This window comes from Corapipo altera, unplaced genomic scaffold (genome assembly GCF_003945725.1).
Source record: "Corapipo altera isolate COAL_440 unplaced genomic scaffold, ASM394572v1 0, whole genome shotgun sequence".
Taxonomy (NCBI): Eukaryota; Metazoa; Chordata; class Aves; order Passeriformes; family Pipridae; genus Corapipo; species Corapipo altera.
Window position 1 is genome coordinate 59,060,294 of NW_020884872.1, and position 66,400 is coordinate 59,126,693.

Sequence of the window (66,400 nt, forward strand, 5' to 3'; positions counted from 1 at the left end):
GCTATGCAGACTCTGGGGCTGACTTTTTGCCAGAGTCAGCACACTAGTTAGAAGTCTCACGTTCTGCTGGCAGCAGCTTGATGATAAAAAAGGAAAAATGTTTCCCTTCTTTCTGCCTTCAGCAGATGACTCCAGCCTACAATAGAGCCAATTCAAGTTTTTGCAATGGCAATTTGTCAAGTTTTCGCTCATTAAAAAACTTTGCCAGAGCTTTACTCCATGACCTGAACGGCTGGGTGACTGAATGCCTCTTCCCGGACTGAGGAGGCTGAGCCGGAGAGGCGCTGCTTTCTCTTAGCCTTGTGTCTTAAAAGGCAAAGTGAGGGGTTTTCACCTCTCAGACAGACAAGGCTATAACAGAGAAGTGCTGAGCAGCCCACAGGCACCAGGAGCCACCTGGGACACGACAAGAGGTCCTGTTCCACCAGCACAGCAAGCAGGTCATCCACAGGGAGCAAGGACTGCAGGATACCACCCTGTGTGTATTCAGAGGACAGTTACACAAATCAATAGCTTAGGAAGCTATAGAATTAGATCTTTGTCCTCTCTACTCTCTCCCACACTAGGGTGCTAGGAGAGCAGCACTGCAGGCAGGCTCATGGCTTTGACACAGCAAAGAGCAGGTGTGAAAGCAGGGGCCCATGTTCTGACTTGCCAGTCCTACCTCTAGCACCAGGATGAAAGAAAGTAGGATGAAGAATGTGGGATGAAAGAAAAGTGCCTGCCCAGCATGCCAGCCTGGAGAGAAGCTGGTCCTTTGGAAAGGATTTAAGGCTCTGGACACCATGCAGGTGGAGAAATCAATGCAACCAGTTGCTACACATTTGTTGAGGTGATCAGGGTTCATAGAACTATAGAATCACAGAATGTTTGGGGTCAGTAGGAACCTTTAAAGATCATCTAATTCCAATGCCCCCACCACAGACATGGCCACCTTCCACTCAGTGAAGTTGCTCAAAACCCTGCCCAACCTGGCCTTGAACACTTTGCCAGAGAGCAGCCCTGCAGAAAGGGATCTGGGAGTGCTGGTTGCCATTGGGTGCAGTGTGAGTCAGCAGTGTGCCTTGGCAGCCAAGAGGGCAAACCATATCCTTGGGTGCATCAAACATGGTATCACCAGTGGGTCAAGGAAGGTGAATATTCCACTGTATTCGGCATTGGTGCAGCCTCACCTGGAGTACTGTGTTTAGTTCTAGGCCCCACAACTTAAGAAGTACACAAAGGCACTTGAATGCATTCAGAGGAGGGCAACGAAGTTGATGAAAGGGCTTGAAGGTATGACCTGTGAGGAGCCACTATGAGTATTTGGGCTTGTCTGGTTTGGAGAGAAGGATGCTGAGGTGCAACCTCATTGCTCTCTACAGCTTCCTGAGGAGGGGAAGGGGAGAGGGAGATGCTGAACTCTTCTGCCTGGGATTCAGTAATAAAATGTGTGGTAATGTTTGAAAGCTGCATTAGGGGGGGTTTAGACTGGACATTAGGAAGCATTTCTTTAACAAGAGAGTAATCAAACACTGGAACAGGCTTCCTAACAAAGTGGTCGATAAGCCAAGACTGTCTTTGTTTAAGAAGCATTTCGACAATGTCCTTAATAATATGCTTCAACTTTTGGTCAGCCCTGAATTGGTCAGGCGGTTGGACTAGATGATTGTTGTAAGTCCCTTCCAATTGAACAATCTCTTCTATTCTACTCTACTCTATTCTGCTCTATTCTATTCTATTCAATTTTTATTTCTGTTTCTATCATTACCAATGATAGAACATGTGAGCAACAAGTTTCAATGTCTCACCACCCTCATCATAAAACATTTCTTCCTTATATCTAGTCTAAATTTACCTTCTTTTTCATTAAAACCATTAACCCTTGTCCTATCTCAACAGGCTCTGCTAAAATGTTTGTTCTTATCTTTCTTATAAGCCCACCATAGGTGCTGGAAGGCCACTATAAGGTCTCCCTGGAGTCTTCTCCAGACTGAACAAACCCAATTCTTTCAGCCTTTCTTTATAAGCGAGGTGTTCCATCCCTCAGACCATCTTTGTGACCCTCCTCTGGACTCACTCTAACAGATCTCCATCTTTACTATGCTGGGAAGTCTAGAGCTAGGTGCAATACTCAAGGTGGATCTCATGAAAGCAAAGCAGAGGGCCAAAATCACCTCCCTCAACCTGCTGGCCACTCAGCTTTTGATGCAGTCCAGGATATGGTTGCTTTGTGGGCTGCAAGCATATGTTGCCAGTTCATGTTCAATTTTTCATCCAGCAAAACCCCCACATCCTTCTCCTCAGGGCTATTCTCAATCTCTTCATCCCATAGCTTGTATTATACTGATATCAGTGATTTCCCCAACCCAGGGTTCAATGATTATAACTGTGTGTAGCTCTCTGCCCCCCCGACTGAAGATCTGTTGGCTCAGCTGTTCATCCCACCACCTTATGTCTGTGTTATGGGACATAGCATAGTTTTATAAAAAAAATAGAATAAAATTACTATGAGTGGGGATTCTAAGGCTGCATCCTCAGCCCTTCCTCCTGACTAGGTGGAAGTGGCTTCTCAACAGCATGTTTGTTCCTTGATGCTAGGAGCAGGCCTATAACTCCATTATAGAGGGTGTCCAGGATGATCGCCTCAGAGTCTGGGCTCCTCTCCTAAGGACCAAAAGCTTACAGACATCTATGTGCCTTTCCACTTCTGTTTTTTAATATCTTCCTAATGTGGAGGTCTCCTTTTTTCTAAGACTTAATTCCCAGATAAGGTGAAATCAGAGGTTTCTGCTGGTGAACCATGGATGTGGAGGAGGAGGAAACTAAAGAGGCGATGGCTGCTTCCCCCTTGGTGAAATAGATAAGAAAGGATGAGGTTCTTCTTTCCCTATGGGGTATGGATTTGTAGCCCATTTCCAAAATGCATCAAGAAGCCAAAGAAAGTAATTTGTCATGCCTCTTCCTGCCTGTACACAGAAAGACGAGTTGTGTGTGCATCGTGGGGCAGACCCACTAAGAGGAAACTTAGGGAGGATGTGATATACCACAAAGAGGGAGTTTTTGATGGTTAAAATATACACCTCTGTCATCAGTTCCTAGCAGAAAATGACAGCCAAAAGACCAAAGTACCTATGAGCTAATTTAGAGAAACTAAAAGGTCCTCAAAATAACAGAGGGTTTGTTTCTGTAATCATATTGCACTGAGGAAATCCATTATCTTATTTATGGTTTGTTTTTCAGGGTCAGAGCAGACATAGTAGTATTTATTGTGAAATACAGGTTGTAATGCTGTAACAGGTTGGGCCATCTTTGTGGGTTTATCATACAGTCCTGTATAGTTTGGTTTGACTAGGGTGTACTCACCAAGTACACAAAATCAGTTAGAACTTTTTTAATTAAACCAGGTCAACATCAGCTAGCTTTCAGTGGTTTAATTCTGTAAGACAGTCCAAAGTAGGCTTTACGAACCTGTTCCAAGAAACAAGAACTGAAATTTAAGAGAACAACAGCTAAAAATGTTAGGACACTTAGTGTGTTTCATTTAGCCAGGTGAACTCATTTTATTGAAAACAAGGTAGTATCTGCAGGGCTGTTGAAACAAGATTCACAAATCGTATCAACATTTATCAACCAGATATTGCCATTCAGAAGAAAAGTGGCATTTTGCAAGCTCATCATGTCTGCACAACAGAAATGATCCCAAGAAACAAGTCAGTGTTTACAAGAGAAATAAACCCAAGAAACAAGTCAGTGTTTATAACACCCCACAAAGTATCCTCTGCTTTCTCACTTGCTTTCAGTAATGGAAATATTGACGCTGGCTGTGCCCGGCATCTCACCTAGCTCTGCATCAGATCCATGTAGCAGTAAGCATTTGACTGCTCCTCCTATTACCATAATCCACCCTATTTTTCTGACCTCTTTTTCATGTCATGGAGATTAATATCTCCATAGATATTCATTGACCATAAAGGAAATCAGTGGTGAAGAAGACGACTGAGATCTGCTAACATGAAATCTATGCAGAGAGATGAAGACTAACTGTATAGAAGTTTGATGGCATCAGTTCTTGGTTATCCAACTTTGGGAAGGTAAAATCAGAGAAAGTACAGATGTGCCCATGTCCTGTCTTTCCCAGTGGCTTTTCAGGGCAGTTTCTGAGGAGTCGTTTGGACAAGGGATCTTAAATGAAGCAATCAGATCTTTTAAAACTGAGTGATTCCTTCCACAGATGTGTAGTTACATGACTAGGTGAGGATTATACCATGCATCAAAGGATACAGCACTATGAATACAATATTACAGGCAAATTAGAAATAGATCTGGACATGTAGCAGTATGCTAGGGTTGGGGTGACAACTGTCTGCTAGGTTACAACAACCACCACAAATCCATTAAGCCCTTGGCAGCTCTTCAATGCTTGTCACCAAATAGCCCTTTTTTCCCATTAAACTTTTGGGAATTTAATCAGAAGGTCTTTAGTTTGTTTGTTTGATTGATGTGTTGTTGTTGCAATTCTCATTATTTGGCACCACCTTGCTTTAAATATCTTTACTGAGAAAAATCTGACTACAAGAACATGTGGTAAGCAAGTAAAAAGAAACAGTATCAAACTGAAATGTCATGTGCAGAGTCTTCATGACTATTTATGCGTGAGGGTGGTTTTAAACACTTACTTAGGGTAAATGTTGATAGCTACATTGATTTTCATGTCCAGGGAGAGAGAAAAGGTCAAGATAGAAAACCTTCAATGGCTTAAAATTTGGGGGATAAACACCACTGTAATCCAAATAAGCTTATGGGGAGGCAAAGCTCAGCTTGCACTTTTCTCTCTCAGCAGCGATTCCTGGCAAAGCTATACTTCCAGTGGAGTTCCCCATTCACAGTACTGTGTAGTGGAGTTCAGTGACTTTCTTAAGAGAAGCAATCACTTGTTTTATATCCATTGTGATCCAGATAGAGTGGCCACCCATTGAGAACAGACAGGGAGTGGGAGGTGGGAAAAGGGAAGAAACTGAAGCTACAGCTCCTTCTCGGGACATCAACTGTTCAAGCCGATGCAGATTAATACTGAGCTGCCACGAAAACATCATTGATTTGTGACCATTTAGCTCACACCAAAAAAAACAACCTCAACTTGGTCTCATGTGCCTTGCATACGCTGACTTGGTTTATTTATTTATTTGGTCAAAAGTCACCATTTCCCAGCTTGGGATATCTCAGTGGCTGGCTGAAGTCTGCCAGACTCCAGAGGAAAAGGCTGTGAAACAGCACCTGTGGGATGTGGACAAACACATTAAAAGGAAATGTTCATAGTTTGTGCTGTGAGCAAAGGTTCCTTACCCCCACCATTCTTCAAATAACTCAGGTCAACAAGGCTCTGGTATATTGTCTGAAAATGCTCAAGAACAGTCCTTCTAGCATGTTATTGAGAAATGATGTAATAGGGTTAGACGATTCTGATGCAAACCCACTCAGGCCACATACACTGGCTGAGGAGGGCAAACTCATGGCAATGGCAAACTATGCTGGTAGATGGCAAGCACACTGGTGAAGAGAGTTGCCAAGCTTGTGATAACCACCAGGGATGGGAAAACTGTCAGGTAGTACAATGTCACTACTTGGGAAAGGGCAGAGAAAGCACAGAAGAGATGATTGCTCTCCATCTCGATCTTCCAGTCAAGGAAGGAATGAACCCAAGAGCATACCTACTTGCAAGAAAAGCATCCATCTCTCATCTTGATTGTAAAAGTCATGAAGAAACACTACCTTGTTGTCAGATAGGGCTTCCCATCTCCCTGCCAAATTTCCAAGCCTCTTAGTGGTAGCGTCAGCCAGAATGAGTGAGTGACAGAAAAAATGCAGGATAGGGAGCAGAAAGGTATGGATAGACCCAACCTACATCTGTTGTGGAATAACAAGGAAGATTTGTAGGACAATACTGTTAGGGAATGATCAGTAACGTTCCTCAAGGTTATGACTGCTTTGACCACTGGACTTCAGAATGCAGTACTGCCTAGTAATAACAGTAACCTTATGGCTACTTAACTCTTAAAACACACACAGCAGGCACTTCCCATTTTACCCACAAGAGTGAACTTAGCAACTCTCTTACATTTGCCCAGTAGAAGTGTCATAGCTGGGTCTTCACGTGCAATCTGCATTAAAAGGGGACAAAGAGATTGTAGGGGCACAGGTGCTCAAAAATTAAATTAAACAAACAAAAAACCCAATCCATGTTGTATCCAAACACAGATTTAAGAAATTATAGACCCAGTGGTAGGATCTGAAGAAAGTGCTCCATTGATCATCTGTCCCAGAGGGCTCCAACATCACTCTCTGACAACTTGGAAGCAACAAAACAAACTCCTAAATTACTCTTGAAGAATTGCCAATATATGTGGTTTAATAGTTCAGACTGAGCATATTTGGTTGTTTTCTTAAAGGCCCATTCCCTAGAATCAGGTTATTACCTGCAAATTTAACCTACTTTCATCTGAAAGCCCTTGCAATCACAGGGAAAGTAAAACTGTGAGGGAATGAAGGAAGGGAAAAGCATATGAGTATAAAGGGGGAAAAAAATGTAGTCCAGAAGGAGCGACTTTGAGAGCCTGATAATTTTTAAGGAAATGTCTTGATTTGTTGTAGTCTGACTCAGGCTTTGAGCAAATGGAGCTATTGCTTGTCACCATTAATTTGACTGGTTCTTCAAGTCCTGAGGATTTCTGTAGGTCTCTGTCAGGCCTCCAAAAATGAAAGTGTGCACCTGAGAAACATTTTCTTCCATAATAGTCAACTTTTCTTTAAATTTAATGTCCATGAATAGTCTAAAAGATTAATTTCATTGAGACCAGTTTAGAAATTGTTTACCCAGAATGATTCTTTTGCTGACCCATAGTCTCTTCTTGCACATCAGTGTGAATTGCTACAAGCAAACCTCATGCACTGAGAGAAGTGGCACATCGAGGATGGAAAGTTTCCAGGTTTCCTGCTGCTATTGCCTTTGGGTGCTTGGTACATGGCATTTTCCAGATTTCCACCTTACCCCACAGCTTGCTGTCAGTCTGAGCAAATCTGACTGATATTGTGACTAGGCTGGTTTCAAGCAAAGGCAGGGTGGGGTGGGCAGCTAGGGTAGGAATTAAGATACCTAGAAATTGAGCATGAGGTGGCTGGTGTTTGTTCGTGTCAAAGAACTCTTGTGCATCCCACCTTCCGGATGCAGCACTGCAGAGTTCAGAGATGATGCAGAGTTCATCCTCTGAACTGCTAAAGCCTGCCTACAGCTGCTTTGGCATGAGTTATCCTGGCACAGGCAGGATTTGTCACAATATAAGAAAAGCGTGTCTTCCATCAGTCTGGTTTATTGATAGCTGCCTCCAAGAAAAATGCTGACTGAATATACAGAACTCTAAATCTCCAGTTTGCCATTCAAAGCCTCAAGGAAAACAATAACCTAGCACCCTGTCCAGTACTTTTTCACTTTATGCTCCAAATGGACCTCAATGTCACAAATGGGCTATCCATCGAGAACTGTGTTTTATTGGTAGCTTACTCTGATACACAAGGGCTAAGAGTGTATGCCTGGCCTCAAAAATACCAACTTGAAAGTCTTCAGAAAAAAAGTTTACAAGTCTGCCTTTACTGTATTACTGAAGGTCTATATGGATTAGCCAAAAGTTTCTCTTTGGAAACTTCACTCCCTCCCCAGCAACAGATAGCCTTCCACCTTCATGGTAGCAGCCCCCAGCCCATCTCTGTGAGAGCACCAGGCCAGCACTAAATGCTGCACAGTTGCAGTCTGTAAGTCAAACCAGTCTGTAAGCATGCTCTGCCATGGCAAATTGGGTTCTTTCAAACTATTTTGCTAAACTAATTTTCAAGCTGCAGATGGGTGAGGCCATGGGGCCACAAAACCCAATACCAACAAGAGGGGAATCAGGGGAGGCCAAGGTGGGTCTGGCAGGTACGGTGTGCCAGGAGCAAACACTGACCATGAAACCTCAACTTTACAGCTTCCCTAGGTTCAAATAGCACATCCGATTTGAATGCACTCACTGTGCAAGCCCTTGAGGCTCTCAGTCATCTCTTCACATGCAGAGCCAGTAATACTGCTGGCTTTGTCGAGGCTCGTGAAAATATCTTCTCTTACAGAAGACCAAGACAGGACAAAACAAAGACCTCCCCATCCATTTGCTTCTCTCAGGGTTCTCACACCTCATTGCAATTCCCTCTGGGAATTCACTGCCTTCTGGGATGCATGAGGTTTTGACCAATTAACTCATTGTCTTTCCTCTGAGCCGTGCAATTGTCTTTGCTTCTGCGTTTGTTGCCTTTGATGTCAGCTGCCCCCATAGCCACATATGATCAATCATTTTTGGGGCTGAGAACATCTTTCTGTCTTTTTCTCCTTCTCCTGTGCCCCAGCCAGTTTTTGACTCCAGTTGCTGCCTGAGTCTATAGGTAAGTGAATGGTGTTTTCTGCATATAAACCAAGTGTTTTTTAATTCTCTTGTGTGGGACGAAACACTGTGGAAGAATGCAGATTAAAAAAAAAAATCATTCTCATGCATGATTCATTTTGCCTGTGTCAAGAGTTTACTTCTTTCATCTCTGCAGATGAGTAAATGCATGTGCTCTTCAATCTGGCACAGTAGGCTCATCTTTTCTCACAGTATTTGTCAGCAAGCAAACAGGATGTCTGCCCACCATCAGGAACCAGCAATGCTAGTGGCAGAAAAGAGTGAGGATCAGAGTTTTTAATGATGAGCTAAGTTTAACTGTTATTACTGAAACACAATGATAAAAGAAAGGCATATAAACATTTAATTCCCCCAGAAGCACTTGGATAATCTGCAGGTCAGAACTGTGACATTCTCCTCCAAACATCATCCTTAGAATAGGGTAGTGTAAAATGTTCCTGAATATTTTTTCCTTACAGACAAGAGTATTTCCAACATAGTATCTGATTAAAGAACACTCTAAAATGTCCTGATGACGGTAAAACCAAAAGGGATATTCCCTCAAAATCTGAATGCTGTGTAAAGGCTGTGATAGGAAACATTTACAGCCCATGACAGTAAAGAAACCTTCTCTCCTTAACATTTCTCTAAATGACTGTATACCCAGGTACATCTCTACTAGTTCTGTCATTCCTAAGACAAGAGGTACAGCATAACTCATCTCTGCACATATTAACTCTTCCATCCCACAATGGTACCACTTCTTTCATACCATCTGTTAGGAACAGTCCCTTGCCCACATCACCCTCCAGTGCATGCACAGTATGTGCTAACCGGTACCAGTGTTGCTGGAAGGGAGAGTCCAGGTGGGTTTTTTTAAGCTTTTTCTTTTGATTTCTAAATTGCCAATAGCTAGTGACGAAAACAAGGCTCGAGAACTACAAAGCTCCACCCAAAAGAGATGCATCTTTCCCTACATTTTTTTTTTAAATTCAAACAACTAACTGCACATGGGAATCACAGGCAATATACTATGTAATACCATTACCCTTCTGTTCAGTAAAGGTATGATACTCAAAGAAAAAACTATTTGGTTCCCAAGCATGCACTGAGAAAGGAGAGAAAGTGCATCGAGGCTCAAGTAAGTGCATGAATTCAGTCACAGGCCATGAAGTCAAAGGTTGAAGCTTGAGGCTGAAGCGAGGTCTTCCACTCCTGATGAGGAAGGCAGGAGCCCCATAATATACTGATTAACCTTCTACAAAATGAATATTGAAAAAAGCTGAGTATCATTAAAACCTAGGAAATTAGTGGAAAGGTTTTTGTTTTAATTCTTCTTATCTGGTTGAGATCAATGTACCCACCTCTTCCTGTATATACAAAATCTAAAATACTTCGTACCAATGAAAGTATGGAAATGCATCAGCACCAAGACTTCCATGGCCTGCGTCTTCCATCTTAATAAGCTGAGTAACCTTTTCAATATCTTCCTATTAAGTGAGTTTAAAAATCATCCTACATTTAGCCCTGGAATTAGCAGATGCCTGGTTGCATCATAGGTTTAATTTGTTGGAGTCAAAATACACTAATAAGTAACAGATATTCATTCTTCATGCCTCAAGGTAACAGGGTTTGTTTTTATTTACAAAGCATCCTTATATAGCTTAAACAACTTGCCCCAGCAGAGAGGAGATGACCTGCCGGCGACTGCCTGTCTTGCTGACACAGTGCCAGGACTGCACTGCAGGGCGGAAAACGTAACAGGAGACACAGGGAGGATGTCATGTACCGCAGACAGGGCACAGGGTTTTTAGTGGTTAAGATGACAACAAATACGCACCTCTGTCATCAATGCCTAGTAGAAAGACATATCCATGGAGAAATTTAGAGAAACCAAAAAGGTCCTCAAAAACAAGTGAGGTTTTGTTTTTTGAATAATGATAATCTACTGAGGAAAGCCATTATCCTATTTATGGTTTGTTGTTCAGACTTCCAGCCAACAGCACACCATACTCTGTGAATATATACATTCTAATGATATGATGGGGCAGGACGAAGATGTTACGGGTTTGTCGCACAGTCCTGCATGGTTTGCCTTAACCAGCATGTAATTGTCAAGCATAAGAAGCATTCGCAATTTATAATGACTGCCAGGCCAGTGCCTACTAATTGCTGTAACATGATTGCACATGACAACAAGAGAGAAGGAAACATAAGAAGAACTGATAAAGGGAAGGGTTCAGGGAACCAGTCCAAGGAACAGCAAAACCGAATTCAAAACAATTTCAGTTGAAACCACATAGCAATTTTGTTATGTTGAAGCAGAACTGCAACTAATTTAATTGACTAAAGAATGAAAGGAGAGTCTGATCTCAAATACTGTCAAAGACCACTTGCTTCTCAAGGGATGGGAAGGCAACAGAAAACCTAAAAGATTAGGATCATTGTCACTTTGTCTCACTGAGCTGGAGATGGATTTCTGAATCACCATTCTCATTCTCCTTTGTTTGTGGGCTTTTGTAGCTGAAGTCTTCCAAGATTTTAAAAATTTGGGCATTTTAAACATAGGTGCCTTCCTCTCATGCCCATCTAACATGTTACTTCCCAAGAAAAGCTTTCAAAGGTCATAACTATTTGCAATTCTCCTTGACTTTGATTGCAGATTCTTTTAAATTCTTGGTCTCTAACCAGTCCTCCAAAAATTTGAGGCACTGAAAATTAAAGGACACTGTCATCAGTTGAGTTTTTCATGAATAGCCTAGGTCTGCACAACATGACAAATTAGACAAATACTCAGAAAAATTTGGTTAGAAGACAAAAGGTGAGTTGTAGATACAGCACAAGTAGGGATTTATTTTACGTGGGATTGGATTTTCAAAAAAGGATTGAGTTTTGCAACATTTAACAGTTAGATTCCTACCTGTTCTGTACAATTTTGCATCTGAAGAGATAAATGAAGGAAGGCCAAGTGGCTGAACTGGGGTCTGAGGTCCACATGGGCCTTTGTCCTTACTGGACAAATCTAAGCCCCACTTTATAGCAAGTTTGCCCTAGAGACAACCTCTGCGGGATGTCTGAAACAGCACTGGAGAGCAAGCCAACTCTTCAGCACTGTGGATGACTTGGTTTCAGTGCCCAAGCTCACTTCCAAGGTTTTTTTCATTTGGCAATGTAGACACACCCTTAGAATCCTTCCACTGTCTTTTCAAATGCAAAAGTATGTCCAGAAGCCAATTCAAACTTTGGCAAAGCTGCCTTATCTCCTTTTGAATATGCCTCTGTCCCTCCATTGGGTATAGCGGAAGCCAGGGTAATTTGGTGACTAAATCCTCTCCTAAATCTAGCCATTTATGAAAGAAAGGAACAAACCAAGATTCTTGCGGGATTTTAATTTTGTTTTTCCCAAATATTTGAAGTGTTGAGGAATACATATGGTGCTGCTGCAGTGCCAGCTGCAGATTGAGATTTGGACAGCAAGAGCCCAAAGCAAGAGGTTATAATCCAGCACTGACCTTTTGAACAAGAAAAGGCGTGGGGACCTGTGGCACAGCCAGGTGAATGGACACTCAGAGACGTGGTAGGAGCAGAGGACTCAGCTGAAAGAACTCAGACTTTTATGCACGTAGACTGTAAGGGTATAAAAACCCAGTGTTTCTTTTGTTCAGGGTCCTTCCTCGGAGGCACCAGCTCAAGCTGTTGCTGCACCATGATAAAATTACTTAAAGGAACAGAGATTTGAGACTCTGCTATGGGAAACTTGTGGTCGAGTTAGCAAGGAAACCTGCTCTGACTGTGTGTGAGTGAGGTGTGTGGGGAGTCGTGTGGGGCACCCATGGGTTCCCTGGAGCCACATTCTGTGAAGGGCATTGATCCCAGCAGTGACAGTCTCGGAGGGTGGGTGTGTGTCTGCCAGAGTGCCTCCTGAATGATCAGATAGCAAAATTTCCTTAACAAAAAGCCATCATATGTTTATGAAGATGTCACTTCAAGCAGTTTAGAACATATTAGCTTATCTGACGTTTCAACCAGAAATACATTATTTGTTTTCGTTACTATCTGGTTCTGTTTATAATCAGAAAAAAGTAGCATTTGGTTATTGCATAACCAAACAAAATATCATGAGTAGGCAAAATTATTGTTTTTTCAACAATTTATAAGCATAATTGTCTTTATGCAAAGAGCTTCAATAGTACTTACAAACATAGCTGACCAAAAGAGGAATTTCTGTCTAGTGAGAAAACTGGATATGTCCAAATCCCTTCACACTTTCAAATAGGGGAAGAAGCATGAATTCTGTATTTTAGGGAAGTTATAGCTCAGGCAACCATCTAGGCTATCATATCTCAGATCATAACTCAGCCATAGACATCTGTGATGCATCTCATAGAGAAGACAAATAGTAATATGTCTTAAGCCTTGAATGGCAAGTGAAGAGCTCAGCTCTACCCTTTGAAAAAAATGATACTCTAGAACTCAGAAAAGAATCCCTTTAGCACTTTCAGGGGACATGGATTACCATTAATACTAGATTAATATTTTAATTTTTTCATTTGGGTTCTATGAAGCAACTCACCAAGCATCCTGGATCATCACAGGTTGAGGCAACAAATGTTATGTGTTGATGGAAACATTTCAGAAAAAAAAAATTAAACCATCTTACCGTGGTAAATTTTGATTTTTTGAGAACCGCATTTTCCATTTTTAAGATAGAATTTCCAAGCAACTCTTAACTATGGCTAACAAATATATCCATAACCATGGGGAATCATTGGTTAGCAGATGGAAAGAAAGCTCAGGTTCAAAACAAACAATGTGGGTTTGCAACCTTTCATGGTTTCATCTTAGGTATCATGATAACTAGCCTTTTTTTCCCCTAATACCCAACAGCAAGACTTTGTTCACTGTTTCAAATCTTACAAAGAAAACAAAAATGTGAGGCCTGAATGTGCAACCAACCAGCAAGCAAATAAAAACAACACAAAACACATTCTTTGCACGTCTCTCAGTTTTGACTGGTTAGGGTCCTGACTCATGAGTGTCGAAAGTCTTGGGTTGCCAGCACTGCTTTTGTTTGTCACTAATAATCACTTATCCCAAGGAACATGTGGTTTACTGTCTCATACCAGGCCTCCAATCTTAGGGGCTGAGGTTCCTTGGTGAGACAGCCTCTCCCAGCTCCAAGACACGTTCTTCCGCATTATCGGAATATTTTATTTTTTTAAGCATCAACTGTAAAATAAATAGATCTTTCCCTTGATAGACATTATGATTTTTTTTAAGACTAATTTTGTTAGCCACAGAACTTTTGCAATGTTTCAAGACCACTGATAACTGAGCAGCATGGAAAAGAACACAACTACATCCAGCCTACTGTTTCTTTGGTTTTAATTACTTTCTCTGCTATGGCCAGAGACTTCTGGAATTATCCTCTTGGTGGAAATAAAGTTAAGCAGTTAGGCTCTTCTATGAAAATACTTAGCTAAGTCATAAGGGTTGGGGAAAAAGCAACACAGGATGAGCTGACAATTGTATTCAGTTGTCTGGTAAGCAAGGGTACATTCTTCAGAAGTGCCCAGATAAGTTGCATTTTCTAATGTGTTTTCATTCTCTACCTTCTCCCTGATAGAACAGTCCCAAGACTAGTCACTTGTTTTTTTATATTGCCTCTTACAGACAGATTCAGGATGTCCATAAATACCATGTGCCTCAGAGAAGGAAATGCAGAGTCCTATTGCAGCCATTCTAGAAAGAAGATCCCATAAGAAGAGACTCCAGTCCATTTTCTACCTGGTAATATCTCTGTGCTAAGAAGCAAGTCCACTTCAACCATTGACTACAACCAATGTCCATTTTCTCCTCCCAGTTTCTTTGAGGAATATGGAAATCTCAGAACTACTCCAAAAATAGTCCTACAAGCAGGTCATATAGACAGATATTCAGTGCAAATATCTTGTGAGACTAAGCAGTTAAACCAGAGGGCCAGATGCCTAAAGAGGGATTAATATCTACTAACATCAAATACTATTACATAATCATAACTACTATATAATCATCCCAATACAAGATATAAAGTTTTTACAGTGAGTATAGTCATTCACTGGAACGATCTCCACAGGGGCATGGAAGTGTTCCCATCACTGGAGGTTTTTCAGGCATGACTAGACAGGGTGCTAGATAACCTCGTTAAGGCTCCCTGTCCCCCAAAAGATTGGACCAGATGATCTTTTGAGTTCCCTTTCAACCTGGACTATTCCATGATTCTACGATACATATCAACACATTAACTAGTAATCCAGACTCACATATGGTTTTAAGCTGGTGAAAGGACTAAAAAACAAGTCTTATGAGGAGTGGCTGAGGGAGCTAGGGTTGTTTATCCTGGAGAAAAGGAGGCTTCTGAGAAACCTTATTGCTTTCTACAACTACCAGAAAGGAGGTTGTAGTGAAGTGGAAGTCAGCCTCTTCTCTCTGGGAACAAGCAACAGAATAAGCCTCAAGTTGCACCAGGGAAGGTTTAGATTGGATATGAGGATAAATTTCTTCACTGAAAGGGTGGTAAAGCATTGGAACAGGCTGCTCAGGGAAGTGATGAAATCACCATTCCTGGAAGTGTTCAAAAAGCATGTGGATCTGGCACTTAGGAATATGGTTTAGTGATGGACTTGGCAGTGCTGGGTTAACAGCTGGACTCTGTGATCTTAGAGGTCTTTTTCAACCTTAAAGATTCTATGTTTCTATGATTGTTTAAAGAAATAGACACAAATTCATTTGGTCTGTTTTCAAATGTCTACATGAAATTAAATCATGCCCTAGAAAGAGAGTTTTGTATCTGTTTTGTTTTTCCTGAGTCCTACAGGGAATTTATGGCAGCTGATTCCATCATATGCAGGAGCCCTCCAACAAGGTGAATCACCCCTTGTATGCCTACATTTCTCATAAACGACATTCCAGTTCTGATAAGACTGTGCTTATAAAGTAGGAGTCTTTTATCACATTGCAGGTTTTACCATTGGGATCTCAGCTATACCCCAAATCTCTGCAGCAAATTCAAATTGGAGAGGGAAGGATTTCAAAACCTCACTAAATTCATCAGTACTATTCTGCTCAAGCAATGTCTAAAGGACCTGGACTCACAGAGACCCTCACACAACTAAGATACCTCTTACTGTTCACATACTTGCTTCTTGGCAGGAACATTCTTCCCAGAAAGGATACACTTGCTACTATACCTGTCTAATCTAAGGAGGTCTTTCACTCCGAAAGCTGGTCCTCACTGTTAGACTCTATAGCAAAATTTGACTTAACAGTTTTAAGCAAGACTTGCTGTAAAATATCCTACGGATATCATAGAACAAGCAAGTAGAGGAGCATTCTGACTGTAGCCCTATACACTGGCATCTTCCCCAAAGACATGGAATGTCTTGGTCTCCCTTCTAGCCCCGCTTATGCATTTTACACTTCTGTTTAAGCTGCTTTGGAGAAAATGCATAAACAGTTACATTAGAGCTGCCAAAAGGCGGTCTCTGGCCCATTTCTGAAAATAGGCCTTAAACGCTTTGGAAAACATCTTTCCCTGTCCACCCTCGCATAAAGATCTTGCTCTGACTGTTCATTAGCTGAAGCTTTATGTTTGTCACCCATGCCAAGAAAGAATGAAGAGGAGATATTAGAAAATCAAGATATCCAGCAGCAGATCAGGTATTCCATCCTCTCAGCCCTTCAGAAATTCTCTACAGAAGTTTGCAGTGTTTCAAACAGTACGTTTCAACTGTACTCAGGGTAGATCCTACCTGAGGACAAACAAACCAATGGAGATAGTCAGCAGTGGGCCTTTGGCTGAGAGATATCTGTATTCCTCTAGTGGATTTGATGTCAGGGTTTGGAGATGTAACAAGGACTGATAGTATTTGCAACTGAAATCACATATAGCTGAGCCAAGTGATATAAAGGGACTAACCAAACAGAATGTACTACAGAAATTGCATATAGGTGAGCCAAGTGATTTATAAGGACTAACCAAGCACAGTAAAGAAACAATGAGGAGGGGAACTGAGGCAGCCAGCCAAGCACCACGTAGTTACCGTATAATCAAGTGAATTGCCTTGAAGAAGCTCGTAAGGCAGTCACTTAGAACTTCGGGGGCTCCAGATTGAGAAGATCACCAAAGACCCCTGATGAAGCCCTCCAGGACCTTGTAAGGATATATATACGTGCTAATAGGTGTTGGGAAATGTTATGATCATGTAACAGGAATGTGGGGAACAAAAAAGGAGTAATCATGAAATGCTGACATATAAGCTGTAGTGAAGATACCTGGGTGTGCATTTTGGTGAAATGATGACCAATGCACCCGGCACCGATTAAAGAATGCCTGATTTCTGAAACTCACATGTTGAGTCTTAGAGGTTTCTTTTAAGTGCCACTTTTAGGCAACAGGCTGATAATGCCATCTTCAGCATGAAGCAGTATTTGCTATTATATTGTCAAATACTAATATTTATACATAGGCCAAGGACATTGTCCTGCATGTTTCTGGAAAGTAAAACTGAAATGCTGTAAAATTAGCCTCTAGCAGAAGAAATGTTTTCAGTCTCATAAAATAAATCTGATGACCTCTCTGTATGTTTATTTTTGAACTCTGAACTTCAAAAAAGTCAATAACCCAGTAAGGAGTCCTAGCTATTTATTTTCCTCTTGATTCTTATCCATTAGTGTATCAAAGTGGCAGTTTTCCAAACAGGAATTCATTTTGACAAATGCATTTTACAGACCCCTTTTACAGAGGCCAGACATTGGAGGATATGTAGAAGTTTCTATAGAAAATTACCTCACTGTTAAGTAGTAAGGACACTGGATGTCTCCATCTCAGCCACTTATAAGTCATTTTGATTTGTCAAATGCATCGGCTTTCATAAAAACTCAAGGTAAGAGTAGCCATGGGAATAATAAGCCTTGTCAGCTTCTTTCTGGTATGTTCCTAGCAACAGACGATAACAAAGCTGTTATCTTCCCATATAATTCTTGTACTTCCAAAGATCTTCCTTTATTTGCGTAATGCCATCAGTCTTAAAAGATTTTCCAATAACTAGGAGGAACAGTTTAAATAATTGCCTAATTTGAAACCAGGACCAAGATTTTCTGCATCCAATTTTACCTTTAAAATCCTTAGACTGCAATCATCTGTGATGTCTACACAAATTCATCTCTTCAAGTAACTCAAAAGCTTTGTGGAACTGCAAATGTGAGAACACTGTTTATCTTCCTTGTCTCTCAATCTAAAAAATCCTGACAAAATCTGGAACTGGTGACACTGCACATGTTCTCTAAAGACCTAAAAACTACAGACTGAAAGGCTTCCAGTTGGAGTCTATATCCCGGACTTAGATATGCAGAACAATGTTTATACCATCTACACATCTAAAGCTGGGCTTAAACCTGGGTATTTGCACATTCATAGCACCTCAGGTGTTCAGCTAAACACAAGCTTATGCTTGTAGACAATTTGAAGAACAAGAGAGGCATAAGGTAGACAATGTCAAATTTAATGACATAAATACGTTAATCTTTGAAAATCCTTTACTACTACTGGGCTTTACTAGGTCTGTATAGTTCTAACTTAACACCTCTATTTGGGCTTCTATTTCTGGTTCTGCAAAGTGTGACATTTTCATCTCTAGTTCTACACTGGTTGGAAGTGCACATGTACAAGCTACAAAATCTATGCCTTTCTCCAAAGATTTATTGTCAAGCACTCACCTTACAGCAAAGTTGTCTGGTTTCATTTTTTGCATTACAACTCCGATATGTTACATCAACTATTTTTTGGCTGCTACTTAGATTTCCCCAGCTCCAACACCTCTTTGTTTTTCCAGTAATCTCTGCCTTTTCGCTGACCCATATACCCACAATTCAGCAACTGAGCTGTATTGGGTGCACCACTGGTGCCTGTGGGTAACCTCATTCACCTCTTGGCCAACTGCTCTTCTCACTCTCTTGCAACAGCAATCAAATGGGAAAATCCCCTTTGCAGAAACCCACCTCTATCATCTTCACAGTTGGGTAAATGTGCATTTTCTTTAAATCTAGTATTGAAATCACAAACTTAATCATAACATATTTCCTGTAATCTGGAATTGCCACTCTTACTGTGGTGAAGAAAAAGGTGACAAGGATTTTTGAAAGTAAACTCAGTTATGAGCAAGGTTTTACTGTAATTTCTAGAGCAAAGTAGTCAAAAGGGGATGCAGAAAAATGAAAAGATGGAAATATGGGTCACTATCCTCTAAACAGCCCCAGAACATTATTTATGGGATATTACTGTTTCTGAGTCTCTACGACAGTGTTTTTGGTCAAGTGAGGGTCGGAGGCAGGTGGAAGACGTGGAAGGTCACTTAAGGCTGCTGAAAATAAAGATGCATCTATCTATGTCACAGATGTGGTTTGTGTGTACGGATTTGATAGGAAAGGTTTGCTTCATACGATGTCAAAACCCACAACTTTATCTTCAACAGTGTTGCATGTTCATCTTTAATGTAAGACATATGTACATTCGAAACTTCTTACCTACTAAGAGACTGTGTCTCAAAGACAAAAAAGTCTGAGTATAGACAATCTTTCTATAGCATTTAAAAGTCTTATTTCTGTGTCATTCTTTTCCTTAAAAGGCTGCTGGAATTGTCAGTAATTAGTACAAAGAGTAAAGCTGAGCAGAAGTACTCATATAAAGCCATGTACAAGCTGGAGAGGTACAGAAAAATGGAGTAATATAAAACAGCAATAAAAACTGGACCGGATGTACTCACTTATTGCTAGACATGTTACATGATTAATCGCTTGTCCTCATTGTAACAACGAGGCCAGGAAATCCACAAAACCTCAGTATGTATGTAATAGTGCATTTCTAGCTAACAAATTACGGCTATCAAGCTTCAGAAAGAAGCACACACTCCATTTACTATAATTTAACATACTGGCCTTCCCTTAAAAGCTGGCAAAGTTTGCTACCATGCAAGCCCATAGCATCAGAATTCTGTATTTCAATGAGGGTAAAACTTCAAGCATTTAGCATTTACACGAGATTCAGCCAGAAAGACCACAATCAGAGCAATTTGTGTAAAGTAGTTCATTGTGAAGGTGCTTCTGATGGTCCAGTGAGGCCAAGACATTCATTACTAACCATAGACAGAGCAAACATTCTAACCAGGTTGTGGTGGCGTTACCTGGAGCCAAAGCACAAGCCTGGCTGCATTTTATGTCAAACCACTGCCCAGCCCTGTTGCCGTTTGGAAAGTATGGCTGACATCCGATTGCGGGCCGCCCCGTGAGGTTCACCAAACCACCAGCTGTAGAGTGGTTATGCTGCTTTCTTCAAAACATTTTTGTGGCTTTCTTGAGAACACAGTATTTATCAGGTGAGTAGCACAGCCAGGATGGTTTTATCTCCTTGTTGCCACTGTGCTTCAGTACCATCCCAGAAGCCTCCCTTCTGCTCAGCTGTAAATAGAATGTATGAAGAACCATTCTCTGGAGAGGCTGCAGGCATCGGAACACGTTTTATGGCTAACAAGGAGCATTTTCAGTCTGAACTCCTATACACCAAGCAGGAAATAGCATCCAGTTATTTATATAACTGTACCTAAAGTATTTTCTATTTCTTTCCAATGTAACTTAAAGAACATTTTTACCTTTTAAGCTGCAATTTTGTGTCAATCTATAACCAATACTTGCTCAGTGGGAGAGGTCTGCAATTCCAAAATGGTTACTTCAGGTCTTCTCAAGGAGTGGTTAATTAGCAGTTGAATTATCTCTCTGCACTTCAATTAACACATGACAACCTAACATGCCTGTTAACATCCATCTGCTGCACATCATCCTCTGCTCCTGACCTCTTTCCCTAAAGCCTCATTAATCAAACTCAGCGTGGCAGGAGACTCCTTGTTCACACAGAAGAGAGAGGGAGACAGTTCCCACCATCTCCCTGTGCAAAGGGCAGGAAGCGTCAGTCAGTTTCACAAAATGAGAAATAAAGAAGAATAAGACAGGATTCCTACTCAAAAGACCTTACAGAAGCTCCCATGTCAGTGCTGAGCAGAGAATTCCCTTATTCCAGGCAATCGCAGTGTTACAGACATCATGCATCTTTGCACGGTCTTTACTGCTCTGGCTTTTATGACAAAGTCATGCCCTTGGGAAAATAATACAAAGAGGGACAATATCATATGGAACTTCTAATCCCTGCATTTCCACTGTTATCTTTGGGAACTCCTAGACTTTCTGGCCATGTAGCCATGGGTTTGCTACTGCCTTGAAGGTGAGTCATCATCTGCAACAGGGAGAGAGACATTTCATCCTTATGACTCCTCACAGAAAGGTTTCCAAAACAGTCAAGTACTTGGAAAGATAGCTCCCCCCATAGGCAGGGACACCTTCCACTAGACCAGGTTGCTCAGGGCCCTGTCCAATCCAAGCCTTGGACAACTCCAGGGATGGAGCAACCACAAATTCTTTGGGCAACCTGTTCAAGTGCCTTAACACCCTCACAGTAAAGAATTTCTTCTGAATATCTGATCTAAATCTCTCCTCTTTCAGTTAAAAGCCATTCCTTACTGTCCTATCACTACATGCCCTGCTAAAAAGTGCCACTCACAGCTCTCTTGTAGCTCCCTTTAGGTACTGGGAAGCTGTTGTAAGGTCTCCCTGAAGCCTTCTCTTTTGCAGATTGAACAGCCCCAGCTCTCTCAGCTTGTCTTTGTAGGAGAGGTGCTCCAGCCCTCTGACCATCTTTGTGGCCTCCTCTGCATCTGTTCCAGCAGGTCCACATCCTTCTTGTGTTGGAGGCCCCAGAGCTAAACTTACAATGTGATTAACTTCCAAATTGTGAAGGCTTGTCTACATGCAAGCAGTTTGGGACAGTCCTTGAACAATTTCTGGATTTGCCTGAAAAGGCTCACAATTTTTGAGCCTTATTAAAGGAAAGTATCTGAAATTGTAAAATATTTGTTTGATTTATTTGGGAGAGTAAGAAAAATTATAACTATGCTGGGATCTGGCAACTACAAGAAGCATTCCTCTTTGTTAATGCTCCAAACTCTCCAGAAAAGCCCAGGAGCATTGTTCCACCTTACAGAGAGGGACACACAAGAGTGCTTGAAGGGCACAGGTCTTGCCTCAGGTAAAGCAAGGCTTCAGCAGAGGTAGGTATCAAAACCAGGTTCACAGGCAAACTAAAAATAAAGCCCTTCAAGTCTCATGTATATTGTCTCTCCTCTGACACAATCTGTTAGGCTTATTTTTATCAGTCATATGACTAGTCCTGTTCAGTGACAGTTCACTGTACACATTTCAATGGAAAGAAAGAGGCTGAGCAGCAGAGGGCTGACTGTTTACCCTCTCCTGGCTGCTACGCTCCTGTCCAGACTGACTCTTTCTAACAGAGATTTCACCTTTTTTGATGGTACCAAACCTTCTTCAGGGTCAATGAAAGGTCAGGAGCATAGGACCTGAGACTGGGAGACCTTTTAGGAACAGAGAGTAGTATCAAAGCCAAATCAGGAAAGCAAAACGCAGGAATTCCATGGAATAGGTGCCAAGGATACCATGTGAAGTCAGTGCAATCCACAACCCTTGCTGAAAGTTACTAGAATGAGAGGGTGGACTAGTTAAAAAGTCCCACCCAATAAGGACACTACAATCAAAAAGAAAGAAAAGCTTTGCAACCTTTACTCTTCTCAACATACCAAGACTGTAGAAACCGCAAATTTAAAAACAGATATTGAATTTAGGACATGACTGTGCCTGAACATTGGACTTGCAAACAGAAGACATTTGGTAAGAAATTAATTTCTGTTCAAATTAAGTGAGCTGCCAGGGTCAAGACTGTGTTATGACCACAGTGCATTCTCTTTCTTTTTCTTCTTGTTAATGAGATACAATCCCATGAGCTTTAGCTTTACTGCACTTTTAGTCTAGTTATTGAAAAAAGGTTCACAGTTTAAAAAAGAGAATTGAAAATGAACGTTGGAAACAACCAACGCTCCCATTGCTGCCATATAATCAGATTAATGGTTATTTCCCTAATTAATCTAAATCACTCATCCAGTGTAATTTGGATGACTGCAGCAAGGTTGACTTTTTTATGTACTTAAATTTTCTCTTAGCAGTGGTGGTTAGCTAATACGTGGAGAAAAATAAAATCAAATTTTAAACATGCTGACTACAAGCTGGGTATATACCATAAGCACTGGCATTTCAACACTAGCATAAGGAGAAAAAAAATCTCACAAAAGAATTCTAAACAAAAATTATCAAATTCTCCAAAACCATGTCTTTAGGAGCCTCTCAGAAGCACTTTGATCATACTGATGAGGGTCCTCCAGACTCCTTGCAGAATCTGCAACACCCACCTCTTTATTTTCTCAGGCAGTCACAAGGAAAGAGGTTTTGTTGAAGATGCCAGCATGTACTAGGCTTGTCAGGATCTCAGGCTTAACCTTGTGATGACTGACTCCTTAGGATACAATCTTCATATCATGGTTTACAGCAATAAACTACAACACAAGACAAGTTCTGAACCTCCTTAGCTAAAAGAATGAAAAATATGTATGATCTGTTACCACAGAAATATTAGCTAAGCATCTCACAGCCCTGCAACAGTTAACTTGGATGCTCTCCTGTGCCCAGTGCTTTTTAAATCCGATGGATTTAGCTGTGAACTCTTCTCTGATACATAGTGCATAACATACTGTAATGAGTTCAACAGGACAGCTGAGTACTACCATTTCTCTTGACATAATTTCTCTAAACAACTACATTCTCATGAGCTGCTTTTACAGTTTGGTTTCCACGGAGCCATATTCTAATCTCCTAGACAAACATTCTGCATCTCCTCTAAATCTACAACTTCCAGCATGAAGAGATCGTTCTTCGTTGTTTATCTGTCCATATTATTGGCATTTTTGTAGCATCCTGAATACTATGCCTGATTTTGTGTTGTTAATCTGCTACAGCATCTGTTCAGAGCACAATACTATGGGGCAATAATTATGAAAAAACAACACTCTCAGAAACACAGACTGTTTGCTATTAAAGGTTACTATCTATTTAAATTGTGACCTGATGCAAGTGGGTGAGACAACTGGGATTTTGCCGGCTTTCAAAAGGACTGTGCCCTGTGTCCAGAAGCTGCTGTTAACTCAGCACACTGCACATACATCTGCACAAATTACGTAGTATGCTGGAGTTACATTATACTTCAGTATCAGATTAAAAGTTACTTTCAGATCAGCATAAAATCCAAGGGTTATGCAAGCAATAAGGGTTCCAAACCAAAGCAACCACAGATTACTTTCCTACAGGAGTGAAGAGCTCAGCCAAAAGCAAGCTTAGCTCTTCTTCACTGCTTGATGATCTCTGGTAGGCAAGCCGTATTCCATACCCTCACAGCTAAGAAGACTCCCCTTGCTGGTTTTTAACCACTTCCACGAGCCAAGAATGAGAAGGCCAGAAGTCACATCAGGACAACAGTGCAGGGTCAAAAAAGAAGCCAAAGACAATAGCTGTACTACAAGACTGGACAAGGGTCAGAAAAAAATTAGAAACAAGAAATGGCCACAAGGAAAGTATAGGAAGAAACTCAGAAGTTAAATGGGGTGGAGGCTGTACAAAATAGGACATTGGCAATAAGTGGACTACAGGGCAAGATGGTAGAAAAAAGTATCACACTACTACACCCTTTCTTTTCCCTACATTCATCTTACTCCTGGCTGAAGCACTGGATTTTCAAGAAACCAAGTCAAATGAGCTGTACAAGTGTTTCCTTTTGCCCATTCTGAATTAAAAACAAACAAACTCAAATAAATGCACAGAAAGCTCTCTCACAGTCGCAGAAGCAGCAGTAACTTTTGGAGGGATAAAGGCAATGCAGACTGTATGTCTTGACTACATGAAGGTCCCAATTCCAGTCTTTGCAATTTCTGTGGAAAGGTGTTGTGCAGGCATGGACTAGATATCCAGTACCTTGACCACAGACATGGTCTCATGTTCATCACTGTTAGTTCCCTTGTCTCAAGCAGTCACATGCTTCGTGGTTTGCCTTAACAGCAGGGGAAAGAGACAGCATTTGATTCATATGGTGCTCTATAACCAGTAAGGTCAGTGCTCTGGGTACATTTCTTCAGCCTTGGCATGACTCACTTTCCATAGCCACCTTCCAATCGGAAGCTCAGAGCAGTAGCCAGCATGGAATTCAGTCACACCAGAAGCTCAGGCCAGGGAGCAAGAGGAAGGTCTGAGCAACAGCAGCAGGAGATGGAGGAGCACACATGCTGGGCAAAGACTATGGACTAGCTGGAGACTTAACTCTCAATTTAATACACCAAGGTTAAACAAAGTGCATGGATACTGTTCTGTGGTTGAATCAAGCCAGCCAGAACCAGACTGCTGAATGAAAGAAAAATAAATCCAGGCAGGAAGAGAAAAGCTCAGATTTATCTTCCACATGAATATCCTCTTCTTTCCCTTTACGAAAATGTTTATTTTCTTTGTTCTCAAACTTGCTACTTGTCTTTTTTTGGCGGTGCAATATTTGAAGAGTAAATTAATTATTTACTTGCTTCAATTAACATATATTTTCTATGTGATTAACCATGAGGCATTACCCAAACAAAAAAATCTTTGGAACAGACACGGTAATGAAACAAAACAATGCTCCTTTGGGAAGCAATCTCCAAATACTACAGAAACCTCCTTTAAACAAGCATTGCAAAAAATAATCACGGACAGTTGCTCATGCTTACTGTTTTTAAAATAATTTCAGCAAAAATTTCCTAGTTCTTGACACGACCCAGCTGAGATTAGTAGATTCACAACTTACACATCAAAAGGCATTACTACAGCTATTTGCAACATCAGTACTTCTAAACTTTAGAACTGGTACCTGTGCATACCATCATGTCTGCTCAGCATTACTATTTTGGGGTGCTTGACAATATGCTGTTTGGTACATTTCAACAGATACCAAACATTTGAAGATTTTGAAGAAGCCTATGAAACTTCATGTTTCATAAATTTTCATTAGCAGTGTATTCTTTCATTTGTCCATCTAAAGCTGGGTTCTAAATCAATTCCCCAAATACTGCACAAGGTGCCAAAGTCCAACCTCAGTCTACACAGAAATATCAAGGCAACCTTCTTAACGTAGCTTCCAGGCAAGATGAGGTTGAGGTAGACCAGTTATTATATCCTACGTGTGTTGAGATTAGAGTCCATGTGACACTTTACTGCATGTAAGAAGAATGATGGGTTTACCTTTCAATCCAAAGACAGGAGAACAGCATTCTCACTTCCTGCCAGACACCAATTTATTTCTTTAAGAAGTATGCCATCTACTGATACATTATTACTATACCATTATTCAAGTGACTTCACACAACCACTGACCAAGACCAGTCTTAGCTGTGCTAGTTGAAAAGAAAAATAATATTCCATGAACTTAAAAGAAACGACAGCACTCTCCAAGCCAGTGAAATGTGTTTTATTTTAAGCCACTGCTAAAACAAGGACAAATTTAGTGCAACCTGGAGTTCATAATCTGAAAACTGAATATAGTTAAATTACTGAAATGGCAAAACTTGTCAGCATTGTACAGTACAAGACCTTCATATTCATTGAGTACAGTTACATAAACATTTATAGTTATACAAACTGCTTTTGGTATACAATTGCATCACTAACTGGGCTGTGAATTACTGTAACACTGCACATATAAGCAGCAGTTCCAGCAAATTATAATAAACTTTAGTATTAAATACTATTCAGACATTAAAACAGAACAAAGGCCCTCTAAAACTACAACTCCAGCTATACAACAGGAATGTACAAAGATGGTGCAAAATAAAGTGACTATAGTGGCTGGGCTCTGTACTTGCCACTTCAGAGCTCAAGTACAGTAAATGTTTGACAGCAGAGGTTCTTGCTGAAAAGTCAAAATTCTTACACTAAAAATCATTCCTGAATCTCATATTTTCATTTGCTAATCAACTGTCTAAAACTACAGGGGTTTACGCTGGTGACCATGTTCACTATTTATTGTGTTCCCATCTCCAACAATATGTGGTTGTTCACAGAAAAGGTCCCAGACAAAGTTACATTGGAAAATGTAACATTTAAAATCTGATACCATTCTTGAGAGACCTAATTGGTCTCGGAATGTGGATTGCTGGGTTTTTGGGTTTTGGTCGTTTTTTTTCTAAAAAGTTCACACAATCTTTTAAAACTCAAGAACAAAGATACTACAGAAACTGCTACATTTTCACATCCTTATTATGTGACAGCAAATCCTCTTTAATTTTAGCATATGAGTTTGAGGTTTTTTTGATTTTAAGGCTTTATGCTTACTTTTTTATTTATGTACCCCATTCTGAATATTTAAACTTGTTTTAAATATGGACAACTTTTAATTGTTAATTTATAGAGGGACTATTTTCAAAGCGCTTTTTTCCATAGAATCTTACAAAGCATCCCAACACTTCATAAACACATTTGGTGTTCTGAGAAATGGAAGCGTTTGGGTGATTTCTGAAACAATAACATCATTGGATATACTTTCCTCAACTTAAAAATTAAATTACCAGGGCTTCCCATACAGAAAAAATGCAAGATGAAATAAACTATACCTTTTTATGTTTGTTTATAAAGCAGAGTTGTCTGCTTTAAATGGACCAGAATGTCGTCTTTCATGTTTTTACAGTTTTCACTTACACTTCTGTACTTGTGGTCAGGAGTTTTAAATAAACTCAGCAATAGCATCATTTAAGACTCTCATTAACAAAGAACAGCTTTCTCACTAATATGGCAGACAGCATCAGCTAGATATAGTCAGAGTAAGGTTTTCCAAAGATTATTAAAATTATTAAATTACAATAATTTTGCCAGGTTAGTTTAATGCTTTCCTAATTTCATACTCAAGGAGAAAAGTCAAGTCACCCAGAACAAATTTAAAACAATTTGTACAGAAAACGGTTACAGAAAACAATTTGCTTGTTTCCAGTAAAAATGAAGTATTTTACAACATTTTTCTCATGTAAATTTGGAAACTATGTTACTTTCCTCAGAGGCTAATATAACAAGTTGTTCCTTAATATAACACCAATTAATAGTTACATAAATATTTGATCCAGTCTGAAAACAAGATTCCATTTATAAAAATAATTTTTAGTGCAACTACTGTCTGTTAAACTTTCTGAATAGCTGTAAGCTTTGGGAATCACATAATTTTCTGCCTTTCTCCACAGAAGTAACTAGAAAGAAAAAACACCAACTTTATAAAATCCAACATACTGAATAAATCAGTTAAAAAATGGCTGTTCTTGTGGTGGTGTTTAGCTGGTTGTGTTTTGTTGCGTGGTTTTTTTTTTCAAACATACAGTTTTGTACATTCACAATACCTTCAATATCTTTCTCAATTTGGACATGTACAGAAACATTTTACTATTACTACTGTATCCTCATATCCTGAAATTCCACTTGGTGAGCAAAACTTAATCCTGAGGCACTGTTTTTAGTACTTTATTTTCTTGGCATTTCAATTTTGTAAGTAAATTTGTACTAGGGAAGATGTTACTGCCAAAGAATGGTTTCAAATTTTTGTCTAAAACAACACTGAAAGTCAACCTTAAAAAAAAAGAAAGGAGTATGGGGATGGAGGAGGAAAAAAAATCCAGATAACTTTTGTACAATTCTTAAAAAATATTTGCTACTAGGCCCATCCTCCAAACACAGGAATTAAGATAACTTTACCTACCCTGCTTTGGGCTCTAAAGAAAAATCATTCCTGACACCTGGCATTACATTACCTGTAACAAAAGACCCTGAAGTAATTTTTGGTCTCTTTGTCACATGGCATACATAGATTTTTCTATCAGTGAAATGATATGCAAAGTGAGGTAATAAAACTACGAGTATAACAGAATTTTAATTTAGTGGCAAAAGTTTGCATTTAAAGTTCATATTGGTGAGATCTCATACACAAACAGATATACATACATACCTGTGTATGCACACGTGTGTACACACATATGTGCACATACAAAAACATTCAAAATCTTTAGCTCTGTGAGAAAGGCAGAATTCCAGACGACAAATGAGGACAAAAACAAACCAGATCTCTACAAAAAGGGCAGTGTAATGCCCTTCTGAAACACGAAGACATTACAAGGAGCGTGCTCTTGAGTTTACCAGTGTGACACCTCATAGTAATTCATGGGGTAGGAGAAATCAGAATTGTACATAAACCATTCAAATTCAGGAATAGATTTAGAGACCATCTCTCTCTCCTTGTTTGGGATAACAAACTTGTGCACCATATCAACAGTCTATTTTCCTGTGAAAAAGCCTTAAAGTTTTTGTTCATCCAAAATAAGTAAGGTTCTATGATTCTTTTGTAGGTTTCAGGTGGTAACCTTGTAATTACCAGCACGTGTCTTTTTCTCTCAAAGGATATATAAAAAAACAAAACCCAAAAAACATTTTCAAACTACAGGGTATGTAAAGGTCCAGATTTCCCCTCAGACAGAAAGGCAAGTCAGCAGCACTGGTGAGAAACCTGATGAGACTGCTAAAAACATTTGATTAAAAGTCCCTTTAAAAAAAATTCAGTGAAGGTAGTTAACAAAAATGAAAAATCAATTTGCAAGAAATTTCCCCTTTATGTTTTAATTAGCTTTCTTTGCTAAATGCTTATGTGTTCACTGAGTAACAAAATTGTCTGTATTACTGAAAAGAAAATTTATATGCGACTGCTAAGAAATAAAGAATTAAAACTAGTCAAAAAGACAGCCAAAATCCTCATAAATTTCTATCTGCTACTTTTAACACATCTGTGTGAGAGACTAACGTACAAATTCTTTGACACAGAATTAGTGTCATAGAAGTATCTGCATACAAAAAGCTTCAGTAAAAAATTTAGCATTTTAAATTTGATTGGAAAGCTGCAGGAAATCTTGCTGAAGAATTATGCATGAAATTATGTTCAACTACTCACTCTGCCCTACTAGAATTTATCAGCTCTATAGTACTCAACAAAAGGGAACACGTATCTATACCTCAGCAATTCAGAGCAGACTCTCCCACCTTCACATAAAGTTAAAACTGATAAAGGTGGCTATTTAGGGGCTGCTTTGGCAGGTCACAATTTTCTTCCTGGCAATGGTGCTCTTGGGCATGTAAGGCCTGGTCAAGATTGGTAATTTTTTCCATTGTCTACAGCACAGTATTCCAGAACAGATCCTTGCAGAAATCAGTGCTCTTAGTCACACTGTGAATATAGAACACACAGGAGTGGAAAAAAGAGTTATCCTGGCACAGTGGGAATCCTAAATATCATGCCTGAGACTGCCTCCTCTGAACTACTATCATAGACAAGGGATATTTTCATAAGTATTTCAATGGTCTGAACACAGCAGTAAATACAAGTTATGCGTGAGTGGACAATACCGATTACAGACTGAATAAACATACCATGTGCACAGTATCACAAAGCACAGCACAGCTATTTTGACTTTCACCTCAAAGTCTTTTAATTGCTGACTATTACTTAAACATTCGCTAGTTGAATTTTAGTTTACACATCTGTGTTCCTTCTATCTTGTTTCAAAAGAGGAATGAAGGATGTTGCATCTTTGGATTTTTCAGACATTTTCCAGAAGCCAACCAACAAAAGACTTATTTAGAGCTTGCTCTCCATCAGATGCCTTCTCTATCATTTCACAATATTTCAGCACTGCTTGCAAGAGATCTCCAACTTTCCAATCTCTTTCTTGCAGTCTTCTGGAAAGCTGAAGGGGAGACAGAGCAACACAAAACAAAATATTTTGACTGGGACATCCTGATGAACAGTTACAGCAGTTATTCTTGAAACATCAGGTCATAAGAGATCAGTTGTAATGAGTTAATCTTTATCCCCGCAACTATAAAAACAAAAACTTCCGCAAGAACCAGGCACTTTTCTTTAGGGTAGTTTTCACAAAACTTTCTTCTGGAGGGAGCAACATTTTCAAATTATGTGGTGCCACAGGTATGAGGGCTGTGGTTCATCAAGACTGCAGAAAACAGGAAATTCTGAACACAAGATTAAGACGCTGCCACCCCTCCCATGCCAATAATGCACGTATAAAAAGACAAAACTCAGTCTTAATAAAAGGATGTGGATTTTCCTTTCACAACATATAGTGTGGTTCGGGTGGCACAGACGCTACCCTAAATGAAAACAGCGTCTTCAGAGTTGGGAAATTATAACATCTTGGGGAAGAGAAAAGGTGACAATTAAGTCAAAATACCATTCAGGAGCAGAGATCAGTCTAACTGAAAACATTTTTTTTTTTTTTGCCCAGGATCCAAGCAAAAAAATCTTCCATCGTTTATGTGTCAAGCTCAGCTATGTATGTAAGAAAGCCTATCCTAGGGAAAGAATGAATTTGCCAGTTTGCCTAAGAGTAAAAAAACCAAACAACTATTAGTTAAAACAAAAAAACAAAACAAAACAAAAAATTAAAAAATAAAAACACCTAACATCCACACAAACAAACTTTATTTTCTGTAGCTTTCTGGACAATGTCAGTGCTGCATTTAGTAAACACAATTTAAACGCTCTACTTACTCTTTGGAACTGTAGATTTTTATGGCCTTTTATAGTCCCTACCATGATATTCTATATATTAAGTTTAAAGAAAGTTATAAACAGTGTTTAGAGAATTATCTTTCACAGCTATGAAATTAAAAAATCGTAAAGTTTCTACTATGAGACCTGTCAGACTGCAATATAAAATTCTATTAAAAATGAAAAGGAAGACAATTTTTCACTGCTTCCTCATCTAGATGACGTTCCACCTGCAAGAAGGCAGGTGATGGAAAGAATGTGGGCATAAAGACATGTATAAAACAATTAACTTCTTGAGTAAACAACTGACTTAAACAAGTAAAAAAAGATCCTCTCTAATACTGAGCACAATTTATTCTGAAACCTTGAAACTTTTCTCAGTGGAAAAAAAGACAACTTCTCTACAAAATAGCGACTGAAATCTGTAGCTGTTTCTGTGACTTATAAAGGAGAGTACAGGAAATAAGAGTTTTATAGTCTAAAACATGCAATTTTGTAAATTATGTTTGTTGGTTTATAAAATAATGGTCATTTTTCTTTCTTCTGCCAGAGGAAAATTTGGCTGATGTCCAAATATCTACTTCAGCAAATACAGTATAAAACTTTTGTCCAAAGAAGATTCCACCATGGTAAAACTAAAGAGGTGGCACCTAAATTTTAATTTAGAGTTCAGAATTTAATCTCACTGTTTCTTTAGATGAATAATCTGTTTCTTACTGCTGGACAAGTGAAATATTAAAGTTTACTCAAAACAGGAATCTTAAAACAGTTAGGTAAGATTAAAAACTGAATAGATGTGGGTTTTTTCAATCCAGGCACTTGCATATCCACATTGCCAGGCTTCTCAAAGAAGTCAAGAACTATCTACTCTAATTTACTGGTTTCTTGTTATCATTCATAACAAATATATTTTGTTTTATACATAGGTATTTAACTTCTTTTTGCCTTGCTGAGCATAACATGTACCCTTAAGTAAGAGTTCATACCAAGATGCAGCAAGTAATACCTTGCCTGATACATGCCAGGAGTATTTTTGCCTTTTATACAGTCACATCACGCCAGTGGCTCGTTACCCTGCTGTGACCAGCTAACATAAGCCTTTCCTCCCTTCCAGAACTCACCAACTGCTTATATTGAAAATTACTGTTTTTAATGTAATCTAAAGCCCGGGTTCATTCCCCACATAACTGAGGTAACTTCCCAAGGTACCCATGAGCTGCCCCAAAGCCCACAGCTGGCCAGGGACCAGCACATCGGGGGTTGGTTTCGCTTCCTGCTGGGCTGCAGCGCCCTCTGCAGGTGCTTGCTCTGCTTTACAAGAGACAGAACTCGGAAAGACTGTTTCTCACTTAAAAACCCCTCAGTCCGGGTCAGAGATCATTCCAACTGGGAAATGGGATGGAATAAAAAAGAGGTAATCCTTCCCTGTCCCCGGGGAGGGAAACAGGATTTCAATTTCTTTTAACATAACTGAATGTGGAGAACTGAAAATAGTCTATAAAATTAAGTGAAACAATTAACTACCATAGCATTTTCAGGACTGCATGACTACCGCCTGCCTGAAGGTCTTAGCCTTATCTTCAGGTGTCAACTCAGTATCAATTTATGACTGAAGTGTCAAGTAGAAAAATATTGTCATTTTTTAGAAGTGCATACATAACAGACACTACTATTTTCCAGAGTGCTCTTCTCAGTATATTCTCTTATTAAGGCAGCTGGAGTGATGCTCAGACACAGAGCCAGCTAATAATACATTTCCTTGTGTGTCTTTCAGCATTGGCTCAAATCGTACCATCACAACTTTGAAAGCTATCAACTCAGAGCTGGCAGAAGAATGAAACACTTGAGGGAAAATTAAAAAAATAGGTACCTACCATCTATTTTGTGGCTTATGTATTATGTTGCAGTGTAAGATACAGGTCTCTCACACGCATACAAAATAAAATTAACACTTGTGGGTCCTACTACTATCCTACCTGAATATTTGCAACACTGCATACAACAAGCATGAAACAGATGAACAGATCTTCAAAAGATGGCAAAAAACCTCATGAGGTAAGAAAGACTGTAATTCCAACTCAGTCCCGTCAAAAAAGCTTCAGGGAACGCTGGGCCAGGCATGTCAGAACAGAAAAAGTGAAGAATTTTCTTTTTTGTGTTAAGGCACTTACGAACCATAACAGAGAAGAACATACAAATGTAAGGATTAAAACAAACAATTGCAAATAACATAAAAATGGAGAAAAGTATTCTCAAACTGCCTTCTAGTTTATGAAAGCATGAAGTCCACTCTAAGTGTCAGAACTACCGTACAACAAAGCATATTCCTGAAATAGTTCTAAATCAAACATATCAAGTTCCAGAGAAAGGAGTATAGGGGATATATTTCTACTAGTTATATTTCTACAATATGCATACCAAAATATTGAGTCTTCCCAAAGAGACACAAATTGCTAAAGCCTAAGTTACGCTTTCTCTTGGGTCACATTAAATTTGATCTATAAAACCAAAATAAAGGTACCTAAGACTAAAGTAATCTTATTGAGCCTTCTTTCTTAATAGCTTTGGTTTCAGTTGCTTACAGAATAAATACATACTTAATATTAACTCAGAAACTAAATTTTTTTCTAACAAGAAAACATGTCTTTGCTAGCAAAAAAAACCCTAGGCAGAACATATTAAATTAGAAATTAATTTGCATGACCAAGTTCTCACAAAGATTCAATTTATAGACAAGTAAACATTAAGTTTAAAAATGCTTGAAAAAATAGAATTTTCACCAAATTTTGTTTTTTCAAATAAAAATGCTGTAATAGTATCCTTTTTGGAGCAAACCACTGGTGAAACAAGCTAACTCGGCTTTGATAATACTGGTTTATGTATGGTATATACACAGCCTAACCAGGTTGATCCATTTTGATCTCTCAGGATTTAAATAATGATTTTCCTCAACAGTGAATAGCAAACGAAGCAGTAGTGGCTGGTGTACCAGCCAATGGAAGTCCAGATAATCCTTTCCCTTTCCCACCACCCATTAACCTGAATACTCACAAAGACAAATTCCCTTGAGGCAGTGTCACGGAAATGAAGATCAGAAACCTCCGTTTCAGAAGCTGCCAGCCACTGGAGCACTGCTCTGAGCTGTGGGTCCACTAGATTTCGTTCCAGATCAATATTCGCTATTGATAAAGTCTTTCGGATTTGCTCCAAACCTAACATTAAAAATAAAATCATCAAATCTGTAGCTTTGTTTCAAAAAATCTCTGTAGTTCACTGTTTATAGACTCTACTGTCTTAAAAACCTCCATTTAGTACACACGGATAATATGGAAGAAAAAAATCATGGTGGTCTGAAGTGTTCCACTACTTTCACATAACAAAGTACTGTTTATCCCATTTACAACTGTGTGCAAACATAGCTGAGTATTACAAGATATCTAAACTATAATGTATATTCCAAATGACAAGGAATTTAACACAGCCTTTCATAAACTGAACAGCAATGGCTCTCACATGGTCCATCAGTTACTTACATTTCCAGCTGCTACTTTTTGTCATGCTTAAAAAGTGTATATTTCAGAATTCTTTCCTGTACTGGTCAGACTGCCTCTGAGTTTTTCCAAAATATACTGATGGCTTTACTGAGGCACATTCAATTTTTCAACACCTTTTTATATCTTAAGTTCCAAAAACTAACACAGTATTAACACAACAAGAGCAGCTGTGCTAGGAACACTTATGAACTACAGCATTGTTATCTTTTGTTCCCACACTGAGTTGCTGTATCCAGCTACCAGAGAGTGATCCTTTGTCACACTCTCAGAAACAACTCAGCACGTACGTAGTGCTCTCCAAGTTATTCTTGAAGTCTCTACTTTCAGACTACTCAACTTGACTCTCTAGAAGAATGGGATATATTTGCAACAAAAACATATGTTCACGTTCAGTTTACTGCTATCTCACTACTCTTCCAATCAGGGTTACAAAAATTCCAGTACGTAAGGCTCAATTCCCAAATGGCAAAGTCAAGCAAGTTGAAAAAGATTCCCTCAGAAAGTAAAAGAGAGAGAAAATTAACTAGTGGAACTGTCAAACGGAAGTGTGTTTGTAGTGGATAGAGGAAACAACCAATCATTAAAAAAAAAAATTATGACACTTGGTGGATGGAAAGCACTGTGGTAATGCATCGCTGGGAAATTTCGGTATGTTTTTTAGTTTTATAAAATAGATGTAAATTTGGTAATAACAAGGCTTTGTTTCAAATTCTTTGCTGAACAAGGTACAGTCACCTTAGAAAAAGTCAGACATTTTCAGGTATGACACAAAGAGAACTTCCAAATATACAAGAAAACAAAGGTTTTCTACCTAGCACACTATTTAAATGGTCCTAAAATGACAGCAACAGAAGGAGTTTTTTCAAAACAGTAGTGAGATGGTGAAAAGATTAAGCTGGAAAAATTTCACTAGAATATAGAGCAGTCTGTTGCACTATACAGACTAGGTGACACCTAAACTGTGTAAATGAAAAATACCAAGTACCATTCTAATGGAGCAATTTGAATATTTGAGATGCTGAAACTCTTTAAAGCTGAGACCAAAAGAAAGCAATGGTATATATTGATAAACTAGATGAAACCTACAGAGCAGAAAAGATTTTAATTATAATTATTCTGAGGTAAAACACTCAATAATTTAATTTTATTTTATTACAACCCTACAGTCACATCCGATTTAATAAAATTAAGAGATGTTGTTCATTTATATACATTTTTCCAGGAGCTTAAAAGGAGAGGAAAAAACACAACAAAAAATAAAAACAAACAAACAACCCCACAAACCCCCACACATCTTTTTGCTTACATCAAGACTATTTGAATATGTGCAACATGGCCAAATATTCTCTGTAAGCAAGTAGGAGAGGTTTCTTGAAATGCTTATTTGGTCTTCAGAAAATACCCAACACAAAGAAGAGTTCTATTACCACTTGCTCTAATATCAGCTCATTTTAAAACCCTGCTCATACACTGTGTACTCATGTATTCATGCAGGTTGTTTTCATGTGAGTTAACAACCTTTGGCAATCAGACTGGAACCAGAGCACAGAGATCTTCAAGCCACGAAGCTGTAACAAGATTCTGGACAAACTCCATTTTATACTTCACTAAGAAGAAAGAGAATATAGCAAAGGCAACAAATTCAAGTCTTTTCATTGTTTCCCATGACTCTCTTCCAAGGTTAATGTGTCCAGTTTGAATAACTTCTTCAGCATCTCGAACACAGCCATGCAGACGATTCCCACGGTTCCTTTATTTTAAAAACTAGTTACACTTCTTTTAAAGAGTTTTTTAAAGAGAAGTTATTCTATGCATATAAATTTATGCTTTCAACAAGCTGATCAGAGTTCCCTACCTTATGTTATTAAGCTCGTGTGAACATCAGTAACTAGCATTTCCCAAAGGTTGTAAATTTCAATGCATTAAGAGGTGTATGTAGGGTATTAATCTACAAATACATTCTGACACTTGGTTGACATCCATTATGATGAATAGGGATAATAGGGTTGTCACCTTGTTTTGCAGACTACACAAGCAAAGAATAAAATAATTAATGTAGAGTGCACAGGACAAGAACAGTACTATATGCTGGAACTGACATTACCTTCTACAGCATCCTTGGAATCTTCATCTTTATCTTCTGTTCCATCACTGTATTTAAAAAAAAAAACAAACAAAAATATAAATACAATCCAATATATGCACAATAAATGTAGTAAATCCTAAGACTGTAATGAAGGTTAAAGGACAGGAAGATCATAAAAGAAAGGAGTGATCATGAAAAGAAGCTTTGCTTCTCAAACCATTCCATGATGGAAACAGATTTATCATCCACTTCACACTTAAAAAAATGAGAAGAGAGAAATAAGAGAAGGGTGTTAAAAAGGATTGTAATATGAAGATATTTAAAAATAAGAACTAAACATTGATTTTAATAGTTTTGCTTCATATGTGAAAAAGTTGAACCATCTTATGTCACAGTTATGAATAGTTATAGGTTACTTAAAGCTGTAAGTCATAAGTGTTCTATTAAAAATCAATTACTAAGCAATTTTGAAAGTTTACACAAGCTAAATAATAAAAAAAAAAAAAATCCTGTAGGAAGCAAGCTCTAGTTTGCATGAAAGAAAAGCATATCTAAAGACCTGTAAAACTGCAGGCAGGAACATGCAGAAAAGGGACCTTTCATTTTGCAAGCAGAACACATTCATCAGTTTAGCACAGCAAAATTTAATCATTCAGGATGGATTAATTAATGAAAAAATCATATTGTGATTAAGCGACAAGAGTGTGAATAATGTATCAGCATAAAAAATGCACTGTATTTTTACTTTCCAAAATGATTATTTCATGCATTAATTATGAGGAACCCATCTGGTTTATATTTCTCAACTCAACCAACCTGTCTGATGTTGGAAAGGATAAATTCTCCTCATACATATCCCCTTCTAAACCAAGACTGCTCCAGCTACTGCTGTTACCATTACTGCCAGGAGAAGAAGAGAACATGGCTGAACTAGAAAAGAACAACAGCTCAAACTAGAACCTTCATTTTCCTTACAACTGTTTTGTCAAGACATTAAATGCAAGAGCACCTAAACTTCCTAAACAGGTTTGCTGGAACAGAGTACAAACCTGACTGTCAGTGCTATTAAGAGCAGCAATGTGCACAATACCGCAGAACTAGTAAGTTTCAGTACATAGGTGAAAGTATTAATTTGTACTCATTAATTTTCCAGATCAGTGCTAGCAGGAATTCTGTCCTCAGGTCTAGCCATATTGCTCATCATTTATACAGGCTCGACAATTTCAAAATGATTACTCATAGAAATATGGATTACGACTGCAATATTTGCTTAAGGACTAGCTAAGAGTTAATAAAATTATGCATTGTGAAGACAACTGCACAGTCAAATCCAGTAATAAACTCCAGTAGCCTGATGAGAAGGAATTCCTAGAGTAAATAATTTCTTGTTTTTTTCAATTCTGAATATTGTTCTGCAAGTGGAACTTTTAAAAATGGGGGGGAGGGGTTATAAATCTGTGAAAACAATACTATAAAGATTACTTCACTCCCAGTTCATAAAAATACTCATTTATCCCATGACTACATTCAACCCAATGCAAAGAACTGAAAAAATAGAGCATGTCATCACACTCGTTAATTTTAGTCATTATAAATAGCTGAGTTTGTTAGGTCTGTGATTATGTACAAGATTGAGCTACTCATATGATCAAATCTCTGTTCCTCAACTTCATACCTCCCCCAGAGCACGTCTGGAAGCCTTCCAAGAACAGAACTACCAGATATCCAGCATTCTTTGAGAAAGTTAGATTATCTACTCTACATGGTATGAGAACTATATAGGAAGCAACTCCAGAGAACAACTGCTGCAAGAAGATGCTTTCTTCACCTAAGTTTTATGTGACTGTTGAAGCTCTTTTCCACTCATACCACTCAATGCAAACAGCAAAACAGTGGAAAGGAACATTTCAAGAGAATAATTTCTTTTTAAGAGTTTGCCATTAACAGTATCACCTACACTGCTTTCCAGTATGCCTGCTTGGATCCTAATTTCAAAATTTTGTTTAAGGATGCCAAATTAAAAGTCTTTAAAATAAAGTCCTGTAACCACAGGACAAGTAATAAACAGAAAAAGGCATTATAATGCTTCTATAATGGTTCATGCAGCTATTCAGCATTAGCCAGCAGAAGAGCAAAAAGAAAAGCAAGAGGCTTCTGCTCTGAATTATAACTTAACCTGGATGCTCTGATGCATCCCCTGGAAAAACCAATGTCCATGCCTACACTTATACGCTTAACAAAAAGCAGAAGATATAAGCACTCCCCTGCATAAGTAACTTTAACAAGTTCTCTAAAGAACATTCACTCAAATGGAACTGCCCATGGGAAGAGGTGAATTAATTCCTTGTTTTGCTTTGCTTGTGCCTGGCTTTTGCTTTATTTATTAAATCGTCTCTGTCTCAACCCACGAGTTTTCTCACTTTTACTGTTCCAGTTCATCCCACCTTGGGAGGAGCAAGTGACTGGCTGTGTGGGCACTAGTAGCCAGCTGGGGTTAAAACACAACAATGGTGTTATTATTACTGAATCTTTTCTTATTACAGGTCTCCCCTTGGTATCTTTTTTACTCAGGGTAATAACCCCAGATCCTGTCATTTCCACCTGCTAAACCTCAGCAACACAAATGAACACACAGTCAGTTCTGTAAAATCAGCTGATCAATTTGTGTACGTTAGTTTCTCCTGCCAACACCTCACTATCTGATTATGCCTCCCCTTCTGTGAGCTAATTTAGGTCATTCCTCCTCTAAAGAGCCACAGATTTTCTTCCAAGTTATATAAATTACCTTCTTTTCATTTATAACTATTTTGGGGATAATAAACAAATAACATATACAACATAGATACAGCAGGTCCAGCAATTTTTTTATCCTTTTTTTTCTCAGTATCCACTAACCTATATTTTATTCTCTATTTTTAACTGCAAATATGTTGAATATTCTTCCTCATATTTTGAATTTCATCATGTAAGTCTAACTCATTTTCAATCATTCAATCATTTATGTTTTATTAAAGTAACTCTTAGTTAATGTATTCTTCTACAAAATAATTAATTTCTATGAGTGATAAATTATCGTAGTGGTTGGCTTAAATTATTTAGTTAAGCAAAACATGAAAAATATTGCAGAAAAATAATTAACTGAGCAGTTTCACTTTGGTACCAAATAACCTACTTGTATGTTACATAAGAAAGCACATCTCCCATACTTCCTTTAACCTCAGAGATGCTGGAAGTACTGACTAAAGAAAAAACCTCTCCCCCACTTCTGCTATTCTTCAACAGAAATGCTGGACTTTCTACAGTAATACAAGTGTTATATCAATCATAAAAAACTAAGTTTACTCATTCCTCATATATTCCTTATATAGAAGCTCGGGCCACAACTTGCACTATAATTCTCCCTGGCAACAGGCAGACATTGCAGATTTTAGAATTCCCATTTTAATATTTGTTAGCTATCAATCAGCCAGGGAAAGTGTAGTGAGAAGCTACTACCCTGAACAGGTAAGTTCCAGCATCACACACCTGCAAGCCCATGGTTAGCAGTATATACATATTCCACCAATATCAGTTAGAGCAGTTTATAAATACCAGTACCAAAAAAGACAAAAAAAGCTGTAAAAGCTCCTCATGCAAATTAAGCTAGTATTACTTATTTTCAAGAAAAAATGAATTTATATAAAATGCATTCTCTATGATTAAGTTTTAATATTTTAGAGCACAACTTATAAATGGTACTCTCAGGTTGTATTTTACACAGGGTAGTTGTTTTTAAAATGCTTCCATCTTTTGCTAATACTTAAATGTTATATGTACAGTTTTACTTGATGTGACTCCCTGACATCAATGACAATACACACTCCACATATTTTAAAATATGAAGATTCATGGTCAACAACATTTTGTAAGAAAACAAAACCGTAATATTAGAGCCATTTTTAATAAAAAAATCACTGTGTGCTGAAGACAAAATCTCTTCTCCCCTAAGCTCCATAAGAAAACCACTTGATGACAAGTTATTTGATGTCAAGATAACTGTTTCACTACACTAACATGTTTATAGTTACCTGTCACTGAGGTGAAGAAAACTGCTGCTCTCATCAGGATGTTCATCTTCAAAACTTAGATTGGACCAACTCCCAGTGCTATCATCACCAATACTAAGACTCATCTGCTGGCTAACAACAGATTCAACAGAGTGAAATCCTTCTCTTCCAAGAGAGCTAAACAAAAGTTTAAGACAAAAACATCACTGCATTTCATGCTGATTTGTGTTAGTTCATTCAAAGCAATTTAACACCATTTCAGAGCTGTTAAATTCCAAGGAAAAAGAAAAGGAGGGGAATCTCTTAATTTGTACCCTATCCTCAACACAAGAAATTAATCTGAAACATCAACAGGTTTAGGTCAGGGACTGCTATTTGGAATTCTTTCACTAAAATTCAAAAGGAGTGGCACAAATAATTCTCTCTTTTGGAATATTATTGCTGTAAAGCACAGAAGGCATTGTAGCCTTGCAGACTGTGTATCAAGGTACACTTTTCAAGCAGAAGACTTACCATTTCTGAACTTGTTCACTATAGGACAGTTTGGTTATTTGCCCTGGTCACTTTTGGTACAAGCAGCTAGGTGGTCTGCCATTGTAGGTAAAATGCTTAAGCATGAGCTGGTGTCTAAAATGTTAGTATTCTATTAAAAAGATTTTTCTGTAGAAAAAGATTTGTCTTCCTCCTTCAAGAAAGTGTAGCAATGCATGGCTTGTACAAAATTTTTCCCTCAGGAAATAAGTTTAATTTTTTTATCCAAAAAACAATCAATCAAGCATAGTCCATAAATGGTAGTCTCTAGAAGATACTTCAAAAAACTGATTTGAAGAAGTTTGAACTCCTTACACAAAAAAATTTACAAAATGAGGACATGCAGTTATGAACTAACTTTCATGGGCAAACTGTGATTATCTATATACATATGAAGCAAATATGCAGCTCGAACTGGAACCCACCAGGGTAGTACAAAGGTCATTTTTTCCCCATTTTTATTTACAGTTATACCAGCACTAGCAGCAGTTCTCTACACCACACAAGGCAGTTTCTCAAGAAACATATGAATTACCTAGCACACATTAGATGACAATGTAAAAAACATTTATAAATTTTGTCAGAGTAAAACTCTCATATCACCTCCTTGTCACAAATTTACTAATAAACAATATTTCTTTGAACCCTGTGTTTTGTTGTTGACATATTCTAACTAGAATTTTTAAATGAAGTGTCATCCTTGATACTGTAGGTATAGAAAAACATCACCACATGACTATTTTCTCTTTTGTCACACACTGAGTAAGGACTCAACCGTGTTGTGCAGACTGACAACATACATCTCATGATCACTTTTATGCTGTTAGTATGTATGTGTTTCATATCAAACCTTGAAAAATTTAGTCCCACTGTGGCCTTCACCCACTGAACACAAAATAATCAATTTTATTGTCCATCATGATGGCTCTCAAAAAAGCACACAGTAGAAATATAAATATTACTTCAAATTTAAAAATACAACATGGTAAGGACAGTTCTTGGACCTGAAGAGGAGATTTCACTCTGATCACTGCACAGTCTGTTTTAAGAAACAGCTGTTGTTTGTCATAAATTCATTGTGGCATGTATTTCCTATTTATAGGTCTATTAAAAGGAAAACAGTATGTTATGCTTTGCTAAATACACATGAATTTCAAAGTCAATTCCTTAATTATTGTATTACTATTCTATAACATAAAGTCTGGTTAATAAGTTGTTTTTTCTTAAAGTAACAGGTTGGGGTTTTTTTTCCCCCCAATAATAAGGAAACTACTACAACACGGCCATTATAAAAATTAAACCTTCATACTACAAAGCGATGGCTCGTTCAGCCAGCACCAGATGCTGAAGAGGAAACACAAATAGGGAGCAAACCTGGATTTTGTCACAGCTCACAGATCAACAAAACCTGTAAGGGCTAGTATTCTTTACTGCAGGTAGTATTTTCAAGTTGCAATGATAAGTTCCACTTATTAGTCACCTACTGGAATGTAACCATGTTGATATACATAGAAACTTTGGTTTCAAGCTCACACAGGGGGAAAAAAGCTTTTTTTTCCTAGTTCTGAATTATTTAAATATCACCAGAAGAAAAAAAGGAAAGATTCAGAAAATAAAGTGTGCATTTCTAAGAAAATACATATTAAAATTCCTTCTGAGCACATATTTGTATTAACGATCCTTCTTCTGGTACAAAATGCAACAAAAAAGAAAAAAGTAATATTACCTTATGGTAACTGCCTGACCAATATTAGTCATAGCTGATGTCATTATTTCAGTAGTAAGGCTTTCAGCAAAACTGACTCCGTCTTGTCCAATACCACTGTCAGCTGTCAGACTTGTGTAACTCAGCTCTCTTTCTGCTTTCTCTATGGCTGCAGCAGCCCCCTTGTCCGAAAACACTGTCCTCTGTTCTACATCAACGTGAATTTTGGGAATATCAAGCTGAAACACTCTTGAATTCTGACAGGCACCACCCGATCCAGAATGAAGTAAATGCCTCACTGGAATGCAGGATTCTTGTGCAGGTAGATGATGAGACATGCTTTCTGTACAGTACCGATGTTCCTTCATACTGCAGCATCTACAGACAGTTCCAGAAAAAGGAGACAGTTTCTCAGTATATGAGAGCTTATCGCCACTTTTTCTGTTTTCAGCCACACGAAGAATAGCCGACTCTAAACTCATTTCTAGAGTATCACCTGCTACTTTTCTAGCATATTGTTCTATGGCTTGAATTATGCCTTCAGTGTAGCCATTTTCATTTATACTACCCGTACTATGATACAGTTTATGATCTCGGGAGAAAGGAAGAAATGTCCTAGAAACTCTTGTTTTAATGAGATCCCCTGTGAGTTCATCAAATTCAGTCTTTTTATATAGACAGGAATCTGTTAGAGACTTCGGCAAAGACGCTCCCGACATTTTCAGTTTCTTCCTGACATCAGAAGTGATACTGTGAGCAAGGGATCCTGAAAAATGCAACAACTCAGTACATTCTGTTCTCTGTGTGCCAAAACTCCTTTCATACGTTTGGCCTTCACAGCGATGAATGCTGCTTTTCACTGGCTGTACTGCATCTTTATTCACTGCTTTGATCAGCTCCAGCTTACCATTTACCTGTGCATTTTGCCCAGGACATGTCTTTCTGTTATATCGCAATTTGGTTTTTCTAGCAGCTTGCTGCAAGCCCGATTTGACAGACCTGTAAGCAAGTCTGCTAGCATACTGATCCATTAACAGCTCAGCACTACCACCTTCTCTTTTCAAAACTCGAATGACGTGATCTGCATATTCGTCAGTCACACTTTCACAGCTCGGGTACTTGGAAGTCAAACCTGTCATGCCTGAACCTTGTGGTAAAGAAAGTACAGATGAACCTCTCTCCCCAAGCCACTGGTCCTGCACTGGACCAAATCCTTCTTTTGAACTACCATCTTTATCACCTTTTCTCAGATAAAAGCAATCCACTTGACAGTTAACCCGCTTCAACCTCAACAGTTTACAATGCTTTGATTTCACTACTTTCTTGGCCTCGTTGATGACTTTTCCTGCCATATCACCTGCATAATTCCATAAAGAATTGCATGTCTCTTCTGGGATATTTATAAATGCAGTATATCCACATATTTTCTTTTGCATACCTAACTGAAACTGCCTACCAGCATCTCTTTCATTTGTTTTACCATCTAAATGGGAAGCAGCCATTTCAGTCGCTATTGAAACTATATGGCTAGCTAAACAATCTGCATACTGAGTTGTTTTTTCCAAATGCTCTCCTTTCTCAACAGGCATCTGAGAATGATCTTCATCTTCACTACTTTCCACTTCTTCAGAAAGGGACCGCATGAGTTTCAGCATAAATTCCTCATTTTCCAAAGAGTCATGTTCAGTTTCAGAAAAATTAGTAATGGATGGATTGTAGGGTGTAGAAGGTGGTGTTGCAGGTGCAAATTCCTTTGCTAATTCTCCCTTGAGTTTCTTTGACAGTTTTCTTAGGTTCCTTTCAGAAGTACCTTCACATGGCACTAGAGGAGTCGGTGGGGGTGTATTGGGCATTAAACAGGTATTTCCATGTTTGAAACTTGATTTTTCTTCTATCTGCAAAACACCTTCACTGCCAAACATCACTGAAGAAAAGCTATTTGCATGCAGAAAACAATCGGCCTGCCTGTAATTCAAAGTTCCTGCTGATAGTTTCTGGGTATCTTTTTTTTTTGAAGGCTTGTTTAAGCACGTTATTGAACAGCTTCCCATGTCAGTACAGTCCTCTAGAACATGCTTAGCAAAAGTCACAGTGGAACAAGGAGGTGGTGATTTTGAGGAAAACCTATGTCCTTTTTGTTCCTGCCAACAATCTTTAGATTCTGAAAAACACTGAACAGAATGAGTTGGAGTAAGAAATTTACATGGATTATTCAAAGGCAACTGTTGTTGTTCCACGATTATAGAAACATTACTTTGCTTCTCAGCCTCTTGCTTCTTTATCACACACTGTTCTTTTTGATTGGTATCTCCGTAGGTCTGTGAGTTCATATTACATGTTAAATTCTCACCAGTGTTACATAACACAGTTTTACTTTCATCCACAGATTGTTTTATGACATACTTGGCCAAATGATCTGCAAACATATTCTTGGGGAAGTCTTCACCAATACCTTGCACAGAAGGTTTTTTATCTATTATTTTTCTTGTTAAAAAATCTGTATACTCTTCTACTGCTTTTGTTACTCTAGATGAGGTTATGGCTTCATAAGCTTCATTTACTATCATATCTACCATAGTTCCAGAGAAAGTATTAATGCCTTTTGACCCACTTGTTAATTCTGAACTACTGTTTATTCCAGATCTGTTATTTGTTAGTTTGGTATCATTTTGGTTACAAAAGATTGATGGAGTACTTTCAGTACTTGGACTGTGATCTGAAGTTAGATATATATTTCTGAAAGAAGAGACTTCCTCCTCTTTCTTTCTGCTTGTGAAAAATGGATGAGTGGAGTCTTTGAATACCTTCATATTGTCATCAGCATTTGGAATACTGGATACTTTTGCTTTGTAAGCATCAGAGGAAACCTGTTGTTGACAAAGAGCTCTTCCAGCTAAGGGTACAGGTATTGAACTTACAAAACCAGAGGTGCAAAACAGAGCTTGCTGTACTGTATATTCCTTTTTGGAATCTTGGATTGGCTTTAGTCCTACCCTATCATTAAAATTAGGAAAAACTGTGGAAGTCTGTGTTGACTCTAACATACTTTCTGCGCTTACATATTTAATATTGTCCATGGAAACACTAATGGCTGCTTGTGTTGTGAAGGTCACATCAACCTGAGATAGTTCAATAAATGCCTCCTGAATGACAGATTCAGACAAATCTCGGGCATAGGATCTTACCACTTTGTTTTCGTAATCAAATGATGAAGGTTGTGAAGCTGTAGGTGTTGATGGATATGAGAACTGGCATACTTCCATGATTCCTTCAAACACAAGTTCTTCAGCAAGGTCTGCTGCAAACCGTGCAACAGTGTTGGTAAATATTTGTTTCTTTACGTGACAGAGTTCTTTCAAAGCAGCAGTTATAGCTTCGCTCACCAAAAAGTTTGCTATCCCATTAATGGCACGCTGCTTCAGGGAGATTGCTCTACGTCTTCCAATCTCATAAAAAGCCATCTGAAAGACTGAAGAAGTCAACCTAGCAGCCAAATGACAGAGTGCATTGGTGCATGAAGAAACACCTTTTTGCAGGTCTTTAAATGCACTGCCAAAACTTTTTTCAACCAATTCAGCTGCAAACTTCTGAATGCTATCTCTAATCATAAGTGACTTATGTTTAGATTTTGCTTGTTTGTCTGTTTCCTTACTAGTTTTCATTTTGAGATCTGCAGCTTGCCTTTTTTTCTCTTTCAAAGCAATCCTTTTGTGCTTCGAATCATTTCCTGCACATACTTTTCCTGATGAGGGCTCAGAAGAAAAAACAGAACCAAGTATTTCAAATGAAACACTATCAGCATATGCTGAGTAACTATTATAAGCTGCATCATGGTGATTTTGACCTGTCCTATCTCCACCAAGATTACTTCGACACAAACATTCGGAAGAACCACAGCTCCCTAGTGGACTGAAAGCTGACGTTCTAATAGGGCTGAAGAAGCCTCCATTCTCTTCCCCTGATGTTTTAACTGGGCGAGGGGAATCCGGGACCTCAAAGATGCTGCTGTACGGTGATTCTGGCTTACGAGGAGTTGGTTTCTTTACATTGGCTGGGAGAGTTGGACGATCAAAATTGAATTTCTGAGGATTCATTGTAATGTTTGCAGAAGACAATTTTTCATGTGCAGTCCTCCTTTTCTGGGAGGGACTCCCTAGGATGGGATCCTTAATAATTTTACAAGAGTTTTCCAAGGGTTGCTCCAGCTCATCAAATTGATCAAAACTATCAAAAAATTCACTTACTTCTGAGTCTGAATCCTCTATACCATCTTTCACTACTGGAATTTTTGGTAGCTGAAGTTTTGCCTTTAAGCTTTTTTGATACCCTTCTTCATCTAAGAAGATGATGGGGCTTGGGCTGGAGCAGTCTGACTCAGAGGATTCAGCTGGAGAGGAAGAAAACAACGTTTTACGTAAAAAATTAACACCTTGATCAGAAGGATTATATGGCTTATAGAAACTCCTCTGTATCCAAGGATCAGAAATTGAGGTTGTTACTGAATTCTTTACTGAGGACAGTTCCTTAAGTCCCAAAATATCAATCAAAGTAGAAGATCTGGCAGATGACTTTCGATGCGCAGAACCCACAAGGATCTTTGAGTCAATAGCTTCTAAACATTGAGTAGGGATGGTCTGTGACGCAGCATCTCGATGGTTTTGAGGCGCAAAGCTGCATGCACCTGAACAAAAAAAAAAAAAAAGGTAAAAAAAGATTGCTTCAAAATCAAGAACTTCCATAAAACTGCAGAAAACAGGGCAGATTTTAATGGTAATTGCTGGGTTTATTATTGTTGCAAAATGCTAGCTTATCTTTCATGATTAAAGCAACCTTTCATTTTCTTCAAATCCTATTAGACAAATCTAATCACTCACAAATTAATTTTTAGCACACAAAGTAGAATAAGATTCTATTTGATATACATATGACACCGAGATTAGAATCTTTGGTTTATGAGTTGGTAAACTGTGGTGAAAAGAGCAAAAAATTAATTTTTCAATTGCCCAATACCCTTTTACAAAACATCATTAATTTCATTTACATTACACTATTCATTTACATTTACTTTCATATTAAATCCCAACAGCCTAAATTTCAAATACCAATTTCTACAAGGATACAGCGTGCAAGAACTTACCAGCACTTTGTATCTTTGAAGGTTCATCTTCATCTAAGTGTTCAAAAGCAGTAACAAAATCATCCTCAATTGAAGAAACTGAGTGATTAGTGTCATCATCTTCTCCATGAGATGTCTCTGTTTGATGTTTTTGTGAAGAGTTTATTTCTACTGCATATCTTATGCCTGTGGTATACTTGCTCAGCAAGGTAAATATATAATCAACTTTGATCCTTGGGAATGAAGGAGAGAGTCTCACCACACAAAACACTTCAGCAAGTTGATTCTTGAAAAAGAGAGCAACAAGAAAACAAATATAGCAATCTTAGAACAATTCAATTGTCAGGAGTAGCAAGGGATTTCTTCAATGCATTTTTTATGAAGAGTAAATAATTCAGAAATACTTTAAATATAAGAAAATGAATTAAACCATTTGTGTAGAGTGACAGTTAGAATCACCCATTTTCATAACTTCTGCATTCTCAATATTTCCCTGCAATAATGTAACACAACCCTGACAATAGGTTCCCAAGAATCTATTAAAGAACGCATGTGAAAATTCGTAGAGGAAGACAGTATTTCTTCCGCACATTTATGTTGAATAGTACTTCAGTTTATAGGATATTTGTTTCTTCAAGGTATTTTTTATCTTATATGCAACATTTGTAATTGGAAAGAATATAATTAACTTGGTAATAATGGGAAATAAAAATAATGGAAATTACATCATTAACAGCATTTACAGTTGTAATTTTTCTTTGTAAGACAGGAGTCCACTGGACATTCACGTAATTTTTGGCACCTCTGTTTCAAAAAGAAAAGTCTGCCGAAGATGAAAGCTGTATCTGAGCAGAGCAGAGCAGAGCTGGGTAACTTGCCAAATTTCATATTCTTTCAAAATTGGCAGTGAAAGGGACTACAGCCTAGCAGAAACATGGGATCAGCACCATAATTAAATATTTGTTGAATATTTTCTGTAAACAATACAGTACTGTTTATTCAGATATTTTCTGACATCCATTTTCATGGAATCACAGAAATATAACATTAATACTACTGTGGCTAAGATGGCCTGAAAGCAAAAGCAAGACAAGGTGCGATATGACTGAACTCTTTAGGAGGTGAAATACAATGCTTCTGACATGCAAGAAGACAGAAAAATTTTACCTGATGTTTCATGACAAAAGGTTTTGCCAAGGTTTTCTTTATATCTTTTAGAAATATAGCCTCGTTTTCTTTTAGTTTGCGCAACTGGAGCGATTTCAGAACATCTGGAAGCTCTACAGAAACAGCTGACAACTCCTGATTTAAATATACAAACACATTGAGAATATCAAGTCAAAAAAATAACTTGTAAATCACAATGGGTTTGATCTCATATCCCCCCTAAATAGTAACAGCTACCAATTTTGGTAAAGTTTTTTTTTATTCCCTATTTCTTGCTCCATCCCCACTTACTCGCTCTAACTGTGGTGTAAAGCTCGTGTAAACAAGCTTTAATGCAGTCCATACTTGGAAGACGCTTAGAAGTCATAGAGGAGAATCTTGTAAGCGCTGAAAAGCAGTTGCACATCCTACAAACTACACAACTGCAAACACTGACCTCAGCTAATAATGGTTCTCAGTGGATCTCTACATGCTCTTGGTGTGCTTTATTGGAACAGCGTTCTAAGTCTCTATTACAAAAACAAGGACAAGGTATTTCTTAAAGGAAGACCTTGGATAACCTTTAGATTTACCTAATATAGAAGAAGCCTATGAAAGATTTATAGGGTTTTTTTCAACAGCCCAAACGCTGTTGATCCCTATGGTTCAAAGCAAATCTCCATAAATGTACTCTGTCCAATTTTCTTTAAATTCCATCCCATTATAGACAATCAAACAGTTCTTATTCATCCTTGAAAAAATGTCTAGTGTTATTATAATTTGATTAACAGGAACACTGATATAAGTTGGAACATAAACGGATTCAGTTTCTTTATTCATTTTTAAACATCAGCAAACTATTACAGCAATCTCTACTAGGATCTAGACAGAGTAGAAGTGTGGAATTGCACTGTGAAGATGCATGTTATGAATTATACTGATGTATAAGTTGTATAGGAAGACTAAATCCTTAGCTTATGGAAATCACACATTATAATCCTCCCAGTTTGCTACACTCCACCTTTTAAAATAATATGTCCTGATCTAATTCTCTAGAACATTATCTTAAGGCATAGCCATAATACTGACTCCTGAGCCCCCCACCAGCAATTCACAGCTAGCAGTCAGCTCAATAAAGTTTTAGCTTCATACATGCAACCCTACCATATGAATAAGCACAACTCAACTAAGGAGATGATTACAAACCAAAATACTGATACACACAAGTTTGTAACAACAACAAAACCCAAACCAAAAAAGTACCCACAAAACCCCAAAACCAAACGAGCCCGTTCCCACCTAAACACCTCCCCCAGTCAATCATCCCCTTCTGCCGCATTTAAATAAGTTGTTCCAGACCATCCTAACACAAAGACCGAGCCAGGTAATATTGTAAACACATACAAAACACCAATTATAATATTAAAATAATTATTTCCAAGCTTTCAATGACATTTGAAACTTAGGCTTTTACATACTCAAGACACATCAGTTTCATTTCTCAAACACCAAAATTCCTCAATTTAAAAAACTAGGTACTACTTAGAAGAAAGCACCAGCTATTATTTTCCAGTATAGACAGATATATATTGTACCTGCAAGTGAGCAGTACCCATCTCTTCAGCAAAACCTATAAATGTAATCTGTAAAATAAATACATTAATATAGTTCAGTACAGAAAAGAACTTTTTTGTTTTCTGCAGATATTTAAGAGTTAAAAATTCAGCAGACTGTAACAAAGTTTCGTTCCACTGCCTCAATAACCATAACTTAGGGTAGCATAGCTTGCTCAAACAGTAGCACACAGTTTTTCATAAAGACTAGTAATCCTATACTATTTGACTTGTGAAAGGTCAGGTCAGGTTGAAGAGCATATACAACATTTAAAACCCACTATACAGAAATTTTTCTAGTGACTGGTACATACAGAGCAACACAAACCAACCTCATTACATCTGTTAAAATAAATACAATTTTGCAAAGATCAGTGCTCATCTGTCCTTGCTTCAGGCTGGACACATGTAAAACAGTTCCAGTCTGAAATCTGTCCATGCTAAGATAAACTGTTACACATTTGCATATACTAAAGAAAGTGTAAAGCCAACACATTATACAATTTGCCATGTAGGTTGATTAGCCTAAGGCCAAAACACAATGGATTACTGAAGCCACATGTTTGCATGCCATATCCAAGTAGACAAACCTTTAACTTCATTTCAAACATCAGATTTCCTCAGTTCTCACTTAGTATTTCCCTAACGACAAATCAATAGGGTATCTGCATGCTCCAAAAAATCCCAAGGCATTTATTTTCAAAACACAGTTGTCAGAAAATAAATGTTGTTTCCATTTTGTAGATATGGAATAAAGCACAAAGACTAAATACTTTCACTGATGTTTGAAATTAGTTTCATATGGCTTAGGTTCTATTATTTCAGAGCACTATGAAACAGACTGAATTTTATGTATTAAAGCCACAGCTCATAAATTTGTAGCAACTATTCCCGTTCTCCAAAGAACATCACTATGTTTACATTAATTTATTATTAACTGGCTCACCTACCTGCCTGTATATACACAGAATCTCTGAGAATTACAGAGCTAGAAAAAGAAATACCTGAAAAACAATTCTATTTGAACTGTATTTGTGTTTTGAATATGTTCTTTCGAAGTGTGACAAAAAAAAAAAACCTCAAACTTTCTTTTAAACTGGAATCATACTATGAAAAATTCTGATGTCTTTATTTCAGGGGGACTCATGCTGGGAAAAAGATCTCATGCCCCTAGAAAACATCTTCCCACCTACATCCACTCATGTCAGCTATGACAACATCATAAACAAAACAATGCTTCGCAGCAGCATTCCAAATCGCTCCAGACAAATTACACATCTCCACCACCGTATTCACTGTTAACTGTGAAACAATCCTGTTTGAGCAACCTTTCAACTCCTACATCTTCTCTTCAACTCCTAAATAATTCATCTGCACAGTATCTTCAAGACACTTTTCAGCTTCTATGTCTTTTTATCTCTACAGTACCTACAATGTGAACTGAATTCCTCCACAGAAGCAGTAAAATATCAAACAATTTAAAGGACTTGGGGAAAAAAACTTAGTTCTCTGAAGAACATTTTGAGAGGCTTTAGAGCTTATTGCTGTTGGGGGGTTTTTGGTAGTTTTGTTTGGTCCTTTTAACAGATGTCTTCTTACACGCCCCTTCCTCTCCTCAAGATAATGATTCCAACCCTTCCCTGTTCTCATGGGATAATTCACTGTGCAAGACAGGGCAGTATGCAGGAGTAACAGCTTCACACAAATGATGAACAGTATGTACACTGAGTGGTCAGTAGACTGCTGTCAAAAAGACCACACCCCTACTGAGTTTGCCTATTTTTGCCTCAATGATGATACTAATTTAGATTTCTTTATTGTGCCAGTTTTCACAGAAAAACAATCACCTTTTAATACCTTGAACATGTCTGAAGTTAGCACACCAATTCAAAAGCTGTTGGGGAGTAGGCCAGGGAAATTAAAATGTCATCAGTAACGCAAGACCTTTTTTTAAACCAAAAATAGTGTACGAGATGCCGTATTTGAAGGTTATCATAAGCCATGGGTACAGAGGAAATGGATTAAAATGGTACAGGAAAACCTAAATACTGGTTTGCTGAAGTCTGAGTAATTATCTTTGCAGCCCTAATAATATTCCATTAACATCATTCTCCACATCTTTCCTGTATTTCCATAAGGAAAAAATACCTGTTCTGTGGCAGGTTATTGACCCTCTTACACTTCAACCAGTGGGCTCTTAATTGCCTGCTCTAATAAGGTAGCTAATATAGTCAGCTATTTTTCTCCATAGGGACCATCAGTGCAGGCTTATAAAACAGAACTGACACAGAGCTGGCAACACAAGACAAAAAATGCTTCACAGTTCTAAAGTGTGGTCCATCTGGTCAGATACAGACAAGGTTCTGCCATAGGTTTTTTGGGTTTTTTTGCCAAGGTTTTTCTGCATAGCTCTTCTTCTTTACCTTAATCTGCCACAGCTTTTCATCTTTCACAAATATAGCTTCCTGCTTGCTCCCCAAACATTCCACAGAGTCACAACCCCTGACTGTATCCAATCACAAAATCCCTTTTGTTATCCAGGCAATCCTAATTCCTCTCTGCCAGACACACAATCTGCCTCTTGCCTTCCTCCTGCTACTCCTTATGCTATTACCTAACAGTCTCCCTAACCACTTCCTGAGTTGTCTTTCCTTCATTTCTCCCTCTCTCAGCTCCTCTGCATGGCCAATTTAAGTCATCCTCTCCTTCTCTAAGCTCCTTGTCAGGCCTGTCAACTACCAATTAGAAGTCCTGAAAAACACTTAATACAAGTTACACAGTACACATTGCTTCTTACCTTTTTTCTTTTCCCTTTGGAAAAGTTGCTGTTAGTCTTGTAACTCAAACAGTTCTAGTAATTCCTCTTTATAGCTTGTGATTTACCTAGACAGTCCTGCATTCTGTACAGGTCTACTTCTCCCCAGACCTTGTCCAGCTTTCAGCCCACCTGTATTCACGTAAAACAAGTCTAGATCTGCAATTTTAAGCTTCAGCTTTTACTGCTAAGCACAGGGCAAACAAGAGAAATCACTTTAACTTTTATCTTCAGACCTGGATCAAAATGTTCTGCCACTTTGTTAGGATACCATCCACACAATCTTGATCACAACAATGCTCGCAAATGCAGTACCACCCAAGTCATCTATTTACACATTTTGGTTTTCTAGTTTCACAAATCCTCCAAAGCAGAGAAATGTCATCTTGAAATGTCACAGCTTAAGACTACAGTGATTGAATTCAAGAATGACAATACAGGGTACAGATTTTATAGACAGTAACTTGATTCACTGTTCCTGTTTACTATCCTGCAACTTCCCATACTGTTTCAAGCGAAACTGTTTTCTATCTTAGCCACAAAAATATATATAAATGGTAACATTATGCCAAACCTCAATAAAATTATCTTCTTCTTCCCGATTTAGGCATTCCTCTGCTGACACCTTGCATAACTCTTTCCTGCTGTGTAGCAGTGACTTCATAGAGTGCAGTATACCTTCACCAAAACTCTGAAAAATAATTAAAAGAAAAATTTAAAAAAAAAAAAGGATTTTCAGTTTTGGAAACATGGTCCATTCATATCTCCCCTGTCCCCCATAGGCTTCCCTACTCTAATTACTATTTCAAAGTACTTTGGATATAAATCATCAGGTTTGAAGTTTAAATTCACTTTAGGATATGGAACTGAAACAGGTAAGTTGTTTTCTTCAAGCAATATTTTTATTCCAAAATAGGTTCTGCATTTAAAAAAAAAAGAAAGAAAAAAGATAAGAACACACAGACTTGGAAAAAAAGAACAGATGAATCCAGGAAGAAATCCAAACACCATCTACTCCTTGCATTGAAGCCTATATATGGAATTTCTTCAACAGCTTTTCCTTAAATAAGATGAAAAGCAATTTTAGCCAAGAAAAGTCATGCAGGTGGCTTCAAAAGTCACAGGGGAAGAAAACAAACAAGCAAACAAAAAACCCCAAGAAAATCCACACACATTCTTCCCCATTCTGTGAAAGATACGAAACAACTGTAACTTAATTCCATGTAAACACTTCTTGTAATATTTCCTATAATAACACTTATGGTGACATGCAAGCATCCACAGATGGCTAAAAAAGGCTGAAGAATCCAAGACTTTCTCCTAGCATAACAAAGTGCAGAAGGCAAATAGGATGACAGAACAACAACAAAACTGCTTCACTCAGCTCACAGAAGAGGTAATATCCTTGCAATTGTTTTAGGAAGTCGGTAATTTTTTTTTAAATTTAAAATTGTCATCTTCTCTAGCAAGTTGTAAGGTTAAGAGGACAAATAAGATCATCATATGGTTAAAAACTGTTAATCCATTTAATTACTCTCTAAAAGATTACCCTGTTAAAAAATGAAGTGAGAAATCACTGTGTCGAACTTACGACAAGGTATGTCAAATCTGCATAGCTTCTCAAACAATAGCAGAAGTGCTAGATTAGCAAATTTAGTCAGAGAATGTTATGCCTTTCTGATATTCACTAAACAAAAGCAATCCCTTTATATAAAAGGTGATCTTACATATTGCAGTTAAACCTCAAGACAGATTTTATTTTTTCCCTGTATAAAAAGCAGTATCGAGTTCTACTACATAGGACATCAAAGTATTAGAGCAGGGCCAGTGTAACCATTCTTGTGCTCATGGCAACACAAAATTAGGAAAGTATTTCTAGAATGAATAGAAAAAAGCAAATTAGAACATCAGGATCCTTGAAATTACCAAAATACATTTCAGAATGTTAGCAAACAAGGCTCACACTACCAACCTGACAGTCAAGGCCAGGTGATGCTAAAGAAGTCAAAGCAGTAACTGTTATAGAAAAGCTGCAGCTGAACTATTTTAAAAAGGCATTTTATTGGTTCATTTGAAATAAATTAATGAAGTATTCGCCAAGTTTCCATTTTTATCTATTCTCTTGCCCCCACATGTTTAGTTGTAATTTACTTCCACAGTTCAGTAATGTATCTTTGTACTTTCCAAAGTATGCTGCCAGGGTCTTTCTCTGATTCTCTGGATCTTCCAAATTTACAGGTGGCTGCAATATTACTCCAAGACTGCTCCCCAGCATTTCCTTCATTCATCTTGTACTAGTGATGCATGCTTTTCAGATCATATTAATGAATATAAAAAAGTTCAGAATGTGAAAATAGTAAAGATATGGAAATTAACATGCAAAACACATACACATAGAAAAAAATCTCACTTATCTGTGACTTTCGCAGATTATTTAGATTGAAGTATATGAAGAGTTAACAAAACCAGATAAAGACAGAGTTTACTAAAAGAGCTGGTTTAGGAAAAGAAGACTTTGCCTGAATAGAGACAATACAGCAATGATTTTGAGAATAGCTGATGTAGGTCAGTAACCAACTTCCTCAAAATTTATCTTGAGACTGGTGTCAAGCACCATCATCATTAAGATATTTAATGAGGAAAAAAAAGTAAATATGAGATGAAAACTGATGATAATTGAAGGAAGCAGGTGTCATCAGCTAAGAAGAAGAACAGCAAATCATACAGGAAGGACCTGCCCAACGTGAGAGTGTTTTAAAATGCAACCATAGGAAGCATAAAGTTATGTCCTTAAAAACTAAAAGCAAGCTTTAAAATAGAATTGCAAATTCACAAGCTGGGAAATAAAAGATCTGAGTTGACTTCTTGATCGCGGTATAGCAATGAATGGTCAATATGATACAGCACTGAAAATAGCAAATGTGCATCCTTCAGTGAAAGAACTGACATCAGTCACTGAGAAGGACATCCTGTGTAATTGCACATACAGTATTATCCACATGTAAAAAGAAGATTAACTCACAACAAGCACAGAAAGTAGGACTATGAAGGATAATCACTGGAATCCAGAGGCTTTCATACAAAAGCAGACTAAAACCTTAGTTTACACAGTTTCCATAAACCAAGGCTAACAGAGGACATAATTGTAAAAAAATCATAAGGGTGAATATCAGTAAAAGAAAATAAATTATTTAAGCGGAAGAATAATGACATCCATGAACAAACAGGTATAAATTTGCTGCTGAGTAGCTTCAACCTGAAATTCGTAAGATTCTTAGCTATTACCACAGTGTGGTTCAGAAAGACTTAAAACCAGCAGTAGGTTTGGTGGGAGGGTTAAACTCCCCTCATTAACTGAGAGACTATATTTAATAACTTATTCATATTCTTATCCCTATCAAACTTGTGCTTGTGACAGGAAAGGACTCGACTCAATTTCAGGGAAATCCTCCTATCAGACAACATAAGCAAATTCTCTCACAATCCCATACCAGGAGACACGCAACTACATTAAAAACTGAAAACTAGCAAGTTCCCAAGACTATAAGCTCAGTTTAGGTAAGGACAAGAGGTCATCTTCAGCAAAAGTAGGTAATTTGTTTTAATAAATAGTACAACTACTTCCAATGTACACTGACATATGGGCAAAAAACACCCAAGCAATATATAAGGCTCTACTTGCTAAGCCTGTGTACTCCTTTCTCACAGAAATTCTAAAGTCACATCTTGAAAGAAATCTTGAGCGCAGATTCAAAGTTATTAAGTTATGTCAGGGGAAAAACACAAATATCATCAAGGTGCTGAGACCTGAACAATGAAAATCCTTGTCACACCTCTAGCTCAACTGAGCAATTCAAAGATTTGCATTGTCCTCTTAGCAAATCAAGATCCTTCATGGTACCCTGGAGCAAATTCTACAGTATTTGGTCTCATTAAGTGTTTTAAACAACTGCTCTCTAACATTTCAAACAATCTGTAAGATGCCACAGTCTCTAAAGAAATTAAGTTGGGTGCTGGAGAGTCATGCTTACTCTTCTCTTAAGCAACAAAGCTCTTCCTGATTTCATCATGTGCTGTAAGATTTTAATGGACTGAATATTTTGAGGTAATTTTGTAGAAATAGAAACTTAAGCTTTAAATGTGCACACCACAACTTTGCACTGACTTTCAAGAGCTATTACTGCAACAATTCTGTTAACTATGACAAAGTATTACAAAGAGGACAGGAATCAGACTGCAATCTTCTGTGAATCAACAGAAGATGAAACACAGTGCAATTCTGACCACCCTACTGGCTGGCTCTACGAGAGAGAAAGTTCCACACTATAATCTGGAAAGTTCTCATAAACCAATAAAAAAGAAGGTTTTATACTGTGTGTCTTAAAGTGAAAGAATATCACCCATAATTACAAACTGCTTAATATATGTCTGTTAACATTCTGTGTCAGGACCTGGAACAATTGACTGTCTCATAATAGTTTCCTTTGTGTTCAAATAGTTTCTACAGGACACATACCACAGACACCGCTTCCTTAAAAAACCAAAATCTGCTTATGAAATAGAATAATGCAATTTTCATGTGACAAGATGCCTCCTTGCTCAGTTTCTCCTCCTACCATTGCAGCAATTTGCAAATAAAAAAGTTATTAGTAACCAGGAAAGACCTATGAACTCATCTCTGTTCAACTACCTTGAGAAATACAATTGGATAAATAAATCTTTTCCTTTAGGATAAACTGCAACTTTTATTTCAATAAGCACTTACATAAATTGCAAGAAATTTTGAGGAAGGGTATTTATGTTCTCCAAGTTAAAGTGACAAAATTTAAGAGAATAAATAAATATTATTGAAATAAAAAAAAACAAACACTAATATCTTTTTTAAGTGCTAGACATATTTTCTTTTTCACCTAGGCAGTTTCTAAATGTTTCTGTAAACAGAAGGGTAAACCAGATAAGAAACCAAGATCTAAAGATACAGATATTACCAGGAAGCCCTAACACAGACTTCACACAACTCGATGAAGACTACATATTTGTATTTTAATTTATTACATATAAAATCAAAAAATCTGTTCTAAAATAAAAGCTATCTTTCAATAAACAGGGCAATGTCTAAGTTAATGCACCATGATTTCATCATGTCACCTTGAAAGACAAAAACACGCACCTACCTCTTCCCTAAATTATGCTCTCTCCCAGTTCAATTACACTAAATATGCCAAAGCATAAAGCAAAGGCAACTTCTTTGCCTCCTTGAAATGTCAGACAACCACAATTAAAACATATTAATGAAAAACCCCATACTCAAAAAAACCTCAACCAAACCAGTTCATTTGCTTCATTAATAGGCCGAAAAGCTCTAAAATATTTTTTTTATTTAAATACAGATCATTACCTTTTTCACAGATATTCTTGGTTTCATTCGATTACCCTGAGCTCTGGCATACATGTCCATGATCTTAGCAGTCTTAGTAGTCGATGAAAGAAGTCAGCTCAAAAATACCTACAAAAAACAATTATATTTTATTATTTTATATTTACTCATTTAGTTTGTATCCACTTTGAAAATGCAAGTAGACAAAACAAGAACCAATAATAAAAACCAATTAAAAAGCATTTTAAAATTGAGAAAGATTAAACAGCACACCATCCATATTGACAGTTTCCTTTAAAAAGTACTGCCTTAACGACCAGACAGGAAATACAGAACACACACCTTGCAGTAAGTTACATAGTTCAACTAGATTTCAAGGCTGCGTAGGGGTGGACAGGAACATTACATTAAATAATGTTTCACCATCACTGATACTCTTGAAAGTCTATCAGCAGATTCCTGTACCTACTATGTGCTGGAACTACCCTTCAACAATCTTGAGAGGCAAATGTACAACTTACCCACTCAAGCACCTGGCCTAGTCATTTCTGTCATCTGAAGGTACTACAGGCTAACACGGATCAACACTCAGTTCTCTGGCCCTGCTCTGGGCACTTGTCTTTGCTGGCAAAACACAGCAGACTAAAGCTGAATTTACCAGCACTTCAATGAAGTACGTCAGAAGAGTTCTGCTCGAGTCAGCTGCCCTTACTGATCTTAAGTCTAGTTCTAACAAAAAGAACATAAAAAACAGCTATGAAATGAAAACATTTTTTTCAAGTTTCCCTCTTCAAGCAGTAACAATGAGTCTAGTTTGTTTCATTCATCTCTACATCCCCCAAAACAGGCAATAAATATAGGGAGTTATTAAAGACAGAAAGTATGTGCTGGGCTTTTAAGTTCTGTGGAAGTTCTAATAATTCAGTTTTTCTCATAGTCACACAATTTAACCGGGAAAAAGAACACCAAGAGTGCCCAAAATAAACCAGGTAAGGAGCAAATTCATGTAAAAATGAAGGCTAAATAAAAAACACCAAGATATCTGAGTATGGGTCTTCTCCGCACAACTGACCAGACAGGTTTTCTTGATCTTACTTCAAGCACATATTTACTCTTTATATGGGAAATAAATCTTTATATGGGTTTGTTCTTGGGTATAAGTAACTTAAATAAGATTACCAGCGTCATCAAGTAACTGTATTCTTCCCCTTCCTCCACCGCAGCACCTCTTCAGTAAAACCTCTTCAAGAGGCTATTCTCTGCAATAGCAAGAGATTATTATTAGGCACATCTGTTGACATTTCACCTTGATTTCTGCTTTCCTTCGCAAAAATGAACTTGACAGAATCTTAGGAAAAAAGTTACATTTATGCAAATTAACTGCAACATTTTAATCTCTGGATCACAGCATCTCTCTTAACTGGATGTCTGGTTTGGAAAATGAAGCCAATGACATGAAGCAGCCAGGCACACGACAGATTATATACTATATACAAATATAATAAATACAAGTAAGAAGCTCATTTCACAGTAAACTATGGATGGAAGATTAAAAAACAGAACAATTCTTCTGCTGAAACTCGATGTGTTTAAAAGAAAAAAAGCCACAGAACAGTATGAAGCAAGAAAAAGAAATCCAATTGTCCCTACTACTCTATCTTAGATGGCTAATCCGCTATAAATCTAACCATATTGGGGTAATACTCTCAGACACTCCTTGTCCTAAAAAAAGTCACCTATGGGAAAAGCTGGTTTTCCACATAGGATCAAGTACCTGTGTTCTACAATTTTGGACTGATCACTCCTTGCAGCAATTTTAACAAAGCCTAGCATAGTGCACCATGGAGATGACTTTATAACCATGTTGGGTGCAGTATTTACTCAGGTACAGTAGTTTACAGTTACACTGCCTTCAGGCAGTAGGTTAAGTATTTTTCTATGTCATCTGCTACTAAACTATAGAGACCCAAGAATCAACAGAACCTGCAGTGTCACCTACTCATGAAACCAACAGACTTGTAAATCACAGACTCAGAAAGATACCAGACAGGAACGGTACTGGTTTATCAACATAACACCAAAATCATTTTGTCTTGTCTGCACGCAGTCCTTCTGCACTTGAATTACCCAGGTTCTCCCCACCATCTGCAGCATTTCAGCTGTCTGTTATGCATTTCAGAGAGATCTGAAGGGTCACACTTGCAACAAAACCTGGAGGTTTTATTTTTAATATATGAAATTATTATCCATTTTCAAAATAACAATGGTCCAATCATCTGAGAAGTACACAAACTTTAAAACTAACTGGAAAGGAAGTGAAAGCACTGACAAACAAAACATTTGTGTAAATAAAATGTACAGTTTAAAATTGCTTTTACTTCTGCATACCAAATTTGACTATTAAATTTAATTTCCCCCCTTACTGTAAACTCAAAAAAGGAAGTAAACGGCAGAAATATCAGATGTAAGAGGAACAGGACTTTCCTTTTACTGACTAATGTATCAGTAGACACCCAAAAAAAAGGAAAAAATTGATCACACAAATAACTGATAAATATCCACATAAAGTTTAACCATTTCTACCTTTTTAGCAAGTTGGATCACCTCAAGTGCACGCAGCATGGGCAACACACAGGAGGAGATGGAAGGCACTGTGCTGCTAGAAGGCTACAACTTAGTTGCCAGTATTGAAACCTGGAGGGACACATCCCATGGCTGGAGTGTGGCTATGGATGGCTACAGGCTGTTAAGAAGGGACAGGCTAGGAAAGAAGGGCTGAATTGTTGTCCTCTGCAACAAGTCCTGAGAGAATTGGCTGATGCAGTTATTAAGTCACTCTCCATCATATCTGAAAAGTCATGGCAGTTAGGTGACTGGAAAATGGGAAACATTGTACCTGTCTTAAAAAAAGGTTAGAAAGGAGGATCCTTGAGACTACTGACCTATCAGCCCCACCTCTGTGCCGGGGCACAAATCCTCCTAGAAACTTTGCTAAAGCATATGGAGGACAGGGAGGTGATTTAATGAAGCCAGCATAGCTTCACCAAGGTCCTGCCTGACCAACCTAGTGGTCTTCTATAATGGAGTAAGTGATCAATAGACAAGGCAAGAGCTACAGATGTCATCTATCTGGACTTCTGTAATGCCTTTGACACAGTCCCCTCCAATATCCTTCTCTCCAAATTGGAGAGATATGGATTTGATGGGTGGAATGTTTAGGGTTGATTGGATGGGCCAATCCAGAGGAGAGCAGTCAACAGTTTAATGTCCAGATGAACACTGGCGACAAGTGGTGTCCCTCAGGGTTTCATAGTGGGACCAGTGTTATGTAATATTTTCATCAATGACAAAGACAGTGCACCCTCTGCAAACTTGCAGATGACACCAAGCTGAGTAGTGTGGTTGATGTCCCTGAGGGATGGGATGCAACCCAGATGGATCTGGATAAGCTCAACAGCAGACCCATGTGAACCTCATAAGGTTCAACAAGGCCACATGCAAGGTCCTACGCCCAGGCTAGGTAAGCTCCAAGTATTCATACAAGCTGCAGGATGAACAGATTAAGAGCAGCCCTGAGAAGGAGTTGGGGGTGTTGGTGGACACGACAGTGGACATGAACTGGCTATGTGTGCTCACAGCCCAGAAAGCCAACTATATCCTCGGCTGCATCAAAAGCAGCATGGCCAGCAGGTCGAGGGAGGGGATTCTGCCCCTCTACTCTGCTCTGGTGAGACCCCACCTGGAATACTGCATCCAGCTCTGGGGTCCTCAGCACAGGAAAGACATGGACCTGTTGGAGTGGGTTCAGAGAAAGGTCACAAAAATGATCAGAGAGATGGAGCACCTCTCCTATGAAGACAGGCTGAGGGAGTGGGAGTTGTTCGGCCTGGAGAAGGCTCTCGGAAGACCTTATAGCAGCCTTTTAACACTTAAAGAGGGCTTATAAAAATAACAGGGACAAACTTCTTAGCAGGGCCTGCTGCAGTAGGACAAAGAGGAAAGGTTTCAAACTGAAAGAGGACAGATTCAGATTAGATGTAAGAAATGTTTTATAATGAGGGTGGTAAGGCATTGCCACAGCCTGTCCAGAGGCTGCAGATGCCCCATCCCCAGAAACATTTAAGGTCAGGCTGGACAGGGCTCTGAGCAACCTGATGTAGTTGAAGATGTCCCTGCTCATCATATGGTGGTTGGACTAGATGGCCTTTTGAGGTCCCTTCTAACCCAAACCATTCTATGAATTTATAAATCCATTTTTCCAGTGATATGCTGAGAATACTGTTTTCATCAGACCATGTAACAAGCATTTAGCAAGCTTTTCCATATACATATATCCTTGTAAGAATATATGTAAGGATCAAAACTAAATAATCAGCTTAAGGGAATCCAACGGAAATTTGCCCTGGATTTAAACCCTTTATATAAGTTTATCCTCTGGCTAAATTTATTATAAATCAGTATGTATTGACAATCATTAGCTGGCAGAAAGGAAGAAAATTTATCTTTTTTTTGTAAAGTGCAAATGTGCTGAGTAAATCTCTTTAATAGCTATAGGGGCATATTTGGACATGTGCATACCTATGTTAAACAAATAAATTTGAACTGTACAGGTAATAAATTTGAAATACATGTAATATGTTCTCATTTAAATAAAATTTCAAATAAAACATTTTAGACAATGACAATACTATATCTAAAATTGTGTTTTAAAAAAGGGTTTCTTTAGTAGTACTACAGCAAAAATAGATATTTTTCTTTTAAAGAAAAGTACTTTCTTTTGGTCTTCAACACAAATGACCTGAAGAAGCCTAGAGAACTCTACTGATGATTTACAGAAGTCAGGCTTAATCTAACATTGAACTTCGAAAGATTTATTCTAAATGTGAAATTTAAAAATACCTTAAAAACAACATTCTAAATCATCAAGGTTGGAAGAGGCCTGCAAGATGATCCAGTCCAATTATACATCCACCTCACTACAGTCTCCTGTCAGAGAGTTGTAGAGAGCAGTGAGGTCACCTCTGAGCCTCCTCAAAACTAAACAAACCCAGCTCCCTCAGCTGTACCTCACAGCATATGTTCTCTAGTCCTTCCACGAGCCTTGTTGCCTTCACTGGACATGTTCCAGCACCTCAATGTCCTTTTTGAAGTGAGGGGCCCAAAACTGAACACAGGATTCAAGCTGTGGCCTCACCAGTGCCGAGTACAGAGGGACAATCACTTCCCTAGTCCTGCTGGCCACACTATTCTTGATTCAGGCCAGGATGCCATTGGCCTTCTTGGCCACCCGGGCACACTGCCCAGGCTCATGTTCAGACGGCTGTTGTCCAGCACACCAAGTCCCTTTCCACCAAACAGCTCTCAAGCCACTTACTCCTCCCCCTGTAGCACTGCATGGTGTTGCTGTGATCCAAGTGCAGGACCCAGCACTTCGCCTTACTGAAACCTCATACCATTGGCTTCAGCCCCTTGATCAAGTCTATCCAGTCTCTCTGCAGAGCCTTCCTGCCCTCCAGCAGATCAACACTCCTGCCCCACTTGGTGTCGTCTGCAAATTTACCGACAGTGCACTTGATGCCCTCATCCAGATCATCAATAAAGATGTTAAACAGGACTGGCCATAAAACTGAGCCCCGGGGAACACCGCTAGTGACTGCCTGCCAACTGGATGTAGCTCCATTCACCACAACTCTCTGGGCCTGGCCATCCAGCCAGTTTTTTACCCACTGAGGAGTCCCCCCAAGCCAAGCTGCAAGCAGTTAGTTTTTCCAGGAGGATGCTGTGGGAGACAGTGTCAAACACTTTACACAAGTCAAAACAGAACACATTCACAGCCTTGCCCTCATCTTCTAAGCGGGTCACCTTGTCATAGGAGATCGGATTGGTGAAGCAGGACCTTCTTTTGGTAAATCCACATTGGCTGGGCATTATACCCTCGCTGTCCTGCATGTGCACATATAACCTTACCAAAACAACTGCTACTGAAAACCAAATTAAACAAGTCTACACTGACAAGGATCCTACTCTATTTTTCATTTCTAATGGCTTATATGTTTCACTAATCAGGTTGGCAGTCTTGAAAAAGGCCCTTTATAAAATGCAAGCTGTCTTGACCACAGTCACACCCACACTAAGAAGGGGGGAGCAAAATACATCATTGATGGTGAGCATTAATGACTGGTTGGGTCCCCTTTCTCTTGTTTGGTTCTAATTCTTCTATGTTGTAATTTTGTCACATATAGAAGCATGACACGAATACAAAGCCTCAACAATTTCAAAAGAATCCATCATTCTCTTTGACTAGATCATCACCTTAAGTCATCACCCACAGTTTCCCCCCAGTCCTGGGTATGGATTCTCAAATACCTCCTGGGAAAAAATGTTATTTGATGTACCAGACAGATCCATTAGCCTAAATTTTGTGCGCGATTACCTTTAAATTTCTGTACTTTATTCTGTTGTGTATTTTGTACATAACAGAACTATAGCAAGTAAGCCGAGGGTATTATTTTTTAAGCTACAGCATTTTTCTCAAGCCATTTTACTTCCCCTTCAAGAAAACTTCACCAAAGAACACCTTGTTTAGGAGGTACTTTTGGGGTGTATATTGTATGGTTTGGGTTTTTTAAGATTATATCATACCAAATGATTAACAGAAAACAGGAATGATCTAATCTATTTTATTATTTTCCCACACTGAATAAGTCTTTTCACCACTTCAACTGCCAATATATTTTAAAGAATCCCTGGAGGATATGGAATTATTACGAGGCATCAACCAAAATGGCACAATTCAATTACTATGCCCCCTAAAAAATCACCTTGCCTACAGACCAAGAAATACCATTGGACAAATGATACCAACATTATTTAAAAACACTTAGTTTCTCAAGGATTAGTTAAATATTGGTAGTATCTATCACTGAAGTCTAACCGCACAATTCTGAAATAATCTTACAAATACAAAGCAATGTAAGACTCTTCCCAAGTGTAACGTGGATAAACTTAGAGCATTATGTTACCATTTATTTCATTATCACTTATCTTTTCCAGATACAACCTAAGGGTTTGGATTTTTCTCCCTATGTCACTCCGGCAATACATCACAGCTTCAATTAGAAGGCTATAATCTATATACAGTTGGGATCTGCAGTTCACGCTTTTTTTTTTTCCTTTTGCATACTGGATTTTTGGGGACAAAACCAGAGAAAGGTACTTCGGTTGTAAAAAAAAAAAAAAAAAAAAAAAAGAAAGCTAAAGAAAGCCGCTTAAATGAGCCAAGAAAGCAAAGGAGGAACGCTCGCTATTCTCCTTCC

General features: G+C 38.2%; 2 protein-coding genes across 6 annotated transcripts in view; both read right to left on the bottom strand.

The window, feature by feature from the left end:
* TNFSF11 (TNF superfamily member 11) overlaps nucleotides 1-5,814 on the bottom strand; it is a 79,854-nt gene extending 74,040 nt beyond the window's left edge. The window contains exon 1 of the mRNA XM_027649703.1: nucleotides 5,752-5,814. The gene's annotated coding sequence lies outside the window, so the exon portion shown is untranslated. The remainder of the gene's footprint in view (nucleotides 1-5,751) is intronic.
* Nucleotides 5,815-29,989: 24,175 nt separating this feature from the next.
* On the bottom strand, nucleotides 29,990-60,365 carry AKAP11 (A-kinase anchoring protein 11). 5 transcript variants are annotated; one of them, XM_027649674.1, is made up of 12 exons: nucleotides 60,264-60,365; nucleotides 59,106-59,213; nucleotides 54,333-54,398; nucleotides 50,875-50,922; nucleotides 49,301-49,435; nucleotides 48,155-48,419; nucleotides 43,039-47,698; nucleotides 40,803-40,958; nucleotides 37,552-37,665; nucleotides 36,754-36,800; nucleotides 34,147-34,307; nucleotides 29,990-30,274 (listed from the first exon to the last, which is right to left on the bottom strand). In XM_027649674.1, the coding sequence occupies exons 2-12, from the start codon at nucleotides 59,163-59,165 to the stop codon at nucleotides 30,128-30,130; spliced, it is 5,859 nt and encodes a 1,952-aa protein (XP_027505475.1). In that variant the 5' UTR covers nucleotides 59,166-59,213; nucleotides 60,264-60,365; the 3' UTR covers nucleotides 29,990-30,127. The 5 variants fall into 5 exon arrangements, with proteins under 5 accessions (XP_027505475.1, XP_027505468.1, XP_027505458.1 ...); XM_027649667.1 differs by having other exon boundaries at nucleotides 40,803-40,913; nucleotides 54,282-54,398; XM_027649657.1 differs by having other exon boundaries at nucleotides 37,552-37,635; nucleotides 54,282-54,398.
* Nucleotides 60,366-66,400: the final 6,035 nt, after the last annotated feature.

Excerpts from the sequence above, each read along its gene's own strand:
- AKAP11 (XM_027649646.1), bottom strand. The coding sequence starts at position 59,165 with ATGGACATGTATGCCAGAGCTCAGGGTAATCGAATGAAACCAAGAATA. Across the intron at positions 54,399-59,105 it reads CAAGAATATCTGTGAAAAAG|AGTTTTGGTGAAGGTATACT; the intron begins GTAATGATCTGT and ends ATTATTTTTCAG. Across the intron at positions 47,699-48,154 it reads TTCAAAGATACAAAGTGCTG|GTGCATGCAGCTTTGCGCCT; the intron begins GTAAGTTCTTGC and ends TTTTTTGTTCAG.